Source organism: Somniosus microcephalus, chromosome 3 (assembly GCF_052327205.1).
Source record: "Somniosus microcephalus isolate GS21.2 chromosome 3, FLI_Smic_1.0, whole genome shotgun sequence".
NCBI classification, from domain to species: Eukaryota; Metazoa; Chordata; class Chondrichthyes; order Squaliformes; family Somniosidae; genus Somniosus; species Somniosus microcephalus.
The window spans coordinates 237,587,173-237,659,261 of record NC_140989.1 but is presented as its reverse complement, the minus strand read 5'-3'; the positions used below and the strand labels follow the sequence as shown (position 1 = coordinate 237,659,261).

The 72,089-nt window shown below is 48.6% G+C and overlaps 1 protein-coding gene across 1 annotated transcript; it reads left to right on the top strand.

The window, feature by feature from the left end:
- The first annotated feature begins 31,621 nt into the window (after nt 1-31,621).
- On the top strand, nt 31,622-33,097 carry LOC147121767 (uncharacterized). Its single transcript, XM_085977701.1, has 3 exons — nt 31,622-31,942; nt 32,336-32,498; nt 32,658-33,097. The coding sequence occupies exons 1-3, from the start codon at nt 31,697-31,699 to the stop codon at nt 32,930-32,932; spliced, it is 684 nt and encodes a 227-aa protein (XP_085833827.1). The 5' UTR covers nt 31,622-31,696; the 3' UTR covers nt 32,933-33,097.
- Nucleotides 33,098-72,089: the final 38,992 nt, after the last annotated feature.

Here is a 72,089-nt window from a genome sequence, read left to right as displayed (position 1 = left end):
TCCAGGCGGAGCTCTCCCCCGTCAGGAGCGGCGGCTCTCCTTCGGGAGCCGCTGCTCAGGAATCCGCACCTCCACGAACGCGGGTTCGGGCGGCTGGCGGAGGGCAGGGCTGTGCCTGGCAAGGTGACCAGAGTCGGGGACCTGCTCGATGGCGGAGGAGCGGGTTGGATGGCGCCGGAGGAGCTGGCGCGGCGCCTGTCCTGGACCAACGTCCGGCTCGCGGTCGAAGCCATTGAATCCGTGAAAGCGGCACTGGGCCTTGACTCCACTAGGTGTATCGAGGCGGCTCAAGCACGTGGGGCGATCCCGTCCGAGCTTACCCCCGTTCGGAAGGAATTCCTCATCAGCGCCCGGCCCCGAAACTCCCCTCGGGAACCAGCGCCTCACAACTTGAGCCGTCTCAAGGAAATACCCTCCGTGCCTTTTCATTCCACGCGGAGGGGTTTCCTGTACGGGCTGCTCCTGCACACTCTCCACTTTGCCATCTACGGCTACCGTCCGGACACGCCTTGGCGTGGCATCTTGCCGACTGGCGGTGGCAGAGGTCCCCAATGGAGGGCTCTCTACGCGGGAGTCCTCCCTTGTTCCATCGGGGACTTGGCCTGGAGGGTGTTGCACGGAGCGGTCCCGTGCAATAAGGTTTTAAGTAGGTTCACGGACTCCCAGGCCGCCTGCATTTTTTGCGGCCTGGAGGAGTCCGTGTTTCATGTTTATATGGAGTGTAAGAGGTTGCAGCCCCTCTTTCACTACTTGAAGGGGCTGCTCCTCGATTTTTGGTTGCATTTCAGTCCCACGCTCTTGATCTACGGTCACCCGGTGCGGAGGGGAGCGGACAGGTTGGAGGACCTCCTTGAGGGCCTGCTCCTGGGCCTGGCTAAAAGAGCCATCAATTGGTCCAGGCAGCGGGCGGTCGAGGGGGTCGTCCAGCCAGATTGCCTGCCTCTCTTCCGCGGCCATGTTCGCGCCTGGGTGGCCCTGGAGATGGAGCACGCCGTGTCCGCCGGCGCGCTTGATTATTTCCGCGACCGGTGGGCGCCACGGAGACTGGAGTGCATTATCAACCCGGAAAACCAAATTTTAATTTGATTTGTTAAGTTTTAGTTGAACTTTTGTTTATTTACAGTCCAATTGGGTTTTTTTTGGGTCCAAATAAAAGAGTACCCTCTGTTCAGTAAATACCTGTTATTATTGTTCTCCTGCAGTCCGTGTATTATTTATACTCGGACACTACAGTATCTTTCAATGTTTCCTTTTTTGGTCTGCTCTGGATCTTCTCAACAACCTTTATTATTTCTCTGAAGTGTTGGAGTGCCAGCAGGTTACAGGATCAATTCAAGTTAAATATACTAAGCTATTCAAACAAGCACATCTGTTACCTGAATTTAGTCCTTACTGTTCAACTTTTCATTTTCTCTTCAGGTTAGATTCCTTCCAGCTGCCCCTCTCGATTCACTGAGTGTGCAACAGTGTGTCAGACCTACCCATCTGACACCACATAGGGGCAGGAGTAGGCCATTCAGCCCCGCGAGCCTGCTCCACCATTCAATTCGATCATGGCTGATCTGCATCTTAACCATCTACCGGCCTTAGTTCCATAACCCTTAATACCCTTGCCTAATAGATGACAGATGACTTGGCCATGCTTTCACACCTTCCACCATCTCCAGGGGAGTGCATCTGTCCACTTTGGCTTTGCCCTCTTCTGCGGATGCTATCCGTTTTGTCCATATATCGCACACTTTGCGGCTGGGTTTGGCCTACAGTGTGGTATTCGGACTGGTTTTATCGGCAGCTTAATTAAGCAACACCATTACAGGCATTTTCCTGTCGACCCACCTCAGTTACGTGCAAGGTTCATTGCACCGTAGCCCACCCATCTTTCAGAAAGTACACAGAGTTTTGCGTGCTCTAAACAGTGCATTTTTTAAAAAAGGGAAAAATAACTCTGCTGCATGCAGGGCAGGGTGTGGGGGGAGGAACAAGGTCAAAACTGGAAAGAAGCCAATAAATAAAATCTGTGCGGGCCATAATTTTGAATAGATATTCTGACAGGATGAAGGTTCTTCAGGTGACCTCCTTAAAGATACTAAACTGGAACCTGGTCTCCACTGTTTCTGAAGGTTACATTTGTATCATTGTACTGAACAGACAGACCCATCAGTCATCAATGGGCATCAAGGGGCTGGTATAACCTCTGAACTGCTCCTGCAAGTCATCCATCAACCAACAACTTAAATTGGTTTGGTGTTCTTGTTACAACACTGCTGTAAATGCTGAATTCAGATTTGGTTTTGAGCCACTGTTAGTTCCATCCATAATTGTACTTTTAATAATTACACGAGTAGCACACACATGTTCTGTTGAAGGGTGCCTAGCTGAAACATTACCCTGCCTCTTTTCTTTTCCAAAGGGTGATGGACCTATTGTGTTATTTCCACCATGTTCTATTTTTAATTCCGTTTTCAACCATTTACAGGCTTTCTTTTTCCTTCTTCCACTCTTAGCAGTGCTGCATTGTAACCATAGTAACTGCCGGTTTAACCATTTTATTGCAGTCACCTCTGAGTACAGAGGATTAAGACCTTAAAATTTGTGGATATCGCCATATAATTAAACGGCAGCTTAATAACCGGGGCATGAGCATACAGGGCATAATTTCAACGTTTGCAGATGAATCAAAACTCGGAAATGTAGTAAACAATGAGGAGAATCATAACAGACTTCAGGAAGACAAAGACAGACTGGTGAAATGAGCAGACACACACCAGATGAAATTTAACGCAGAGAAGTGTGAAGTGATACATTTTGGTAGGAAGAATGAGGAGAGGCAATATAAACTAAATGGTACAAATTTAAAAGTCAATTCTAATCAACTATTGGTACAACATATTTAGAAATTAGGTCAATGCACCAGAGCTTAGCGGTCATAGTTATAAATATGTATTTTCACATTTCTTTTTCCACCATGTGAAAGGGTAAATACATTACACAGTTAATTTCTTCTGAGAACGTAGTTGTAGGTTGATGGAGAAATAATTAACATCACAATGATTTTTTAACATTTCAATATGTATTACTTTGGTTTTGTAGCGGTTCATGTAGATCGCCACTAAAAAAGAGAGTTTGACTTCGACGAACTATTAGCAAGTTGTTTATTTACAAGAACAGACTAATTACAGCAGGTGAGATAGCAAGTAAGATGGCTGACTGTAGGAGCACCGTGGTGTAGGTCTTGTCCCAGCGGGGACTCCACGAGGACTGAGTTCGCAGTCCTGTGGAGAGCGTGATGACGTCATCGCGTTTGTGTTTGACGTCATCACGTTGCTCGCGTTTCCCGCGCTTAGGGCATCACATGATGCGTGTCGTTGCGTCGCTGGCCATTGAGGCCGAGGTCGCGAGGCCGGGCTGTGCCGGTGCTTGCCGCGGGAGCGGAAGATTGAGTTGCTCCCATCGGCTGGCCGTTGAGGCTGAAGACACTAGACCGGGCTGTGCCGGCGCACGCACATCACGTTGTACGTGACGTGACGTCAGCGCACTAGGGCACATCTTAAAGGGGCAATGGCCCCAACAGGTAAGTTAAAAGGGCAACGGCCCCAAATGGTAAGTTAAAGGGAATTATGTGTCTCAATGTAAGGGACAACCAGTGGTACCGCCACATAGGCCCCCCCAGAATTCGCTTTAACGAAAGTCCAAGGATGAGATGGTCTGACGAGCTGGTGGTCACGGCGGTCGTGCTGTCTCGACTTGGTAGGCGAGGTATGAAGATGCTGCTCGTGAGCGGATCCTTACACGCGTCGTGGCGAATAAAACGTATCCGTCAGGCGAAGGACCGTGGAGACGTGCGAAACAGCAGGCCTTGTCAGAGTGACGGGCAGGTTGGGCGGATGCGGGCGATGTCTCCGTTGGCTGGTGAGCGAAACCTTCGGGAGGCTGGAACGCACGGAACAGTGCGTGCCATAGTGCTACGACGTGAACACAACGGAGGGTGAAGAGTTGCTGCGTTGATCAGTGATCGGGGAGGCTAGCAACTTTCACGTGGCTGATCGCGGCCGCAGGATGCCCGTTGGACCCGTCCTCGATGTGTGCAGCTTCAGTCGACGTTTGCGTTTGTTAAAGGGAAAACTGGAGAAAGGGCGGCAACGGTCCAGGTTGTTGTTGCTTTCAGGAGGGGTAACTCTGCCTGGAGGCAGGCAACACTTGTAACAGTTGTAGATTTAGGAGAAAACAGCCAGGAGTGCGGCACGCTTTTGTTCACGCCGAATCGTGTAGTAGGTAACACAACCAGCAAGCTGAAGGGCTGGTGCGTCGTCGGCGGGGAAAGAGTCGTCGGTGTTCACGAGGGATGGGTTCTCGTGGGCGAGGAGTGCATCCTCGTGTTTTGCGGGGGTGAGTCCTCATGGTCTCCCCGCGGGGCGCGCTCCGATCTTGTGGGCCCGAACATGCTGTACACCGCGCTTGGAGAGATGTATACTTGCTGTTGCTTTGGATGTAGAGGCGGACGATCTGTGTGGCGGTAGAAGAGTCGAATACGGAGACCGTGAGCACGTGCGTGGTCTGTGCCGCATCGATGTTCTCGGCGAACAGGGCTTCTACCTGCATAAAGCACGAGGGAGACCGTGGCTCCCTGGATTGCGGTAGCGACAGCAGAACGGCTGATGCTTCCATAGCGTGCTTCGTTTGTGAAAGACGTTCACAAACCCACCAATTGTAGCGCTGGTGGATGACGGTTGCCGTTGGTCATGCTCTACCTCGTTCGTGAAAAATGGGCTCACCTCCAAGCTGTGCTTCCATTTAGAATACGTACGCAAAGACGGGGTCGCTTTTGGTGGAATCGGGGTTAGGCGGTTGCTGTTCCGGGGTTGTTCGTCGGTTGTGCGTTGGTCGCCTTGAGTGAAGACGAGGTTCAGGCGCGCGTTGCTACCGTGAAAATCGTTCACAGATACGGGTTCACCAATTGTAGCGTTGGAATTGATGAGCTCCCGTACTCACGTCGTGGGGTCACCAATGTAGCAGTTCGTGTAGATCGCCACTAAGTAAGAGAGTTTGACTTCGACGAACTATTAACAAGTTGTTTATTTACAGGTACAGACTAATTACAGCAGGTAAGATAGCAGGTAAGATGGCTGACTGTAGGAGCACCGTGGTGTAGGTCTTGTCCCAGCAGGGACTCCACGAGGACTGAGTTCGCAGTCCTGTGGAGAGCGTGATGATGTCATCGCGTTTGTGTTGTGACGTCATCACGTTGCTCGCATTTCCCGCGCTTAGGGCGTCACGTGATGCGCGTCGTTGTGTCGCTGGCCGTTGAGGCCGAGGTCGCGAGGCCGGGCTGTGCCGGTGCTTGCCGCGGGAGCGGAAGATTGCGTTGCTCCCGTCGGCTGGCCGTTGAGGCTGAAGACGCTAGGCCGGGCTGTGCCGGCGCACGCATATCAGGTAAGTTAAAAGGGCAACGGCCCCAAAATGTAAGGGACAACCAGTGGTACCGCCACAGTTTCCTGATTTATTTGGAGCGTACTGGGTAATTTGTTGTGGCTCTATCTGTCATGCTGATGTATTTATTTGGATAAGTAACTTTTAATATTACTATTAACGAGACACTTTCAATTGAAGTGCCCTTCAATGAGACAGTTATAGATGTCTCTGGTCAATGTTATTGTATCATCTCTTGGCCCAGGCTGTTGCAATCCCTTCTCCTCCAAAGCCAAGGCCTGGATCAGTTCTTTAATAGAAGCAAGGTGGAGGACCCTTTGGATAGGCAGGGTGTGCAGTATCCATGGCAGCAGAGAGAGCTTATTCCAGGTTACGCTTTAAGATGTAATCACATTTGCGGAACAGAATCATGAGGATGGGAGATTAGACCGCTGCTTCTAAGCTGCGGGTTTTGTAACAATGGGGAAAATTTGGTTTCACACACAATCGCCTAGTGGCTATGGTACTGGGCTAGCAACTCAGAGACCTGGAGTTCATAATCCCACCTGGACAAGTTGTGAAATTGAATTCAATAAATCTTCAAATTTGTGAACTTGTAGCAGTAAAATGACCAGGAAGCGGCTGGACTGTTGTTTAAAACCCAACTACTTCACTAATATCCTTACCCAATCTGACCTATATGAATGCAGTCCCACACTATGTGGTTGACTCTTAATGCCCTCAGGGCAACTAGGGGTGGGCAACAAACACTGCCTCATCCATGTTGCCCACATCACAAGAATAAATAAAAATCATCAGGTTATCCCTGAAATATTTGAAGCCTATTAAAGCATAAATGCTTCTCTCTATCAGAACAATTCTGCATGCTCTCACCAATGCGAAATAAAGAACCGACATCCATTGAAAGAATGCCATGAGCTAGGTTCAAATCCAGCCTCTACTGAGGAGATGAATGTCTCCTTTCTCTGCTGCTGTCAGGATCCTATGTGAAATGATTACATAAGAACATAAGAATTAGAAGTATGAGTGGGCCAAGTGGCCCCTCGAGCCTGCTCCGCCATTCAATAAAATCATGGCTGATCTTCGACCTCAACTCCACTTTCCTGCTCTATTCCCATATCCCTTGATTCCTCTGGAGTCCAAAAATCTATCTATCTCAACCTTGAATAAACTCAACGACTGAGCATCCCCAGAACTTTGGGTCAGAGAATTCTAAAGATTCACAACCCTTAGGACTGCAAAGTTCTATTGTAATGATAATATGTATAAAGCTGAAAAGAAAATCATTGGTGATTGGAGATGTGATTGATATATTTTTTTAAAACGCATGTTCTGAGACAGGAGCGCACATTTCGAATAAAGCTGGAGCCATACTGTAGACAATCTCCTGAGTGTTGTTAACATGACCATAACCCTTTACATGTCATCAATACTGGGATGGAAATGAAAGATTTAAAATCCCAGGTCATTTGAGACTGGAAGGAAATGTTGTGGAAGCAAAGAGAAAATTGAAATAGTGTCTTGATTTGTATGGAACAACAATGACCCATGGAGACAAAACAGAAAATGCAGGCTTGTACTTCACGTATGTGAAACTCGAGGGAGCAACAGAGATATCATAGAATACAGCACAGAGGACGCTATTTGGCCATTGTGCCTGTGCGGCTCTTTGAAAGAGCTGTCCAATTAGTCCCACTCCCCCGCTCTTTCCCCATAGCCCTGCAACTTCCTTTTCAAGTTTTTATCAAATTCACTTTTGAAAGTTACTATTGAATCTGCGCCCACCGCCCTTTCAGGCTGTGCATTCCAGATCATAACTGCGTTAAAAATAATGTATTGTCAAGTTGCCTCTGGTTCTTTTGCCAATCACCTTAAATCTGTGCCCGCTTGTAACTGACCCTGCTGCCACTGGAAACCGTTCATGATTTTGAACAACTCTATTAAATCTCCTCTTAACTTTCTCTGCTCTAAGGAGAACAGCCCCAGCTTCTCCAGTCTCTCCACATAACTGAAGTCCCTCATCCCTGCAACCATTCTAGTCAATTTCTTCAGCACCCTCTCTAAGGCCTTGACAGCTTTCCTAAAGTGCGGTGCCCAGAATTGAACATAATACTCCAGCTGAGACCTTGTGACAGAATAAGCCATATTTCAGGAGACACACCATAATATGAACAGAATTCTGATTTTATTAATACACGATATACTGGGTTTAAAAATCTAAAGCCTCGGAGACACAGGCTGCAAACAGAAAACAGGTTTCTGAGATGGGATAGTTTGATAACACAAGTTGTAAACACAACAAGCTTTGAAATGGGAATAGCCCTATTGAAAAAGCAAAGGCTTGCTTCTGAAAGGTCTGCGGTTTGGAACCAACACAATGGAATGACCCAAGTAAAGTGTTAAAAGCTAACACGTTGAAGAAGAACACAGAAATATTAAAAGAGGCATGTGCCTTTGAAAAAATGACATCAAGTAAAAGAAACACCTGCTGGTCAAATAGTTTTTCTGTTAAACTTGGAAGACAGGAAACATAAGATTAAATACGCAACCAATTGAGATAGCTATAAGTGCATGAAACACCCTGGTTAAAGTGGTTTTAATTTACATATTGTAATGTTACCTACAGAACACTTTGAAGATATGACTTCAATAGATGCACCAAGCAATCACATGGTTTTTGTTTTGAACTTGGAACACCACGGAGTCACAACGTCTATGGTTATAACCAATTAAGCCAATATTAAGAATTAAATGAAAGACCTTCGATAAGAATGACATCAAAGAGATAAATCTGTTGTAGCCATTTTATGATGGTTTTTGGAACACCTAAAGGTAAAGACATAATTATGCATACAGCAGCTAAATTGACAGTAAGAATAGAAAGAAGTCAACACAAAGAATGAATAAAGATAATTAGCTTACATCAGCAGAAAACTTCAAAGAATATACCACTAAAAAAGTGTATAAAAGATGGGATTTTCAAATGGGAAAACAGAAGTCGCTGGGAAACGGGCAAGCGATTCTCGGCTTCAGAACCACACTGAAAGCCTACAACTTTGAGTCTCGGGTAATCAAGGTATTTGATTTTGGTGGATATTCTGGATTAAGAATAAATAGAAGTGTGGAAATGTAATGAAGTTAAGATTTGAGAATAATGATCTCTGATATGAAATGTAAGCTATTTGTATTTTGAATTGTTAATGTTGCGACTGACTCAACAGCTGTTAACTGAATGCCGGCTCTTAAATAAAACTATATATTTTTAGAATGGTCTCACAGAGTATTTCTGTATCAATCTCACAAACCCAATTTCTGTACACTATTTTGTAAGGAGTTGCAGAATTCTGGGGGGTATTCTGGACCCTCATAATATCCAGAAGGTTACAGTCTAGTTAACCTTATTAAAAGTGCTAACCAGAGGACAGTAACATCTTCAGTCATTCCTTTCCTTTTAGGGAGAGATAGCCTGAACCTTTATAGACCCATTTACGCGTCTTATAGAGTTCAGCTATTTCTAACTTTAGTTAAAGGTGAACATCTGGGGAATACACCTGATCTGGGGTGGCCCAAAAAGGGATAGGACTTGTAATTATCCCTTCAGTTGGCGCCCAATGAGTGTGTTACTGAGTTAATACAGGACCTATATTTATATTTATATCTATATCCATCCTGTAGATTGTTAAGTATAGAAGGAGTGTTTTACTGACAGTGGTTCTAAGACCCAGATTTAAGTCTCTAGCGATGACCAGACCCTGATCAGGCCTTGTAGAACTTAAATCAGAACACCCTCAAAACACCATTGAGGTCTAGAAGCTTCTTATAAAGTTCATGCTAAACCCTAACCGAGGTTAGGTTCTGACGAAATATTAAACCCTATCCGAGGTTAGGTCTTGCTGAAATGGCAAACCCTGTCGGAATTGGCCAAGTTTATTTATTAGAAAATGTAAATGATTGCTTTGTATGAGGAAATAATCCTATCCCTGTACCTTCACAAAACCAAGTGATAATTTTTGAAATAGAAGGCTTTGATGCCGAAGGAGCCGTTAGAACTCATGGCACAATTAATGTTTGTCCCTAGAACGAGGGGATACAGAATATCCTGTGGGATAATCAAACAAATACTCCAAATCCACTAAATTCCTTAATGATAAGGTGCACACCTGCACAATTGGGAGGCCTAATGAATGGTGCCCAACAAGGTGGTGGCAAGCATGGCAGAATATCAGGACCCGGAGCAGCCTATGCTCTTGGGGGCCATGGATGCTGGTTAAGGTGGCAAACTCATGACGAAATAAATGACAACAATCTTTGAGCAAACTATAGACAGCTTAGAATCCATTACAATCAATGCCGACAGGCACTAGCTCACTCTTATCTAAATGCTGGAGGCGCAATGATTAATGGTCCAGCAACCATAAATTGTACCCCTAGGCCAAGTAAACCTGAGTTCTATCTACACAATGTGTGGTAGACTAGGAAACACCAGCCAGGAAAAAATGTGCTGTATTCTAACTAACCTTGATAAATTGGAAACCTGTTGCCAATATTGGAATGCTCAACACCTGAGGCAAGTACTGCAAATTATACTAATTTCAGACTTAATTCCCCCATTAAACCACTGCAACAACTGGGTTCAAATATACGCTTATGTTCTCACGGTAACTCAGGGCGGGCATGTAATGGGTACATTCAAGGAAATACTCACTAATACAGCCACAACTAAAGGGCTGGTAGCTGCCTACAGATTAGGCAAAGTACTTGCACAGGATAATTGGGATATTGTTCATGGTTGCCTCGCCAATCAATATCAAAATATAGCCCTCAAACTTGCTGTGAGGGTGCTCTAAATGATTATCGAGATAACCAACAAAGATGGGATAATGTCAATCATATTATCCAATTAAATCATGACCTCTTAGGTCTACCCCAAACTAAACCTATAATGAGATCAGAAATAGGGATAAAAAAAATGGAGAAGGTACCTTTGGTACTCAGAAAGAAGGACTGTATAGAACCAAGTCTGAAGTCCACCCTGCCCAGACACAAACACGTGGCTTGGGACCCCCAAGAGGGTATTCCAAAAGGTTTACACCCCCAACCCACCCACAATATGAGATAGATTTCACCCCAGAAAGATGGGATAGACAAGTGGTTGGACCTCGAAAGGAAAGTGAAGGACAGTGGACTCCCTATGGGGACAGCTTTTACACTGGCCAAAACTATCAAAGAGCCATGGGAGGGTACCGAGAAAACTGAAATTGGGATCAAAAAGATTCCCGGCAGAACCAACATCCACCTCAACAGGAGGATCATCAAGAAAGTAAATGTTCTGACAAAACCCCTCACGGTCCTGGAAAACATGAAATCCCCAAGGGGGAGGAACAAAAATCAGTAAAAAATAATTAAAGATAAAACAGCAAATGAAGATCAGGATCCTGAGGATGATCAAGCCCAGGATTGAAGGCCTGGCACCCAGCCAGGGCCTCTTGAATTCCCCTATGCCTTGGCAACCTTGCCCACAAACACACAACCTTGCCCACAAACGAGCACAGATTGATCAAACTTGTCCAGAAGCGGGATGTAAAGACCTCCTTGAGAAACTAATTAATAAATACTATCCTTATCTACAACGCCATCCAAATCAATGTGGAAAAATAGAGTATCTCCCCATCATGGAGGATGATGATACGGAGGAGAGAATCAGACAAATACCTATGAGACAGCTTACAGAATACCATCAAGTTATTTACTGTGATGGATCATCAATGACGATTAAAAAAGAGACATGCCAACAATCCTCAGCTGGGATGGGGATAGTAGTAGGGACTTTTCGAGATTCCTATTCTTTTTATCCAGAAGAATTACTGTCTATACCCCTTGGCCATAAGACAGCGCAATATGCTGAAGCTGCAGCATTACGGTATGTTTCAAAGAAAGCAGACTTTATTAAACCCACACTGTGGGAAGATATTCTCCATTCGAGAATGGAGAAAAAGAAGTGTCAGGTGATTCATGTAAACGGGTATACCACTGGAACAGTACACTCAAAAGGAAACAGCCTTACAGACGAACAAGCAAAACGTTCGGTCTGCATGACACCCCCTCGAGAGGGGCCTGCCAATGTTAGTGTAATCACAAGGGCAGAACGGGCAGCTAATCAGGGTGAGGAACTGATTCAGCTATTAGACCCAATAACAGAGAATCCACCAGAATGCCCACCAAAGTACTTTTACTCGGAAACCCCTATGGGTATTATACTAGTTAAGTTGCCCAAGGGAAACCGAGAAGTACCCCCGAGCCACAAACGAGAACAGCTTGTAAAAGAAGCTCACAAGGGTATAAGTCAATCACATTGTAGTGCCAGAATAACATTCTGCAAATTGACCCTCTTATATTGGTGGCCAGGCATGCTTAAAGCCTGTAAAACATAGGTGGCAAATTGTGAGCCATGCTATTCGACCAATAATTATCACTAAATTAAGCAACCACCATTGGCTCCTGTGAAAGCTGATGAGCAAATGGGAACATTTTTATTGACTTTATTTGACCACTTCCCCCATTTTTGGGATATAGACATGTTCTCGTTTGTGTAGATGGATGCACTTCCTTCTGCTGGCTGGTCCCCGCAAAAACTGTTTCGGAAAACGCACTCGCCAGGGCTATTTCCGATATAATTACTGTAGCTGGTGCACTCAAAATCTTACACTCCGATTAAGGCAGAGCCTTTGTTGTTAGGTCTTTAAAGACTGCTGCGAACAAAGGGGGATTGGCTTAGAGCACAGCATGCCACGTCATCCGCAATCAGCGGGGCTGGTGGAATGTAAAAAATCAGGAAGTAATATAGCTATTGGTCAAACTGTTGAGAATCAGGGGGAATAAGTGAACCGCCATCATTCCGGAAATACAGTTATCACTCAATAATGTGCCCACATCTGCATCAGGGACAGTGTCCCCTAAAACTCCATATTATCTGATGTATGGGGTTGAGATGCATACACCGCTTACCCATAGTTCTTTTATTGCCTCTACACACTCTGAGTCCTTGACCCAACAGTGACAGTTAGATTTATTTTTAAAGTAACAAAGGAGATTCATCGAATTGATCAGAGGATAAGGGAAGCAAATAGGCAGAAAAATTGACAAATAAAGCATGGCAGCCCATAGTAGGAGAATGGGTACATGAAAAGAAGTTTGAGCAAAAACCTGGTTTAAGACTGAAGTGGAAAAAACCTGTTCAATACATTCTGTTATTAATGAAAGAACAGTTCAAATACATATTAACCAGCCGACTGGCAAGCATATTTTTAAAACTGTCTCCATACCGTGGGATACCGAAAAGGAGGAACAATATAAGGTGCAGTCGTATACTATCTTTCAAGACCCAGCTTGGAGCACAACACAGGAAATGGATGTGATCGAATTACTGATGATGGTCAGTTAGAAGGTGTCACCGGCTCTTCCACTAACACCTCAGGAATTGGATTTGCGAATAGCAACAACCAAAACGAAGAAAGATCAACAAGTTACTTCAAGGAAGGAGGAAGACACCACGGGAAAAGAAGGAATAAACTGAGTGCCTGGTAAGGCCTTAACGTAAACATGCACCTGTACACACGCCGGATAGAAGGAACAGCGTGTTAAGCTTCAACTAGTTTCAACTGACGTTTCCTTGACTCGAATGAATAACTCATCTCTACGGAATGTACATCTGCCAATTGGACATTGTTGTTTCGCTCATTGCATGACTATGTACTTATCATCCTTTTAAATTGTGTACAATTTAAAATAAGACAAAACATTGTCCTAGGATGACTTAAAAGGAATTTTCATGTAGCACATGATTGTGCATCTCGTGAACTTAATATGTTAATGTAGCCTCATGAGGATCATTGAACAAACTCTGCCCTGATGTTATGAGCTCATCTTTTGGTCAAGAACGGGGTGTGATGGAATCAGCCATATTTCAGGAGACACACCATAATATGAACAGAATTCTGATTTTATTAATAATGATATACTGGGTTTAAAAATCTAAAGCCTCGGAGACACAGGCTGCAAACAGAAAACAGGCTTCTGAGATGGGATGGTTTGATAACACAAGTTGTAAACACAACAAGCTTTGAAATGCGAACTGGTTAAATATGCTAAAACAATAACCCTACTAAAAAAGCAAAGGCTTGCTTCTGAAAGGTCTGCGGTTTGGAACCAACACAATGGAATGACACAAGTAAAGTGTTAAAAGCTAACACATTGAACAAGAACACAGAAATATTAAAAGAGGCATGTGCCTTTGAAAAAATGACATCAAGTAAAAGAAACACCTGCTGGTCAAATACTTTTTATGTTAAACGTGGAAGCCAGGAAACATAAGATTAAATATGCAACCAATTGAGATAGCTAAAAATGCACGAAACACCCTGGTTAAAGTGGTTTTAATTTACATTTTATAATGTTACCTACAGAACGCGTTGAAGATATGACTTCAATAGATGCACCAAGCAATCACATGGTTTTTGTTTTGAACTTGGAACACCACGGAGTCACAACGTCTATGGTTATAACCAATTAAGCCAATATTAAGAATTAAATGAAAGACCTTCGATAAGAATGACATCAAAGAGATAAATCTGTTGTAGCCATTTTATGATGGTTTTTGGAACACCTAAAGGTAAAGACATAATTATGCATGCAGCAGCTAAATTGACAGTAAGAATAGATAGAAGTCAACACAAAGAATGAATAAAGATAATTAGCTTACATTAGCAGAAAACTTCAAAGAATATACCACTAAAAAGAATATAAAAGATAAGATTTTCAAATGGAAAACAGAAGTTGCTGGGAAACGGGCAAGCGAATCTTAGCTTCAGAACCACTCTGTAAGCCTAAAACTTTGAGTCTCGGGTAATCAAGGTATTTGATTTTGGTGGATATTCTGGATTAAGAATAAGTTGAAGTGTGGAAATGTAACAAAGTTAAGATTTGAGAATAAGGATCTCTGATAAGAAATGTAAGCTATTTGTATTTTGAATTGTTAATGCAGCGACTGACTCAACAGCTGTTAACTGATTGTCGGCTCTTAAACAAAACTATATGGGGAAAAATTCTGTTGTTTGTGCCTCCCGTTAGTGCCTTAAGAGGGCGCTAATGGGGCGCAAAGCAACTAGCGCCCGGGTGCGGCGATTTTTGCGCCACTCGCGAAATTAACTAGACATTTTGCGGCGGTGCTGAACAATACCACCCGATCTCCTGTGCACGCAGGTCTTGATGTCATTCGAGAGTGCAATGCCCTTGTGACACACCAGAATGGAAATTGAGTGGTGTCCTCCTCCTTTCCGCCTGGCATAACCAAGGACAGGTAGACTGGAATGCTTCCCAGTCACTTTGGGGCTGGAGGGGGCGGGTGCAATTTAAAGGGGGCCTCTTCCTGGCTTTTGTGTGGTAGCCATTTTTGCACCACTCGATCTGAGCGAGAGAGAGAGAGAGATTTTGAGAGAGACAAAGAGAGAAAGAGAGACTTCTGCATTGAGCCAACGCTGTCTGAGGTAGTTTTGGCTTCTGACCATAACTTTGCAGGTACTTTGGTTTTTGACCTTCATAACATTGATTGCCTAGATACTATGGGGGCTGCAATGGATGGGGCATCGTCCTGCTCCATCACATTCGGAGGACACAGAGTCACAGAGAGAGAGTGGCAAGCATGGCCAGACGGAGAAGGGCCAACAGGCCACTGTACAGGAGACCTTACCCTCCCAGGATATTTCACCAACAGTTCTCCTACATTAGTATGTCTGAGGAGCAGTGTTCGCGAAGGCTGCGCTTCAGCAGGGAGGTGGTCACTGAGCTCTGCCACCTGCTTCAGCCAGATCTGCAGCCTCAACTGAGGAGCAGGACATCTCTGTCAGTGGCATTGATGATAAGAGTGGCTCTCAACTTCTATGCCACCAGCTCATTTCAATCAGCTACTGGGGACATCGCCAATATCTCCCAGTTCGCGGTGCATTGCTGCATCCATCAGGTCACAAATGCCCTCTTTAAAAGGAGATGAGAATACATCTCTTTCCCCATGACCCCGGACAAGCAGCAAGAATGCGCAATGGGTTTTGCGATGATAGTGGGCTTCCCCAAGGTGCAGGGCACCATTGACGGCACGCATGTGGCTTTGCATGCGCCGCATAGAAACATAGAAGATAGGAGCAGGAGTAGGCCATTCGGCCCTTCGAGCCTGCTCCACCATTCAATGAGATCATGGCTGATCATCCAAATTCAGTACCCTGTCCCTGCCTTCTCCCCATATCCCTTGATCCCTTTAGCCTCAAGAAATATATCCAACCCTTTCTTGAATATATTTAATGAACTGGCCTCCACCGCCCTCTGTGGCAGAGAATTCCACAGGTTCACCACTCTCTGGGTGAAGAAGTTCCTCCTCATTTCAGTCCTAAATGGCTTACCCCTTATCCTTAGACTATGACCCCTGGTTCTGGACTCCCCGGCCATCCGAAACATCCTTCCTGCATCTAGTCTGTCCAGACCTGACAGAATTTTAAAGGTTTCGATGAGATCCCCTCTCAATCTTCTAAATTCCAGTGAGCATAAGCCCAATCGACACAATCTCTCCTCATACGTCATTCTTGCCATCCCAGGTATCAGCCTGGTGAATCTCCGCTGCACTCCCTCCATGGCAAGAAAGTCCTTCCTCAGGTAAGGTGACCAAAACTGCACACAATACTCAAGGTGCGGTCTCACCAAGGCCCTGTACAACTGTAGCAAGACATCCTTGTTCCTGTGCTCGAACCCTCTTGCTACGAAGGCCAACATACCATTTGCCTTCTTAACTGCCTGCTGCACCTGCATGCTTACCTTCAGCGACTGGTGCACAATAACACCCAGGTCTCTTTGCACTTCCCCTTCTCCCAATCTATTACCATTCAAATAATAATCTGCCTTCCTGTTTTTGCCACCAAAGTGGATAACCTCACATTTACCCACATTATAGTGCATTTGCCATGTTTCTGCCCAATCACCCAACCTGTCCAAATCGTACTGGAGTTTCACGACATTCTCCTCACAGCTTACCCTCCCACCCAGCTTTGTGTCGTCTGCAAATTTGGAGATATTACATCCAATTCCCTCATCCAGATCATTAATATATATTGTGAACAGCTGGGGTCCTAGGACCGATCCTTGCGGTACCCCACTAGTCACTGCCTGCCACTCGGAAAATGACCCGTTTATTCCAACTCTTTGCTTTCTGTCCGCCAACCAGCTCTCTATCCAAGTCAATACCTTGCCCCCAATCCCATGTGCCTTAATTTTGCACGCTAATCTCTTATGTGGGACCTTATCGAAAGCCTTTTGAAAGTCCAAGTACACCACATCCACTGGTTCTCCCTTATCTATTTTACCAGTTACATCCTCAAAAAATTCCAGTAGATTAGTCAAGCATGATTTACCTTTTGTAAACCCATGTTGACTTTGTCCGATCCTGTCACTGCTTTCCAAGTGCTCTGCTATTACATCTTTTATAATAGACTCCAGCATTTTCCCCACTACCGATGTCAGGTCTATAATTCCCCGCTTTTTCTCTACCACCTTTTTTGAATAGTGGGGTAACATTAGCTGCCCTCCAATTCATGGGTACCGTTCCAGAGTCTATCGAGTTCTGGAAGATGACCAGCAATGGCCCTAGAGATACCAGATAGTAGTATCTCTAGGGCCACTGCCTTAAGTACCCTGGGATGTAGACCATCAGGCCCTGGGGATTTATCGGCCTTCAGTCCAATCAATTTTCCTAACACCATTTCCCTACAAATACTGATTTCATGAGCATGCCAATGATTTCCGCAACCGAAAGGGCTTCCATTCCTTAAACGTTCAGTTGTTCTGTGACCAGACAGCTGATACTCACTGTCAATGCCCACTTTCCTGGCAGCAGCAACGATGCCTTCATCCTGCGCCAGACTTCTGTGGCAGACCTTTTCCAGGCACCACATCACCCAGGTGGTTGTCTTCTCGGGGACAAGGGATATCCTCTGTGCACCTGGCTGATGACACCGCTCCGTACACCCAACACCCCTGCTGAGCTGCGATACAACAAGAGCCATCAAGCTACCAGGAACATCGTTGAGCACACAATCGGCGTGCTCAAGCAACAGTCCCACTGTCTTGACCATTCTGGAGGAGCCCTTCATTACTCGCCTGAGCGAGTTTCCCACTTCGTTGTTGTGTGCTGCATGCTGCATAACCTTGCAATCCTCAGGACCCAGCCAATGCCACCAGGCATTGGAGCACCACCAGAGGAGGAGGAGGAAGAGGAGGAGGACGATGAGGAGGATGATCATCAGCAGCACCAAGGCAGGAGGGAGGTACACAATGTACATAGTGGAAGGGCCGTCCGTCAAAAGGCTCATAGCAAGTCGCTTCTAGGCCCTTTCTGAGGAAATGGCTTCTGCCATTGAGAACAACCTGAATGAACCCAACCTGCAACCCCTAAGCCAGTCAAGGCAACAGTGATTGCAAAGACCAAACATGTACATTTTGAATACAAGAACTTATTTATTTTACAAACTCTGTGTGTCTCATTTCCGCATGACAAACTAATAGAAAGAAACACAAAAAAAACCAGTCATTAACATAACTGGCTCTCACAACCTGGAGACAATGTCCAAAAGAGTAAAAGAAAATTGACCATGAACCTCGGCCTTTAATAAAACAATGAACAACATTTTGTCACACCTCCTACTTTTTGCCCTTCGAGGGTGATCTCCTTCCCTTGCACACTTCCCCCCTTCCCACCCTGCAGCTCCTTCGTAATGGGACCCCAGTGGCTGCAGCAAAGCTGGTGGAAGGCTGCTGATTGTCACAACCTGAGACTGCAGATGCCCTTGAAGGATGGCCTCGACCAGCTCTGGTCCTGGAGGGCCCGGCTGCAGACTGCACCAACTCTGCATGGGCAGCAGCAGTCTGTCCTACAGGCAGTGGCAAGTGCAGTGGAGAAGTGACAGTGGAGGCAGCACGAATCACTAAGGAAGTAGTACTTGGTAAAATAATGGGACTCAAGGCGGATAAATCACCTGGACCTGATGGCTTACATCCCAGGGTTTTGAGGGAAGTGGCGGTAGGGATTGTGGATGCATTGGTAATAATCTTCCAAAACTCCCTGGACTCAGCAAAGGTCCCGGCAGACTGGAAAACTGCTAATGTAACACCCTTATTTAAAAAGGGCAGTAGACAGAAGGCTGGAAACTATAGACCGGTTAGCCTAACATCTGTGGTAGGTAAAATTTTGGAGTCCATTATTAAGGAGACAGTAACAGGACATTTGGATAATCATAATTTAATAAGACAAAGTCAGCATGGTTTTATGAAGGGGAAGTCATGTTTGACAAATTTGCTGGAGTTCTTTGAGGAAGTAACATATAGGGTGGATAAAGGTGAACCAGTGGACGTAGTGTATTTAGACTTCCAAAAGGCATTTGACAAGGTGCCACATAAAAGATTATTGCTTAAGATAAAAAATCACGGGATTGGGGGTAATATTCTGGCATGGATAGAGGATTGGCTATCTAACAGAAGGCAGAGAGTTGGGATAAATGGTTCATATTCAGACTGGCAATCAGTAACCAGTGGTGTTCCGCAGGGGTCAGTGCTGGGTCCCCAACTCTTTACAATCTATATTAACGATTTGGAGGAGGGGACCGAGTGTAACACATCAAAGTTTGCAGATGATACTAAGATGGGAGGGAAAGTAGTGAGTGAGGAGGACATAAAAAACCTGCAAGGGGACATAGACAGGCTAAGTAAGTGGGCAGAGATTTGGCAGATGGAATACAATACTGGAAAGTGTGAGGTTATGCACTTTGGCAGGAAAAATCGTAGAGCAAGTTATTATCTTAATGGCAAGAAACTTGAAAGTACTGAAGTACAAAGGGATCTGGGGGTCCTGGTGCACGAAACTCAAAAGGTTAGTATGCAGGTGCAGCAAGTGATTAAGAAGGCCAATGGAATGTTGGCTTTCATTGCTAGGGGGATAGAATATAAAAATAGGGAGGTATTGCTTCAGTTGTACAAGGTATTGGTGAGACCGCACCTGGAATACTGCATACAGTTTTGGTGTCCATACTTAAGAAAGGACATACTTGCTCTCGAGTCAGTACAAAGAAGGTTCACTCGATTAATCCCGGGGATGAGGGGATGGACATATGAGGAGAGGTTGAGTAGATTGGGACTCTACTCATTGGAGTTCAGAAGAATGAGAGGCGATCTTATTGAAACATATAAGATTATGAAGGGGTTGGATCGGGTGGATGCAGGAAGGATGTTCCAGATGATGGGTGAAACTAGAACTAGGGGGCATAGTCTTAGAATAAGGGGCTGCTCTTTCAAAACTGAGATGAGGAGGAACTACTTCACTCAGAGGGTGGTAGGTCCATGGAATATGCTGCCCCAAAAAGCTGTCGAAGCTACATCATTACATAAATTTAAAACAGAAATAGACAGTTTCCTAGTAGAAAAGGGAATTAAGGGTTACGGGGAGCGGGCAGGAATTTGGACATGAGTCTAGGTTCGGATAGGTCATGGCCCTGTGGGTAGCGGAGCGGGCCCAGGGGCCGTGTAGCCTGATTCTGCTCCTGTTTTCGTGTGTCTAATGCTGTTAGATTCAGGAGATAGTCCTGTCATAGTGGATTGGTGGTTAGGATCAGATCAGCCATGATCTTATTGAATGGCGGAGCAGGCTCGAGGGGCCAATTGGCCTACTCCTGCTCCTATTTCTTATGTTCTTATGTTCTTATGAATGCTGTCATCTTGAGAGAGGACAGCAACTCCCTGCTCGACCGACACACTGGAACTCCCACGGGGCAGCACTTCAGCATCCGGAGCAATCTGCTGGAGCACAGATTGCTGGCCTGCTGCGGCGCGGTGAGAGCCCCAGGGAAATGTGTCCGAACCAGTGAGGATGGCAGCAGTCAGTGCTCGTGTGGCCTCAATCTGCGTCTGCATGAGAGCAGTCTGAGATGGGCTCATAGCAGCCAGTGACTGCATTGCAGCACTAAGCATTTGCGTGGCATCTGCCTGTGCTACAGCAAAGTGCTCCACACTCCTTGCCAGTGATTCAATGCATTCGGGCACCCTTCCCACTGCACCCATGAGCTCAGTATGCCTGTGCACCGCCTGGGCGCTCATTTCAGCGACGACCCGCTCCTCCTCTGCGTCCAGTGCAGTAGGACTCGATGGCATACTCTCCCTCCGGGGAGAAGGCCCCCGAGCTTCCCTATCCCCATCGCGTTGCTGCAGCCCGCTGGGTCCTGGAGCTTCATCCTCATCAGACCATTCCCTCCTGCTCCCCTCCAGGGAAGGCATGTTCCCAGTGTGGGCATGGGCTTCCTCAGGAGGGGGTGGCGCTGATGCTCCGGCTTCCTCTTCCTCCTCGCCTTCAGCTTCACTCCCACTGGCAGCTTGAGGGCTCGTCTCCTCAACTGGTGAATCACCATCTGAAAGCAGGGAGGTACAAGAAAGGCTTTAGTGTGAGGACAGGGTGGCAGTAAGGGAGGAATGAGTGCAGCGATTTAGTAAGTTGGATTGAAAGTGTCAAAGGCTGGTGTTGTGAGGAACAAGTGGAAGGAGAGAGGATAGGAAGGTAATGATGACCTTACCATTGCTGTCCCGAATGGAGTCGGCGTCTCCAGTGTCAATGGGACCAATCACCCGGCTTGCCACAATCCTCTGGACGCGCACCTCAAGATCGCTGAGGGGTTGCAGCTGAGGCCGCCCTCCACCCGTCTGTTGCCGCTGTCTCCTATTATGAGATAGCTTGGCCTGCAAGAAAAAGGATGGCGTCTGAGTAAATATACAGCCATGGTCTTGCCTGCTGTGCCTCCCATAGTTGAATAGCCCTTACTGTATGCAGCCATGGTCTTGCCTGATGTGCCCCTCATACTTGAATAGCCCTTACTGCATGCAGCCATGTTCTTGCCTGATGTGCCTCCCATAGTTGAATAGCCCTTACTGTATGCAGCCATGGTCTTGCTTGATGTGCCTCCCATAGTTGAATAGCCCTTACTGTATGCAGCCATGGTCTTGCCTGATGTGCCTCCCATAGTTGAATAGCCCTTACTGTATGCAAAGTGTGGAATGTGCGTGTGTGTATGGTGAAAGGGCCATAGGTGTTGGATGAGTATTGGGCATTGGAGCTTTTAAGACCCTCTGGCCATAGAGTGAGGTTGAGATGGAGGGATAGAGAGGTTTTGAAAAAAAGTCACGCACCCTGACGACCCGAGTGAGGTCGTTGAACTATTTTCTACATTGGATATGGGTCCTGGGCACCATGCTGCTTGAGGAGACTCTCTGAGCCACCTCCCTCCACACTCTTCTGTACTCACATGGCAAAGGCCTCCTGCCACTCTCTGGGTACAGTATAGATCTTCTGCACTCCACCGCGCCAACCAGAGCCTCCAAGGATAGCTCGCTGAAGCGCTGTGCTCGCTCCCTGGCCCTCTCCATAGTTCTTGTCTGGAAGATTTAGGCACAGGTCTGCCCAGGCCGAGATTCAAGGCTCCAATGAGCAAGGTTTGGCTGGAGAGCAAGATCGACCTTCCCCTAAAAGAACTGACCAGCGCCAGTGTGTCTGTGTTCAATCGGTAACTGACAGCACCTGTGCTGCACCCACGCTCTGAGGTAGCGCCTCGCTCCTCGGCCTTAGCGCTTTAAGAGAGGTGTGTAGCACCTGATTTAGCGCTCCAATCACCTCCAGGGGCAATAAAAGCCAAGTTTGCAGTCGGAGGCGATAATTAGCGCCAGGCGCTAAATTTTGCACACGGCCGATAACGGCGCCCCAAACAGGGCGATACTGAATTTCTCCCCTTATATTTTTAGAATTGTCTCACAGAGTATTTCTGTATCAATCTCGCAAACCCAATTTCTGTACACTATTTTGTAAGGAGTTGCAGAATTCTGGGGGGTGTTCCGGACCCTCATAATATCCATAAGGTTACACTCTAGTTAAACTTATTAAAAGTGCTATCCAGAGGACGGTAACATCTTCAGTCATTCCTTTCCTTTAGGGAGAGATAGCCTGAACCTTTAGACAAAGTTAAGTGTCTTATAGAATTCGGCTATCTCTAACTTTAGTTGAAGGTGAACGTCTGGGGAATACGCCTGATCTGGGGTAGCCCGAAAAGGGCTAGAACTTGTAATTATCCCTTCAGCCTAACCGGTGTTTTATAAAGGTTTAGCATTACTTCCTTGCCTTTGTACTCTATGCTTCTATTAATAAAGCCAAGGATCCCATATGCTTTTTTAACAGCCTTCTCAACTTGTCCTGCCACTTTTAAGGATTTGTGCCCATAAACCCCTAGGTGTCTGTTCCTGCACCCCATTAAATTTGTACCATTTAGTTTATATTGCCTTTCTTCATTCTTCCTACCAAAATGTATCACTTCACACTTCTCTGTATTAAATTTCATCTGGTGCATATCTGCTCATTTCACCAGTCTGTCTATGTCCTCCTGAAGCCTATTATTATTCCCCTCATTGTTTACTACATTTCTGAGTTTCGCCTCATCTGCAAACTTTGAAATTATGTCCTGTATATCCAAGTCCCGGTCATTAATATATATCAAAAAGAGCAATGGTCCTAATACCAACCCCTGGGGAATACCACTTTATGCTTCCCTCCAGTCTGAAATATAACCTTTCACCACTACTCTTAGCCAATTTTGTATCCATGCTGCCACTGTACCTTTAATCCCATGGGCTTTAATTTTGCTGACAAATCTATTATGTGGTACTTTGTCAAACGTCTTTTAAAAGTCCATACACACAACATCCACCACCTCTGTTACTTCTTATATACTTACTAGCTGGGGAGCCCCGCGTTGCGAGGGCAATTTTGGGGTGCTTGGTCTCCCTGCCCCTGTGTGCCCCCCCTCTCCCTGTCATGTCCTCTCCCTGTCCTATCCCTCCCTCCCCTCCCCTCCTCTCCCTCCCCTCCCCTCCCCTCCTCTCCCTCTCCTCTCCCTCCCCTCCCTCCCTCCCCCTGTCTCCCTCCCCTCGCCCACCCCCTCCCCCACTCCCCCACTCCTCCCCTCCCCCACTCCCCCACTCCCCTCTGTCCCTCTCTCTGGCCCCTCCCCCTGCCTAGCGCCTGAGGTCCGGAGCTGAGGTCCCCCGCATATCGCGCGGCTGATGGACGGCCGCTGTGGGCGGGCGGGCGGCGCATGCGCAGTCAGTGCAGGCGGCGCATGCGCGGTCAGCACGAGCCCCCCGCGATTTCCCGAGGCTCGCCCCCCCCCCGCGATTTCCCGAGGCTCTCCCCTCCCCGCGATTTCCCGAGGCTCTCCCCCCCCCGTGATTTCCCGAGGCTCTCCCCCCCCCGCGATTTCCCGAGGATCTCCCCCCCCGCGATTTCCCGAGGCTCTCCCCCCCCGCGATTTCCCGAGACTCTCCCCCCCCCGCGATTTCCCGAGGCTCTCCCCCCCCCCGCGATTTCCCGAGGCTCTCCCCCCGCTATTAAATTGTTATTTAATTCCCTAACACATCATTAAAATATTTACCTTAGTTCCCTAACACACAGAAAGTGCGGGGGAAAAAATTGTGAAAAATCAAGATGGCGGCCACTCACCTCGGTTGAGAAGGAGAAGGCCCGCCCACACACGCACCGATTGGTCGACCGGTCAGGTCACCGAAGCGCTGGATTGGTTAATCGTCGAGCCACTCGACACTCAACTGTAGGAAGGAACCCGCCGTCCGATTGGTGGACCTCGACGTCACACGGTCGCTAATGAGATGCTAATGAGCGGAACGCTGAACGTTTTTGGGATACCGCGGGCGGGATTTTTGTCCGGCCGAAACGTAAATACACCTATGACCGGTCCGGAATCGCAAGCTTTCTTTTGAGGCGACGCGCGCGTCGGTACGCTCTGTAACTTTCAAACGTATAGAGAACGGACAGACAAACATCGGGACAGACAGAAGAGCCGCTTTATATATATAGACTAGCTGGGGAGCCCCGCGTTGTGAGGGCAATTTTGGGGCGCTTGGTCTCCCTGCCCCTGTGTGTCCCCCCTCTCCCTGTCATGTCCTCTCCCTGTCCTATCCCTCCCTCCCCTCCCCTCCCCTCCTCTCCCTCCCCTCCCCTCCCCTCCTCTCCCTCCCCTCCCCTCCCCTCCTCTCCCTCCCCTCCCCTCCCCTCCTCTCCCTCCCCTCCCCTCCCCTCCTCTCCCTCCCTCCCCTCCCCTGTCTCCCTCCCTCTCCCACTCCCCCTCTGTCCCTCTCTCCGGCCCCTCCCCCTGCCTAGCGCCTGAGGTCCAGAGCTGAGGTCCCCCGTGTATTGCGCGGCTGATGGACGGCCGCTGTGGGCGGGCGGGCGGTGCATGCGCGGTCAGTGCGGGCGGCGCATGCGCGGTCAGTGCGGGCGGCGCGAGCCCACCGCGATTTCCCGAGGCTCGCCCCCCCCGCGATTTCCCGAGGCTCTCCCCCCACACCCCCCCCGCGATTTCCCGAGGCTCTCCCCCCCGTGATTTCCCGAGGCTCTTCCCCCCCCGCGATTTCCCGAGGCTCTCCCCCCCCGCGATTTCCCGAGGCCCTTCCCCCCCCCTTTTAAATTGTTATTTAATTCCCTAACACATCATTAAAATATTTACCTTAGTTCCCTAACACACAGAAAGTGTGGGGGAAAAAATTGTGAAAAATCAAGATGGCGGCCACTCACCTCAGTTCAGAAGGATAAGGCCCGCCCACACACACACCGATTGGTCGACCGGTCAGGTCACCGAAGCGTAGGATTGGTCAATCGTCGAGTCACTCGACACTCAACTGTAGGATGGCACGCGCCCGTCCGATTGGTCGACCTCGACGTCACACGGTCGCTAATGAGATGCTAATGAGCGGAACGCTGAACGTTTTTCGGATACCGCGGGCGGGATTTTTGTCCGGCCGAAACGTAACTACGCCTATGACCGGTCCGGAATCGCAAGCTTTCTTTTGAGGCGACGTGCGCGTCGGTACGCTCTCTAACTTTCAAAAGTATAGAGAACAGGCGGACAGACAGACATCCGGACAGACAGAAGAGCCGCTTTATATATATAGATATATAGTATAAACATATGGGTAAGGAGAGGCTAAATGGAACTGGAAGATATTAATGGAGAAGGTTGAGGAATATTTTACTCCTCAGAACCTGTATTTATACTGCACCTTTAACAGAAAATACATTGGAAGGTGCTTCACATAAGAATAATCAAAACATTGTACACAGAGCCAAAGGAACAGACATTAGGACGGGTGATCAAGAGTTGGAGTTTAAGAGGAGTCTTCAGTGCTATAAGCAAGTGAGTGGAACAAAGGTGTCACCTCATTCAATGGAAAAGAAAATCACTTCAAGCTGGTCAACAACTTTTCATAAATTGTAAGTACTGCAGTAAATGATATGGGTTAAAAATGTCCAGTGTATGTGGTGTAAAATAAATATTTTGCAACTCCAAAACGGAACTATCCTTGGTAGGCAAGGAATAAAAAATGTTCATAGAGTGGAAAAGCAGCCAGAAAGAGAGAGTGATTTTTTTAATAAATGTGATTCAAACAGGAGATAAAATTGAATGGCATTAAGCAAGTGCGTCAGCAGTATGGTAACAGTGGTCAAGTATAATAAGTGAATGTGCAATGTCCCTAAAGGATTTAAATAAAACCATTGATCCAATGAAGACTACAGAAGAAATAGTGTCATGATTGTCATATAAGAACATAAGAAGTAGGAGCAGGAGTAGGACATACGGCCCCTCGAGTCTGCCCCGCTATTCAATAAGATCATGGCTGAACTTCTACATCAGAACCACTTTCCCGCTCTATCTCCATATCACGTGATTCCCTTCGTGCCCAAGAATGTATCGATCTCTGTTTTGAATATACTCGTCAACTGAGCATCCACAGCCCTCTGGGGTAGAGAATTCCAAAGATTCACAACCCTCTGAGTGAAGAAATTTCTCTTCATCTCAGTCCTAAATGGCTGACCTCTTATCCTGAGTCTATGACCCCTAGTTCTAGGGGAAATAACCTCTCAGCATCCAGCCTGTCAAACCCTCTAAGAATTCTGTACCTTTCAATGAGATCACCTCTCATCACTCTAAACTCCAGAGAGTATCGGCCCATTCTACTCAATCTCTCCTCATAGGACAGCCCTCTCATCCCAGGAATCAAGCTAAATGCCAAAGCCTCTAGCATGCTTGATGCTAAAATATTTGTGACAGATTGTGACAAATGGCAATAAAACTAATGAAGACTCATCAAAGTTATACATATTTAGTCGTGATATTGGTAGGTTTGTGTATAGCAGAATGTCCTTTGGGATCAACTCAGTTCCAGAAATATTACAACTCACAATACCACAAATGATAAATAACATTAAAGGAGTGAAAGTTATTCTAGACAGTGTCCTGATTTGGGGAAGAGAACAAACATGAACATGACAGGTTGGAAAAGGTCTACAATAAGTAAGCAAACACAATGTGAAGCTGCATAGGAATAAATGCAATTTCAAAGTGCAAGAAATTAGTTGCATGGGACTACGCTGACAGCCAAAGGGGTTAGGGTTGATGAAGAAAAGGTGACTGTGATTAAACACATAAGAAAACCAAGGAACAGCCTGCAAAAGGTACGGCGAACAATTTGGACAGGTTCCTGTCTAATTTATCTGGTGACTTGAAAAAGACATAGCACAACATTGAGCCAATGTCCATGATGGGAGAGCCCAGAGCAAGTACTTGATAAGCATTAACATCAATTCAATGCAGTTATTGCTCAGAGGTCAAACTTGCAGCTTTGGTAGTAGGGAGCAAAGCTTTCCACCAATACATGTATGAAAGTAATTCTGTGGTGGAAAATTATCATAAACCTTGAGGCAATTATAAAAATGTCACTTCCTCAACCCTGACCAAGGTGTTTAGATTGTAAAAGTGCAGTGTGATGGCAGAATACAAGAAAAGGCACAGAGCTGTACCAAACCAATGTGTTCCATTAATCTGTGTGTGTCCTCTGCTAAATCTCATCTGGACATGTCTGAGAGCAAAATGAGAACAGTTTATGTTGTTTAAGTAAACACTTACCCTGGGATAAACGTGATTGAACTTGCAATAATTCCAGAAATTCAGACTTTGCAAGAGTGATAACAGAAACTTTAAATGAACTGATAATCCAGCTGTAAGCACATCCCAATCATGTCTGACTGGTGATAACTGGTGAGCAGATGGAGTTACTACAGCATATGTGAATGGCGTTCTGTATGTGTGAAGTCAAAGATTGAGACGATTACCTACGGATGAAAAAAGACGGCAGGGGCTATTTGTGTTATTTGTTAATGTCCACTTGCCTCAGATGGCTGCGCTGTCTCGTGGTAATGCTGTTTTTAGTACAATTACTGTCAGACTGCTTATTCCACATGGGATTAAACACAGCTGTAATGGAATACTGCACCAATTAAGATAATTATTAGGGAGTAGGTTTCATTTCACAAAGACTCTAATTTACCAGATATTTTGGGAGTGCTAAACATAAGTATTCAGTCTAATTTAAATTAGATATTGCTCAAAGGATATCTCAAACGTATACAATATCAGCAACAACAACTTGCATTTATATAGTGCCTTTAACATAGTAAAACATCCCAAGGTGCTTTACAGGAGTGTTATCAGACAAAATTTGACACCTAGCCACATAAGGAGCTATTAGGATAGGTGGAGGTAGGTTTTAAGGAATGTCCTAAAGGAGGAGAGGTAGAGAGGTGGAGAGGTTTAGGGAGGGACTTCATATTGTCCCAATTGTCTGAGGCTCTCTGGTTAGCGAGCAAAGAGAAGATATACTTCCAAATCAGGATGGTGTGTGACTTGGAGGGGAACTTGCAGGGGGTGGTGTTCCCATGCGCCTGCTGCCCTTGTCCTTCTAGGTGGAAGAGGTCGCAGGTTTGGGAGGTGCAGCCGAAGAAGCCTTGGCAAGTTGCTGCAGTGCATCTTGTAGATGGTACAAACTGCAGCCACGGTACGCCAGTGGTGGAGAGAGTGAATGCTTAAGGTGGTGGGTGAGGTGCCAATCAAGTCGGCCGCTTTGTCTTGGATGCTGTCAAACTTCTTGAGTGTTGTTGGAGCTGCACTCAATCAGGCAAGTGGAGAGTATTCCATCACACTCCTGACTCGTGCCTTGCAGATGGTAAAGGCTTTGGGGAGTCAAGAGTTGAGACACTCGCCGCAGAATACCCAGCCTCTGACCTGCTCTTGTTGCCACAGTATTTATGTGGCTAGTCCAGTTAAGTTTCTGGTCATTGGTGACCCCCAGGATGTTGATGGTGGGGGATTCAGCGATGGTAATGCCATTGAATGTCAAGGGGCAGTGGTTAGATGCTCGCTTTTTGGAAATAGTCATTGCCTGGCACATGTGTGGTGCGAATTTTGCCAATTGGTTTTAGTTACAGATGGGTAACACATGGATTTAATCAAATTTTTTTTAAATTTGGGGTTTTGTAGCTGTTTCTCTTTCAATGGTTTACTGTAAATTGATGTTGCCTGCGTTTGGAAGCTGTGCCTTTTTTCAGTGACCTGCTCCTACAGAGTGGCATGACTATTTGCAGTATACTGCTTACTGGAGCAACTGGAGCCTCATAGTGCAATGTAATTTTCTTTGAAGTTATCAAAAAAGATTGGCGAAACATGGGCAAAACTTAGCGGAGACTTCTGGGGGGACATACAAGTGGCAAACAATATAAAAATGGTAAATCCAGGATGACTGTGCAAACTAAATTGTGACACAAAGGCAAAAGGACACAAGTAAATAAATCCAATAAGGAATTCAGGAGAAACAACTTTACCCAGAGAATGGTTAGAATGTAGAACTTGCTACCACAGGGAGTATTTGAGGCGAATAGATGCATTTAAGGGGAAGCTAGATAAGTACAAGAGGGAGAAAGGAATAGAAAGATATGTTGATAGGGTGAGATGAAGTAGGGTGGGAGGAGGCTCCAGTGAAGCATTAAACACTTGCATAGACCAATTGGTCCGAATGGCCTGTTTCTGTACTGTAAATACTATGCAAAGTTCCAACTTGTAAAAGGCACATTTAGGACTGATGTCCTTTAGGGAAGGAAACCTGGCATCCTTACCTGGTCTGGCCTACATGTGACCCCAGACCCACAGCAATGTGGTTGACTCTTAACTGGCCCCTGAAATGGCCTAGCAAGCCACTCAGTTAAGGAAAATTAGGGATGGGCAATAAATGCTGGCCTTTCCAGCGACGCCCACATCCCGTGAATGAATAAAAAAAATTGCCAAGCAGTTCTTATTCACACAAAGTGACCAGTACATGGAATGGATTTGCTTATGCGTATGTACCTTATGATTTGAAGGCTGTGGTTATATAGCACCTTTACTGTAGAAAAATGTCCCAAAGGCATGTCTGACGGGTGAGGAGAAATAAATGCTGAGTGAAAGGAGGAGAGATTACAAGGGTGAGCAAACGTTTGTACACACCCGAGGGACATTGGAAATGCCGATTTCAGGCATGCCAAGTGCATGTGCTGAAAACCGGCATTTCTGATCTGTCAAGAATGCCCTTGACAGATCGGACGCCTGCCCTGGAGAAGGGCCTTTGTGGGCGGAAAGTTCCGCTTTCTGCAGAACCTCCGCCCACAGAAAACCCTTCAAAATCTTATGCCTGGTAAAAGCAGGCATAAGGCCTGCTTTTACCAGCATAAGAGTTGTAAAAAAAGTGAAAAATAATGCCACTCATTTATCATTTAAAAATATTTTTAAAAAGGTAAGTTTAATTTTATCCCCGTAAAAAACTTCAATTTTTTTTTTCAAAAAATTTAATTTTTGTTTAAAGTATTTAATTTATAGTAATTTCAACTCAATTTAAAATTATTTTTTTTTAAATTTATTTAATGTTTAAAGTGTTTTTGGGGTGATCTCCATTCATATATTTGACAGGTCTATCTGTCAAGTGTATGAAGGGAGATTCCCTTCTCCTATTGGCTCCCCATGGTCCACGTGATCCCAGGGACGCTTGCGAACCGCCTGCACCCCTGGGATACGTGGGCCCTGCACATTTTGAGTTGGAGAGGCACAGGAACGGAAATATATGAACCTTGGGAGCCCTCAGGTAAGTCCATAGATTTTTTCCAGATCAGAGGCCTCCACACACAGGAAGCCTCCGATCGGAAAATACGGCCCAATATGTTGTAAAAAGGAGCTTGAAAAGAGAAGAGGGTTGTGGCAAGGCAGAGGCTAAAGTAACTAAAATATTTATGGAAATTTGAACCATAAAAGGTTTTGTCAAATACCAATAGTATAATAAAGGTAACTGCAATGTCTTAACAAGTTAATTATCTTCTTTAATAACTTCTCTTAAAGTCATGAAAATAGATTTTCCGTCTTGCCAAATACATTTTTAACATAACATTACAGCCTCTTTTCTCTCTCCATCACACACTTTTTACATTCCTGAACTGACCACTTTTGGACATTGGCATTAATGGAGGGAGCGAGGGGTGGGGGGAAGGGGGAACAGAGCATAGAGGCGTGGAAGAGTCCACTAACCAGATCTGTACCCTTTGACACTGCAGTCCACTATGGAGCATATGGCCACAGTGGGGATGCTTACAGAGAAGCCGAAATTCCTTGGTCGTTATGCTGGCATGGTGCCCACTAGGACTAACCCTGATGGAGTCTGTTGAGTCAATGGAAGGGCACCTAACATGCATGGGACAGGCGGGTGCAAGCACAATAGGCACATCGCCAGCACCCAACTGCTCCATGGAAAATCTAAGGCCTGCTTGCCATTTTGAGCATTGCCCAGGAGCACCCCTTGACCCCGGCCATGTCCCACTCAGGCCCCTGTTTAAAGGGGCTGGTATTGATCGTGATTTTTTAAAATTATTATTAAAAGATATGTTCAGTATAGCCAGTTTTGGGGCGCTAACGTTAGCGCCTGCCCGAGGTTAGCGCCCGCCCCAAAGTTGCGCCCCCTTGCCGGAAATTCAGTGGCTTTGCCCTAAGAGGTTGGTGGAGCGCTATAAGAGGCGTTCCACTACTATCTTTAGGCACTAAGCCGGCGGTGCAGAGGGATAGCGCCGAGGCGGGGCGCAGCGCGGGTGCGGTCATTTTTTGATTGACAGCAGACCCCGTGGCGCCGACCAGCTCTTAAAGGGGGAAGGGACGATTTGGTCTGCTGCCACACCCTGCACACTGCAGCTTTGCAAATAGGCCTCAACACTGCTGCTCAGCCCCAGGGAGTCATGGCAACGCCAGAGAAGGCCCGTGAGCGTGCCCTGCGCTTCTCAGAGGGTGATCTGGAAATAATGGTGACAGCTCTGGAGAAGAGGCGGAGGATTTTGTTCCCAGAGACTGGGAGGAATCCGAACCACCAAGATTACACCAGAGCCTGGAAGCAGATCGCCAACAGGGTGACGTTCAACGGCGATGCCCCCAGGACCCACAAACAATGTCGTAAAAAATACAACGACCTGACCAGGATTGTCAGGGTGAGTACCCTTTCCAGTCTCCTCCTCATTCTTGCATGTACACCTGACATGATGGGCAAAGGGAGCTGAAAGTCCTAATGGCCAACCCTCAGCCAGCAGCTTTGGGACAGTCATGAGCATCAATTGCCCATTCTGCACTCTACACTCTGGCCAAGCTATTCCACCATGGGAGGCAGTGCACAGAACATCAGGGCTACACTCTGGCCAAGCTATTCCACCATGGGAGGCAGTGCACAGTACATCAGGGCTACACTCTGGCCAAGCTATTCCACCATGGGAGGCAGTGCACACTACATCAGGGCTACACTCTGGCCAAGCTATTCCACCATGGGAGGCAGTGCACACTACATCAGGGCTACACTCCGTACTTACAGCCCGTCCTTTCTCTTGCAGGCTAAAGTTGCCTATAATCGCCAGGCCCGTGCCAGGACCAGGGGAGGCCGCGCCAAGCTGCAGAAGCTCACTCGCCTGGAGGAGCGCGTGTGTGGGCTCATGGGAGCCCGGCTGATCGTGCCCACAGCGTGCGGAGTAGCCGACCCTCCACTGCCCGGCAATGGTAAGGACCTCGCCTTTTGGCCCTCTCGCGTCGCACTTGCGCATCCGAGCTACCTCCTTTGCCACTGTCCCACCAATGCGCTGAATGCCACCAGTCCTAACTCCCTCGCTGATGCCGTCTCCTCGCTCTGAAGCTACTCTTGTGCATTCCTGCTTTCAGCTGGTGACGACCAGGACCCTGAAGCTGCCAGTGACAGCCCCTCCGAGCAGGAGGAGGAGGAGGAGGAGGAGGAGCAAGAGCAAGCCGGACCATCAGGGGAACACTCAGGTCCCGCAGGAGAGGACGAAATGATTGACACGTCCTCACTGGACGAGTGCCTGGACCAACTGTCGCAGCGGATTGCAGCTTCTGGGACCAGTGGTGTCCAGCCACGCAGGAGTCGTGCGCGTGGGCCGCGGCCTTCCCCCCAAAGGATCAGAGGGGAGTGCAGTTGATCGGGACACTCGCCGCCACCAACGTGGCAAGGTTCCCCTAGTTCGGTCCCCTGCTCCCCAGCGGGAGCGTCCCGACTCCAGTCCGGACACCTTCACCTCGGAGGAGGCGCTGAAGCTGGACAAGATGGCCGAGGATTCGGACCGGCGCCACACGGAGCTCATGAGCGTGGTGGGGCACATGCCTGAGGCCATCGAGTCGCTGGCGACCAGTGTGCGCGAGTTCGGGGCATCAACTGCCGCGAGTGGCCGCATGCTCACTGATGCTGTCAAGACCCTGGCGGGTGTGATGCGGGCACACACCAGGACAGCAGGGGCACTCACTGCTGCCACACGCGCTGTTTCAGGCAGGCATCGCCAGGGCAGCCGCCGCGCTGGAGCATCCCAGCGAGCCGCCCCTCGGCTGATTGTTGCGGATCCTGCAGTGCGGGCCCGGCCGAGTGCCAGCGCGCCACAGCACCAGCCAGCGCATCCCAGACGCCAGCTTGCCCACATTGCGCCATCCGTCGCCACCACTCCCCCACTGGGGCGTCAAGGGCAAGCGGCTGGAGCTGATGTTGGCCAGGCTCAGGTGCGCCACTCAGCAGCCGGCCCCTCGATGCCCAAAGGCCGTGTAGGCCGCCCCCCAGCGGCATCTGGCGGAAGGACATCTGAGCCTCAGGCGCCTTCCCCCAGCCTTGCAGCAGCCACTGGGCAGAGCTTGCGAAGGAGCAGCAGGCCGGGCAGGGGAGGCAAAAGGCTGGACAAGGTCTCGCCCTCGCGGGCCACTCAGTAGAGGGTGTGGCCAGCTTTCGTTTTATATGGCGGTGGCCATCTTTCTTTTGCCCATGGTTGTTTGGTTCGTGGGCATATTTTTTGTGTTAAGGCCGAGGTTGAGTCCAGGTTTGTACAAATGTGGAGTTACTCCTCCCCAGTTTGTGGGAGTGAGTCGTTTGTTGGGCTTTTTGTGGGGCCCGTTGATTGTTTTTGGGGATTCATGTGGGAAGGGGTTTTCATTTTTGTGTAATAAATAATTATCTTTATTCATACAGTCTCCATGGTTGTTCTTGTTAGTGTTTGGTGGCTTCGCCGGCTGAGGGCTTGCGGAGCGGCTGCATTCATCTTCCCTCATGGCCACAAGGCATTCCCTGACAGGGGGCTTAGAAGTAACGTGTAATAAGGTGGCGTCGCGCGGCCCTTGGCCCTGGTCGCTCCCTCCTGGGAACGTACTCCTGCTCCTCCTCCTCCTCCTCATGCTCCTCCTGCTCCTCCTCCTGAGGTGCTGCTCCAACGTCAGGTGGCAGTGCCTGAGTCCTGCGGATAGCCAGATTGTGTAGCATGCAGCAAACTACCACAAATTGGGAGACCCGGTCCGGCGAATACTGCAGAGCTCCTCCGGAGTGATCAAGGCAGCGGAACCGCTGCTTGAGGACCCCAATAGTTTGCTTGATGATGTTGCGGGTGGTTTGATGGCTCTCGTTGTAGGCCTCTTCAGCAGCGGTCCTGGGTGCGCGGAGCGGGGTCATGAGCCAGGTACACAAAGGATAGCCTTTGTCCCCGAGTAGCCATCCTCTTGGGGGAGGCTGTGCCTCGAACATGTCATGCACAGTACTCTGCCGCAGGATAAACGCATCGTGGCTGCTGCCTGGGAAGCTGGCATTGACAGCCATGATGCACTGCTTGTGGTCACACACCAGCTGCACATTCAGAGAATGGTAGCCCTTCCTGTTGCGATACTGCTCGCCATGCTCCGGAGGGGCCCGCAAAGCCACATGCGTACAATCAATGGCGCCCTGCACCAAGGGGAAGTCCCCGAGTCTTGCAAATCCCAAGGCACGCTGATGCTGGCTCTGCAGGGCCATGGGGAAGGAGATGAATTGGCTTCTCCTTCTGAACAGTGCTTCGGTCACCTGGCGGATGCAGCGATGCACGCCGTACTGGGAGATGTTTGCTATGTCCCCAGCAGCGGATTGGAAGGAGCCGGTGGCATAGAAGTTCAATGCCACCGTCACCTTCATTTCCACCGACAGAGACGTCCTGCACCTGAGCTTTGGACGCAGATCTCTGCGAAGCAGGTGGCAGATCTCTGCAATCACCTCCTTTCGGAATCGGAGCCTTCTAACACATCGCGTGGCACTCATGTTTAGGTAGGAGCGCTGCTGGCCGTATAGCCTGACTGGGTAAGGCCTACGTGGCCGACGCCTGTAGCCCCCTCTGCCTCTAGCCAGGGCTGCCCCTCTCACAATGCGTCTGCGAGCCCTACGGACATGGCGCTGCAGCTCCGCGTTGGCACCCCATGCAACCCCCATCAAATCCTGGCAAACAGTCAAATTTCCAAAAGGCCACTTGCAGCGTCTGGCCTGAGTCCAAAAATACCTGAGCTGTTGCTGCTTGAAACCAGTTAGCTATCCTCCTTGTTGTGTGTCCAGAAATGCGTTGCACAAGAGTGTTTGCTGAAAAATGGCTGGGCTTTATACTGGAGGGTACGTCCCCTTTAATTTGCGCCCCCCGGGGCCCGCGCTGGTTGTGTTGCGTTCCTTTTTTCAAACGCTCTGGCCGCCAGCCGCACAATGGGGCGGTCCGACTGAAGTTTGGAATCGGGGCGGCCAAAGGGCGTTGCACGAGGATGTGACGTCATTTTCTGCGCGCGCATCCGGGCAGGCGCTAAACTTTGCGCCGGCGCTAACGGCCAACTTAATTTGGGGCGAGGCACAAACTGCGCTGCGCCCGGGCGCTACACGCATAGCGCCCGAAATTCACTTCTCTTAAGGCGCTAACTGCTGGCGCAAGCAACTGAAAATCCAGCCCAAGCTTTCTTCTTGGAGCCTGGACTCCACTTTCATCTATCTGGAGGCTGGTACTTCTCACCTCACTCAGCGTACCAGCCTCCACTGACTGAGCCAGGCGAGTGGGAACAGCCAACGCAGGGAGTTCTTGATCCTGGATCTGCCTCCCTGGTGACATTTACAAGGCATGGTAGAAACTCCTGCAAATGGGTCTCTGCCATTTTTTGCCAGCGTTCTGGTAGGAACCCGGTTGGAATTTTGAGCTCAGTATTTGTTGTAAATGTTCAGACGTGGTTTTTGGAGATCCTGACTTCCAAGCTGCAGAAAGCTATCTTGTCCTGCTTCAACATGCTGAGGGATTGGATTGAGAACAACTTATGTAGGAGTCTCACTGACTTTTATTGCTGCCTAGAGGTCTGCTCCGCTTCAGATCAATGGGCATGCTGAGGCTGGAATCGTCACAGGTGAGACCTTCATCTCCCAAGACCATCCTGCCTGTACACCGCTACCCCTACCACCCCTTCTGTGCAAATGACAGTAGACATGCCAAAAGGTGGACAGGAGCAGTCAGCTACTGTAGTTGTGGACTTGGCAGATGTAATGGCGGAGCCAGCTGACAAACCAGCACACGGAGATGCAGGGCAAACCAAATTCCAATCAGCTCCCACTGACACCCATCAGGCCATCTCCGACCATGTCCTTGCCCTGGTGAGCTATGCAGATTTAAAAGTTAAACATAGTTTACCAGCTTATAGGGGAAACGCTGAGGCAAAAAAAAACACTAACCTCACTTACATACCAAAATAAGGTTAAGAAACATGCACCACTTTGCTTGATCTTTGTCCTGAAAGTTTCCTTCTGATGTTGCAGAAGAAAGGCCAGAATCTTTTGGGGGGGTCAGCGGGGGTGTTTGGAGGCGGGTCGGCTGGGAAAATGTTTTTTTGACAGCGGGTAGGGAACCCGCTGTCAACTCGCCTCCACGCTAGTCTCCCAGATGTCGGGTCTGTCATTGCACAACAGACCCGACACCAAGCGGCGGGGGAGGCAATTGACATCATTAGATACATTGTTAAGAGCCAATTAAGTAGTATTTCATGGCTACCTTTCAATTTCACGCATTCCCAAACAGCTTCCCCACTGCTCGGGGATCATGTCAGGCAAGGAGGTCGGGTGTTGTGGCAACATGTGATGATTTCTTTATTTGACAGCTGCAAATGTTCTATAAAAGCTCCCATTTCATATGTGTTCACTTTCCAAGGTTAGAAGTTGTTACTTATTGCATTTGGAAGACAGATTGAGCTTTTTCAAGCTTGCAAGTGTTTGGAGCAAACTCTCTATCCAGTTTCACCTCATTGGAACAACCTCTCTCACCATTGACAGATCGTATCTGTCAACTCAACCTCACCTGCCATCTATTCCATCAGCATTGGTACCCTTGAAACTATCTCACCTTGGTCCTCAGAATCCCACCATGATCAGCCCCAACACCAGCAGCACCAGGCACACCAGCAGCACCAACAACAACACCAACCTTCTCCGCAATTAACTGATGCTGCACAGGACAAAGGGCATCAGCACCCGATCACATCGCTGCCCGGGATGCCAGGGGTGGCCTCAACATGGCCACATTTACTTCACTTGACGCTGTACATCCTAGCTGCCACATGATGCGACAGGTTGGCACCACCCAACACCAACACTATAAAGCTTCCCTACAATCCCCAAGTCATTCCTTTCACACTTATCACCATTGCGGGGGGCTACCGTTATGTCTCACCATTCACTGCAACTCACTAAGCCACTTCCAAAGGTGCACACAAATCTGTCCAAGAACACAAAGTGTTGAAAGTAAAGGTTTCAATGTTTGACACCACATTAACAGAATATTTACATGAACATTGCATTAAAACACCCAAGTGCCTACCCTTGTGTGCTGTTAACTGGTATGATTGGACTAGGATGAGGGTGAGTGTGAGGGGTGGCTAGTGAGATGGGGAAGTGATAATGTAGATAGAGAGAGATGGGTGGAGGTGCAAGGTAAGTTGGTGTGAGTAAGTATGTGCAGGAGTAGGGTAGGGAAGGCAGAGTGATGGGTATGTGATGAGTGGCATAGCTGGATGAGGTTGAGTGTGGCTTTGCAGTAACATTTTGTGATCGACTGAGATCATTGAAAGGTTTGCACCTCTGCAGCCTGGTCCTCCTGAGGACATTCCTGCTTGTGCCTTACAATGTGCAACCAGGCTGCAATGGTCTCCTGAGGAGGTCTCTTCCGCCCATTGGAAGGGAAGAGGACCACCCTGCGTGCTGTGACTCCCTCCATAAGCATATGGAGGGAGTCATGGGAGAGCCTGGGTGCAACTGTGTAGCTCTGTGCAGTGCTTGTCAGTGTTTGCAGTGCCTCATTGCTGCAGAACACTGACAGCAGAACTTTCGAAAATAAATTTGTGCATGGTCCCTTTAAGGAAACCGGCTGAGGACGCATCATCAAGTGACATCATCAGACCCGCTTCCTTCAATTGGCCAGGAAATGTGCTGGATGGGCTTAACACGCCCAATCATTGTAAGATCACTCTACAGAGCGGGCTGGAGCCAGCAGCGGGGTTGCACCCCGCCACTGACACCAGCCCCACCAGACCTGCCTCGGAAGGCAAAATCACAGCCAAAGAGCTTGCATAGAGCAGCTTTCATATCATTGGGATGTCTCAAATTGCTTCACAGCCAGGAAATTATTTTTGAAGTGCAGACACTGTTGTTATGTAGGCAAACTATGTGCACACAGCAAGATCCCACAAACAACAATGAGATCAATGACCAGATAGCCCGTTTTGGTGGTTGGCCAGGACAACTCCCCTGCTCTTCTTTGAAATGTGTAACGGAATCTTTCAGTTTAACTTCTCATCCAAAAGATGGCACCTGCGACAATGCAGCAGTCCCTGGGCACTATACTGAAATGTCAGCCTAGTTTATGTGCTCAGAGGTGAGTGCTACTATTGAGCCAAGCTGCCACTTAAGCTGGAAGCTCGGCAAAAGATAGGCAGGAATGGGAGTTCAGCTAATAGCAAGGACAATGCGGGGAAGGTGTTTTGTACCAGTTCATTCAGTACATGTACACTGGTGGCCTTATTAAAGGGCAAGCCAGCCACTTAGCTGAATGTGTTTCATATGATCATCTTGCACAAGATTCTTCCTCCCTGTAATGGTGGCTCTGCAGGGACTTCCTCAGTCAGTGTCTGCATCTTGTTCTGCCTATAATTGGCTTTCATGTTGCTCCCCTTCCATGGCCAAGCCTCTTTAGAGAACAAAATTATGCAGTAAGCAACAATAATCTTGTAGACCTTGGCCGTGCTGTTCTGTAATGCACTACCTGATGTGTCAAAGCATTAGAAGTGCTACTTCAGGAACTTCATGTTATGCTCTATGTATGATTCTTGCAGCTGCATGAACCTTGTTTCTTCTGTGCTTAGATTCCATCCACGTCTTGCCATTAGGCCATTAACCTCATCTAAAGCCTTAGCCCAGAGGGTTCAACCTAGTGCTCTGCCTTTGCCTTCAGATAAATGCAGCACAGACGATTGTTTTTGTGACTGCTGCCTGGGAAGCAGGCATTGATCCAGTGTTGATCCTCACCAACCAGCTGTGCATTGGTGGAGTGGAGCCCCTTCATGTAGGCAAAGGGCCTGCATCTAGTGCCCCAATGGCCACATGGTACATCAGTGACCCCCTGCACTTTGGGGGATTCAGCAATGTGATGAAGTTGGGAAGCCCTGTCGTGCTGCTGCACCTGGTCAGTGGGGAAAGTCATGACTGCATTAACCGTGCTGAACAACGCATTAGGTGGCCTGAATGATGCATCTGTGTAATGAAAATTGGCTTATGTTGCAGATGTCCCCTGTAGTAACCTGGAAGGAACCAGAGCTATAAAGTTGAAGGTAGTGCTGACCTTGACTGCCAATAGCTGTGCCATCCCAGTGGGTGAGGTTGTCTGCAAGTACGTTTACAACCAATAGAACAGCTCTGTCCCTGCCTCCCTGCTGAACCTGCAAAGGTTGTTCTCCTCAATCATTGCCATATTACTGTGCCTAGGTCTGTAGAGATTTATGTTGGGTGCACCCCAATGCTATCTGATCGCCCTGACATCTCTTTTTAATCAAAGCTAGTAAGGGAGGACCACTGAATCCAATCCCCATAACTTTGAGCTCAATTGCTATCTAACTGTTCGTAGCAGTCCAGCTTTCAGAAATGCCTCGCATCCCACCCAGAATGTAACTGGCCTTTGCGTGTGCGTAGAGACACTTACACATGCTCAACACGTTGAATTCAGACCGTCCTGCATGCTGGTGACTGGACTATTTAGCCTGCTGGTGTTCTGCTCTTTAACTAGTTTGGTGGTGAGGCCCTTCTTTCTTTTCTGTGGACAACAATGAACGATGAGTGAAAAAAAGAAGAAAGTCAATGGCTAATAAAAAATGGAAGTATGAATCGTGATGATGTGAACATAGTTTTGACAACTGTTGCTGCAGCACAGGAGCTTAATACATTAATACGAGTGGTTAGTGTTAGATCCGTGTATTTTGATGTTGTGTGTCCTTCAATAACTAGACACGAGACTGCAGGGAACAATCAACAGGTATTTACTGGATGAGGGTTACTCTAAAACTAAACATGCAGATCCCTACTCAGGGTTTATATACAGGTGTGGTCACTGCCGGTACTACAGTATACAGGAGCTGTAAAAAGTAGTTCTCCCCTTAAAGGTACATACACTACAATTCCTCCCCTTTTAGATTGACAGTACCATAACATTCATTTAACAATTAACAGTTTTAACATGCACATTAACTGAAAATAGTCCATTTATAAATTCAGTCTTTGGGGCGGTTTCCTGATCCTTTCTGGATAGTGCCTTTCCTGAGTGTCTTGTTCTTGGTGTGGAGGCCCCCTGTCATCAGTTGGTTCATCAGCTTCCGATGCTACTGTTTCTGGGGTAGATGCTACCTGTATGTCGGGTTCATCACCAGGTGCGCGAGACATGGGGTTGACTCGTTCCTGTGACTCTAGGAGCTGGTCGACATGGTGTCTCACAATGTTCTCCCCAACATCCACTGTGTACATTAGTGGCCCCTGCCATGTGCATATCATTCCTGGTTGCCATTTCTCTGTTCGGTAGTCGAGGGCCAAGACAGATTACCCTACATTGAAGCTCCTTGTCGGCTTCTCATTGATGTGCTGGAATTACTTATTCTCAACATCTCTTCGTACATTTGTTCTGAGCAAATCCAGACAAGATCTCAACCTTCAGTTAAAGAACATCATGGCCGGGGTCTGGTTGGTGACTGCATGTGTCGCATTTCTGTAGGCTAACAGGAAATTGTCCATCTTATGCTGCAGTGGAATGTCGTAATCGCACATGGCCCTTACTGCTTTCTTAAAGGTTTGTACAAACCTCTCAGCCAATCCATTTGTGGCTGGATGATACGGGGCGGATGTGTAATGCCTTACCCCATTCCTTCTCATGAATCTTCGAAACTCTTCGGACACAAACTGTGGTCCGTTATCAGAGCAAATCTGCTCTGGCAAGCTGTTCCTGGCAAATATGGTCCGTAGGACTGCAATAGTTTTCTCCGTGGTGGTGGACGACATTTTGATCACCTCAGGCCATTTCGAGTGCGCATCCATGGCTATTAAAAACATTGAGTCCATGAATGGACCAGCAAAGTCAATATGCACCCGTTGCCATGGAGATGAGGGCCACTCCCATGGGTGTAGAGGGGCATGTGGTGGTGCATTTTGGACCTTCTGGCATCCTGAGCAGCTCTTTGTCAGGTCCTCGATTTGCTGATCGATCCCCGGCCACCACACATAAGCCCTAGCAAGGCTTTTCATTTTCACCCCTCCCAGATGGCCTTCGTGAAGCTCATTGAGCACTCTCTCCCTTAACTTGGGTGGAATTACCACTCGGGATCCACACATCAAGGTTCCCTGGCATACTGACAGCTGTTCTCGTCTGGATGAGAATACTGGCAACAGTGAGTCGCCATGTGTTGGCCATCCCTTCACCGTCAAGTCATATACCCGAGACAGTGTCGGGTCATTTCGGGTCTCCTTCTCTATATCAGCGTTAGTTACTGGCAAGCGTTCAATTATAGTTGAATGAAATATTTCGACAGGGTCCACTGCTGGTGCTTCCTCCGCAGTAGTCAGTGGCAGGCGTGATAGCCCATCAGCGTTTCCATGCTGTTTTGTGGCCTTATACTCGATTTCATATTGGTTCACCCCTAGAAAAAGGGACCACCATTGTAGCTGTTGCGCAGTCATCACCGGCACGCCCTTCTTTGGATTAAAGATGGAGACAAGTGGTTGGTGGTCCGTCAGCAAGGTGAACTTCTGCCCGTGCAGATAGTGGTTGAACTTTTTCACTCCCCACACTAGGCTGAGGGCCTCCCTTTCAATCTGGGCGTAGTTACGCTCGGCTGAGGTTAGTGACCGAGACGCAAAGGCTACCGGCCTCTCTGAGCCGTCCGGGAACTTGTGCGACAGCACCGCTCCAATGCCATAGGGTGATGCATCACACGCCAACCGAATTGGTGGTGCTGGGTTGAAATGGGCCAACACCTCTTTTGATGTGATCAATTATTTGCACTTCTGGAAAGCTTGTTTACATTTGTCATTCCACTTCCATTGTACCCCCGTTTGCAGTAGGGTGTTCAGTGGGTGTAGCACTGTAGACAAATTCGGCAAGAACTTATGGTAGTAGTTCACCAGCCCGAGGAACGACCTCAGTTGTGACACATTTTCCGGTGCTGGAGCCTTGACTAGTGCCTCAATCTTTTCAGGGGACTTATGTAACCCCTCTTCATCAATAACGTGGCTACAATACGAGATCTGCTTCTGGAAAAACTCGCATTTGTGGCGATTTGCTCGGAGCCCATATTCCTTCAATCTAGTGAGCACCTGCTCCAGGTTGGCAAGGTGAGCACTGTCATTTTCGCCCGTGACCAGGATGTCATCCAAATAACACTGGGTCCATGGAAGCCCTTGCAGGACTTGATCCATTGCCCTTTCCCAAATAGCCGGAGCTGATGCTACCCCGAACACCAGCCAGTTGTATTGGTAGAGACCTTTATGAGTGTTGATCATGAGATACTGTTTTGGGGCTTCTTCTACCTCCATTTGCAGGTACGCCTGGGCCAGATCAATCTTAGTGAAGTGTTTCCCTCCAGATAGCGAGGCGAAAATATCTTCAATCCGCGGAAGCGGATATTGTACCGTGTGAAGGATTGGGTTCACTGTCACCTTAAAGTCCCCACAGATGCAAACTTTCTTTGGTTCCCCAGGCGTATTACTCAACGACCTCTTCATTACAGGAATGATGGGTGTGGCCCACTCGCTCCAGTCCATTTTTCACAGTACACCTGAACGTTCCAAACCTTCCAGCTCTGCTTTGATGGCCGGGCGGATCGCATAAGGCACCGGTCTAGCCTTAAAAAACTTTGGGCTTGCATTTTCCTCTATTTTGATCGTCGCTGTTATGCCTTTTAGTGTTCCAAGCCCCTCCTGGAACAATTCTTGTGCATCAGTTAGCATTTTTGACAGTCGTCCAGGTGTGGCATCATCGTCCTTTTTAGCATCTACAGTCAGTGCTTGTATGGAATGCCAATCTAGCTGTATCTTCCGGATCCATTCACGTCCTAGTAGTGGTGATCCTCCATCTGGCAATACATATAGGTCCATTTTTGGTGTTTCCTTACCGTTATATACAACGTTCACCCTTATTTTTCCTTTGGGGTAGACTTTTTGCCCCGTGTACGTCTTCAAGACAATCTCTGTGTCTCTCAAGGGTATATGTGAGAATAGCCACTTGTAGTCCCTTCGGTTTATGACTGTTAGGGCTGATATGTGTCCAATTCCATTTTCACTTGGACTCCAGCTATCTTGAGCGTGACCCAGATAGTTTGATGATCCTCCATTTGGATCACCTTATGTAGTTTCAGACAACCCAGCTCCTTGCTTCCGGAGTCTGTATTACTTTTCTGTTCGTCTGAACTACTCTCCATCACCTTATGTACCTTCTTGTATTTCTCCTGTGGAGATTTCTTGCTGCTGGTTTTCTTTCCCGACCTGCAGACTCTTGCTATGTGTCCTACTTTTCCACACTGTCTGCACACTTTGTCCTTAAACCAGCAATCATTATGGTTGTGTGTTGTTCTGCCGCAGCGATAGCACTTCACTGTTCCGTATGACATTTCATTTGTGCCATATTCTTGCGGTCTCCATTGTATCTCTGCAGCACCCCGTGCGGCTGCTTCGTGTGATACTGCTATGCTGAAAGCCTTGTCCAGTGTAAGATCCTTTTCTGATTGAAGCCGTTTCTGGGTTCCTTCACCTTGAAGCCCATACACAAACTTGTCCCTTAAAGTATCTGCTAGTCCCGTTCCAAACTGGCAGTGTTTCGATAGCTTGCACAGTTCCGTTAAATACTCAGCATTACTTTCATCTTTATGCTGGTTCCTTTTGTGAAACGTAAATCTTTCTGCTATCAGCAGCGGTGTGGGGTTTAAGTGGTTCTGTAGGATTGACACTATGTTTCCAAAATCCTTGTCTACTGGCTTCTCTGGGGTTACTAGGTTTCACAGTAAGCCATACGTTTTTGCACCCGTGGAATTCAACAATACCAGCGCTTTCCTCTCATCTGGCACTTCATTCGCCTTGCAGTACACTTCTATGCGTTCGACATATATTGTCCAATCTTCGACTTCATTGTCAAATGCTGTGATACTGCCACTCTTCGGCATCCCTGGGTGTGGTTAGACTGGCTCAAAATGGCGTTTTCCCACGCTTTCCCTTCTTCTTGCGGCTCAAAATGGTGTTTTCCCGCGCTCTCCCTTCTTCTCCGCTGCGGCTGCTCGGCCCTTGAACACTGGCTGCGCTCTGCGCGTTTCCCTTTCTTCCCCGCTGACGCTGCTAGTCCCTTGAACACCGGCTGCGCTCTGCGTGTTTTCCTTCGCGCCTCTCTCTCTTCTCCCCTCGACGCCATTCGGTCCTGAACACCGGCTGCGCCCTGTGTGCTCTACCCTCTCTCTTCTCCCGTCGATGCTGCTCGGCCTTTTCTGTGCCGTCGGTCGGCTCTAGCCGCCGCTGTCCGGGAAGGGTCTGCACCGCACCTGTTGCCAGCCCGTTTTGCTGGACCACCGTGACTGGAGAACCAAGCCCAGCTCTCAACAGCCTCCCCTGCGATGCTCAAATCTCTGGTGGATGACTGGGCGGTTGCTCGTGGTCGACGCCCGTGCTTCTGGCCTCAACTTTCTTCCACTGTTCTCCAGGAGCGAATCCCTGGGAGATAATGCAGAGTTGCAGGTAGGTTCGAATCTGCCTCGTCGCCACTGTTAGATCCGTGTATTTTGATGTTGTGTGTCCTTCAATAACTAGACATGAGACTGCAGGGAACAATCAACAGGTATTTACTGGATGAGGGTTACTCTAAAACTAAACATACAGATCCCTACTCAGGGTTTATATACAGGTGTGGTCACTGCCGGTACTACAGTATACAGGAGCTGTAAAAAGTAGTTCTCCCCTTAAAGGTACATACACTACAGTTAGGATTTGGAATGCACTGCCTGATAGGGTCGTGGAAACAGATTCAATAGTAGCTTTCAAAAGGGAGTTGGATAAATACTTGAAGTAGAATAAATTGCAGGGATATGGGGAAAGTGCAGGAAAGGGGAACTAACTGGATTGCTCTTTGAAATAGACACCGCAGACTCGATGGGCCAAATGGCCTCCTTCTGTGCTGTACTATTCTATGGTTCTATGATTCTATATACAATTGGCAGACAAGACTGATGTGGGAGCTGCTAAATGGTTCCAGAGATAATTAATAGTAAGAACAGAAATCTCCAGAAACACACACAACAGGTCCATCAGTAGCTGAAGGGAGAAAAGACAGGTTAATGTCCTGGTCAGAATGGGGGAAGTTCTAATGAAGGAACTCCAATTTCAAACACTGACCTATGCTTTCTCTGTTCACATACTGATAAACACACTTAATTAATTTCCAGCCCTTCGTTTCTGTTTCAGATATTCAGTATTTGCATTAATTAATATAGATAAAGAAATATAGAGCTTCCTACAAATTCCCTGAACACATTATTCGGCAGCCAGTAAGATATATATTTGTCTTCGTCGCATCTCTTCATTTACAAGTTATGAGAGTTGCACAAAGTCTTATTTGGATACAAGAAAACTTCCTAAATGTAATGGTGTTGCCATTAGCACTTTTACATTCAGCAACCGCTCCTGCTCCGAAAACACAGCGAAGACCTTTCGGCTTCCCCGGGACCTGTTGATTGCTTCTTCAAATTTAAACAGAGCAGGAAAGGAAATGACTTAATGGGAGGTAGAGTTTCCGCTAGTTTTGCGCCCAGATTCCAGTGCCATCGGCTGAACCAGCGCAAAAGATCGGGGCATGTAACGCCCAAGTGAATTACGCCCAAAACCACTGACGCTCGTGTGTTCCGTCATCTTTTATGCCAGTTCAAGATTCAATTTACCCAAATCAGCCCCCTTCCCACCAAACTGGCCCCTCCTCCAGGTCGAAAAGGCGAGATTGTGCTGGTTCTTCAAATTGCACTCATTTACTTAGATGCACATTTTAAAAGTTTATTCATATTTAACTTACTAAGTGTACACCAATTAAACTATTAAATGCTCCAGTATATCTTTACTAAGTAATTTTCAGTGATTTTAAATCAGGTTACTCAAGGGGGAGGGCTGGACACATTTTTTAAAAATGTTTATTTTTAGTGATAAACCCATTTCAGCTGAATTAATAAAACTGCACCAGGTTACCACTCGTAAATACATCAAACAATTACATTCTATTACGCTGCATGATTGCATCAGTTCATGGAAGCTTTGGGGGAAGAAATTCCCCTTCTTTGCGCCTTCCGTGGGGGCCACTAATGGGGCACAAAGGCCTTTTCACCCAGGCGCGGCACTGTCCGCGCCTCCCACCAAATTTTGCGGGAGGTTAGTGGCGACGCTATCGGGTTGCGCCCCGATCTCATGCGCCCGGAGATCGTGATGTCGGCCTAGAAATTCAGTTCGGACGCTATTGCGGCGCTAAAGTCGGGCGCTCGTCAAATTTAGCGGCCGCCGGAAAGTGCAGGCGAGCTCGCCGAAATTCAGTAGATTTGGCCAACTTTTTGGCCGAGCGCTGCAAAAGGCGTTGGAACCCTGTGTTCAGGCGCTAATCCGGCGATGCAGCCTGATAACGCCGATTCCGGGTGCAGCGCAGGTGCGATCATGTGGTGAGTGTCAGCAGACACCCTGACGCCGGCCAGCTCTTAAAGGGGGAAGGGTCAACTTTGACTGCAGCCACGCCCTGCATGCTGTAGCCCTGCAACTAGGCCTCAGGACTGGTTGTGTGCCATATCAACGCCTGGAGGTCATGGAGAGGGCCCGTGAAAGAGCCCAGCGGTTCTCTGAGCATGCGCTGGGTGTGCTCCTTCATGGGGTGCGCAAAAGAAGACGGGTCGTGTGCCCGGCTAGTGGCAGGAAGGCTCCCAGGAGCCAGTTCAGGGAGGCGTGGACCAAAATTGCCCGGAGGGTCTCCTCCAACTCCGATGTTCCCAGGAGTGCGGACCAGTGCCGCAAGAAATACAATGACCTATGTCGGCTGGTCAAGGTGAGTACCCTTTCCAATGTCCCCCTCATCCTTGCATGTGCACCTCCCATTAGGGCCAAAGGGACATCCAAGGTCTAATGCCCAGCCCTGCTGCCGCTGCAATGGCACTTGCATGTTAATCAATAGCTCTTTCTGCACTTACCACACTGTGCAAGCTATTCCACCATGGGAGGCCTCACACACAGCTACAGGGCACCACACTGTGCAAGCTATTCCACCATGGGAGGCCTCACACACAGCAACAGGGCACCACACTGTGCAAGCTATTCCACCATGGGAGGCCTCACACACAGCAACAGGGCACCACACTGTGCAAGCTATTCCACCATGGGAGGCCTCACACACAGCAACGGGGCACCACACTGTGCAAGCTATTCCCCCATGGGAGGCCTCACACACAGCAACAGGGCACCACACTGTGCAAGCTATTCCACCATGGGAGGCCTCACACACAGCTACAGGGCACCACACTGTGCAAGCTATTCCACCATGGGAGGCCTCACACACAGCAACGGGGCACCACACTGTACTTAGACGCCCTCCTTTCTCTTGCAGGCCAAGCTGGCGAGGAACGCCAGGAGCCTGCGTGTCACTGGTGGAGGCCCTCACGATTACCAGGAGCTAACGGCTCTGGAAGAGAGGGTGGCCCGACTGCTGCGTCACCCGGTGATTGGGCCTGTGGCGCTCGGCGACGCCGACCCTATACTGGAACCCACTGGTAAGGACAGGACCGGGTGCACCTCTCTCCTTGCCCTCGCGCATCAGATCTACATCCTTCCCCACTGGCCGAAAAATGCGCATAATGCACCAGTGCGGCCTCCCTCGCTGTCGGCCTGTCCTCACTCTAAAGCTACACTTGTGCCTTCCTGCTTTCAGCTGGTGAGGAGGAGGTGCTCCCTGAAGCCCACACAGCCAGGCCCTCGGAGGAGGAGGACGTCGAGGAGCAGCAGGAAGGCGCCACCTCGGGGGAACCCTCCTCCGCTCCAGGAGATGGCAATGAAGGGGAGACGTCTGGCGTGCCGGAGAGCCAGGGGGAGGCGGGGGAGGGGAGCCCCGAACCTGGTCCCAGTGGCATGGACGCACGCGGCAAGGCTCCGGCGGCACGCCAGCCTTCTGGCCAGAGGGTGGAGGCGCCCTCCAATCCGGACTCGGACGTCGCCCAGGAGGTGCGCCTCCTGGACGAGATGTCGGCGGCGTCGGAGCGCCGGCACGTCGAAATCATGGAGGTGGTGGCACAGATGCCTCACGCCATCGAAAGCCTCGCTCAAAGTGTGGTGGCTTTCGGCCAATCCCAGGCCAGGGGCCTAGAGCTATTCGCAGCAGCGCACGCCAGGGGGGTGGAGCTCCTTGTGGCAGCGCATGAGAGGGGGGTCGAACAACTCGAGGCAGCGCAGCACGCCAGTCGCCAGCTGAGAGGTGCTGTGCAGACAATGGCACTGCAGATGCGGGGACATGCCGGCGCAGTTGGGGCACTGACTTCTGCCACCCTCGCACTGGCGCGGAGGCGTCGCCAGGCCAGCCGCCGCCCTGCTGCCGCACACCGGTCTGGCGACCAACAGTTTGGCGCGCTTGCTCCCCGGCCAGGCCGGCCGAGTGCACGTGTGTCTGGCGACCAGCGCGCGCCTGGCATCACCCACCTTGTCCCCATTGGTGCAGGCGAGCCTGCGACTCCCCCAGCCAGGGTGCAAGGAGCTACTGCAGCCAGTGAAGAGGGCCACCCACAGCTGCAGCAGCCACCAGCCGGCCCCTCCCGGGCCCGCCCTCGTGTAGGCCGACCCCCAAGGGCATCTGGCGAGACGCCTTGTCGCCCTGAGGATCCTTCCCCCAGCCTCGCCACAGCCTCACGGCCCAGCTTGAGGCGCAGCAGCAGGACGGGCCGGGGCAAAAGACGGCTGTCGACAGACTCGCCCTCTCGCCACACCGAATAGAGTGTGTTGAGCGAGGGTTTGGGTGATGCGGGGGCTTCTGTTCTGGGGGGCATTATGTGGTTTGGTTTTATGGGGGTCTTTGTGTTGTGGGGGGGGCTTGTTTTTGTTAGGCCAGTGACGAAGGCCATTTGGATGGTGATGTTATGTTAGTCCTCCCCAGGTTTTGGGAGTGACAGAAGTTTGTTACTGTTTTTTGGGGGTCTTCTCTGTTTTGCTCTTCCATGTGGGAAGGGCCCTGAGTTTTTGAAATAAAGATGTTTATTTATTCACCATGTGCAGGTGTCATGTTTCAAGTGGTTGTTGGGTTAACCGGCTGAGGGCTTGCGAAGCGGCTGCGTTCAGTGGGCCAGGCCATTCCCTGACAGGGGGCCTAGAAGTGTCGAGCAATAAGCCCCCGGCGGACGGCCCTTGGACCTTGTCGCTCCCTCCTGGCCTGGTGCTCCTCCTCCTCAGGGTCCACCTGCTCGTCCTCCTGAGGTGGTGGGGCAATGTCAGGTGGCAGTGCCTGAGTCCTGCGGATAGCCAGGTTGTGGAGCATGCAGCACACCACGACGAACTGGGAGACTCTATCCGGCGAATACTGAAGAGACCCGCCCGAACGATCCAGGCAACGGAACCGTTGCTTGAGGACGCCTATCGTTTGCTCTATTAGGTTCCTTGTGGCTTGATGGCTTTCGTTGTATGCCAGCTCCGCTGGGGTCCTGGGCGCGCGGAGCGGGGTCATGAGCCATCTGCACAAAGGGTAGCCCTTGTCCCCGATAAGCCATCCCCTTGGTGGAGGCTGTGCCTGGAACATGTCAGCCACAGTAGTCTGGCGCAGGATAAAGGCATCGTGGCTGCTTCCTGAGAAGCGGGCATTGACAGCTAGGATGCGCTGCCTGTGGTCACACACCAGCTGCACATTTAGGGAATTGTAGCCCTTCCGGTTGCGGTATTGCTCGGCATTGTGGATAGGTGCCCGCATAGCCACATGCGTGCAGTCAATGGCGCCCTGCACCATGGGGAAGGCCGCGATCCTGGCAAATCCGAATGCACGCTGCTCCTGCTTGTGTTGGGTCATGGGGAAGGAGATGAATTGGTGCCTCCTCGCGAAAAGTGCTTCGGTGACCTGTCGGATGCAGCGATGCGCGGCGAACTGGGAGATGTTCGCGATGTCCCCAGCAGCGGCTTGGAAGGAGCCGCTTGCATAAAAGCTGAGAGCCACCGTGACCTTCACTTCCACTGAGAGAGATGCCCTGGACATGAGCTGTGGCTGCAAATCTGCATGAAGCAGCTGGCAGATTTCTTCAACCACCTCCCTTCTGAAGCGCAGCCTCTTAACACAATGCGCCGCAGTCATGGTGAGATATGAGACCTGCTCCCGGTATTGCCTGACTGGGTAAGGCCTACGTTGGCGACGCCTAATGGCCCCTCTGCGTCTAGGCATGCCTGGCCCTCTCTCAAAGCGTCTGCGAGCCCTTCGCACAAAATGTAGGAACTGAGGGTTGGCCCCCCATGCAGCCCCCATTACAAAGTTCCAAACAGCAAAATCACAAGGATGCAAATGTCAAAGCACTGGCTAGAAGCCAAAAATACCTCTCCTATGGTGTCCGAAATCAGTAATCTCTGTGCCTTGCTCTCTGTGCAGAAATCCAAACCAGTCAAGTCATTGCAGCGAAATGGCTGGCTTTTATGGGTGAGTGGATGTGCCCTTTAATTAGCGCTCCCCGAATCCCACAGGGCCTCTGTTGAGTTCCATTTCACAGTTCTTAGCAGCGCCACGGCCACATCGGCCGGGCGCCACTGAATTTCCGGTTTGGGGCGCACAAACGGCGTTGCACGACGGAATGACGTCATAAGATGCGCGCGCAGCTGAGCGGGCGCTAACACTTTGCGCCGGCGCTAAAGCCCAGCTGAATTTCGGCGTAGGCGCAGATCCGGCGGTGCCCGGGCGCTAAGTGGATAGCGCAGGAAATCTGGCGCTAACGGCTGGCGCAAACAGCTGAATTTCTAGGCCGTCATCTCCGGGTGCTTCGCCCCGGTAGCGCCCCGGCACAAAAATTCACCTTCGCCCCCTGCAGCAGTGCTGGGCGATGGCAGCGGCTGCTGCAGGGGACGTGAGCAGGGCGGCCAGTCGCTAGTGGGGCGGAAGTTAAAGGTGAGGTGGCCGGGCGCCCTGAAAAAATGGCGGATTTTTTAAAAACTTTTTTTTCGCCTCTGGACGCAGGGCCCATGTCGCGATCGGTCAGCCTGGCACTCTAATTGAGTGCCAGGCTGATCGGGCGGCATCCCCCGCTTCCTGGTGGTCCAGGTAAGCTTTTAAAACATCTGCAGAGTTCGCAGCGTGGGGCCCTTCCCTTTAATTCCGGGAAGAGCCCCTGCAACGCAGCAGCGCCACACTTGGCCATTCGTGGCGCTGCTGAGCACTTCGCCCTGGGTGCGCCCCGGGTCGCGAACTTCCTCCTCTTGCACTCCAAGAAGGAAGTGGAGCGCTCGATTTACCCCTCAACTTCCCTCTTGGAGCAAAAAATGGAAATTTCAGGGAAGCTAGACGAGGTTAGCGCCTGGCGCTAACTTTTCCAGCTTTTCTAATTTAGCGCCCCAAACAGGGCTCGAGAGGAATTTCTCCCTCTTTAAGTTTTTGATTATGCAAATGAATTTTAGTGGAAATGTAACCTAACCGGTGCAATTTCGAGCGCATTTTGGGTGCAATTTCCCAATTGGCCTAAAGTGGAAAATCTACCCCCATGTGTATTATAACTATACAACCTTCTGCTGACATCTTCTATATTCAGTCCATTGCAGAACTGCAATGCACTTTTTGCTGTGCTAAAACTACAAATTCAAGTGTTTAATGATGTCGAATAAATATAGGAAAGTGAAAAAACAGCTAGTACTGTATTGCGAATGTAATAAATATTTTGGCCGCGAAATTCGATCTTGTAATGCCGACTGTTAAGGCCGGTTTTCTTGCAAAATTGGCAGCCGCCTCACTTCCGCCCCCTTCTGCTGTGCGATAAGGCAGCTGCCATTTTGTGGAGGTCAGCAGCACTGCCATTGCCTGCGCTCGCCTCTCCAATGTAAATGTGCAGATCGAGACGTCAATCAGCGTGCAACGCCTGAATTCACACACGACTGCACTTTTGGACAACGCCGCTCTCCTTCCCGCCCTCTCTTAACCACGCATGGAAGAATGTGCATGCAGCAGTTGTACAGAGATGCTGTCAGCACTTCTTAAAGGGACACACACGTCTATTCAGGTAAGTTTTGATTTCAGCTTATGGCGTGTTTTTTTATATTTTATTGGAGTAGTGGCTTGGTGAATTACATTTAAAAAGTCATTAAAGTGTGTAGGGAAGTGCTGCTGGTTGCTTGCAAGGCTTTGGATGTTAAAGGAAGGTCTCTGAGAAGACCACTTGCTCATAGTCCTTGCGGCTCTAGTTGCAGTACCCCTTGGGCTGCAACATCACATAGAAATGAAGCAGAGGCAGCAAAGAGGACAAGCTGCTCACAGAGGGAAGAGAAAGAAGCAAAAGGAAGGAGGCAACGCAGACAGCCCATTCTGGCCGGGATATCCAGGATCGAATCATCTGCCTGTGGTACCAGTGACCACAACCCCAATTCCCCTTTCAATGTTTGTCCCATACCTTACCTTCCCTCTGTTACTGGCCATCACAGCAACCTCTTGGCTACAATTCTGAAATAAAAGCCACCAGAAAGCAAACTTTCCAATCCAAATTTATCCATATATGCATCCAATATGACATCAAAAAATCAACAGTTCACCCTTGTGCGGTCCCTCAGTGACTGTCTTGCATGTGCCTTTGCCTATCCTCGTGATGTCATGCAGTGCCACCCCAGTGGCTGCAGCATGGCTGGTGGAAGGCTGCTGACTTTCAGTGGGGGACACTGCAGGTGACCTTGCAGCACGACTTCGAGGAGCTGGTGACTGGGAGTGTCAAATCAAGTGACGATGTTTCTTCTTCTTCTTCACTCTCCTTTCCCTCTTCTTGGTCACCCACTTGCTGGGCAGGCTAGACTTCTTGGGTGTCTGAAATGAGGAAGGCATAAGGGTAGGGTTATGGTGAGAGGAGGGTGGGAAAGCAAGAGGTGCCGCTTAAACCATGTACATCAGAAGATATTGTGGGATGAGGGGGACATGGGATATGAGAAGGAGGATAATGTATGAGGATACCAGTATCTTGTATTCTTTCAGCCCCACCACTGGCCAAAGGCTCAGCCATGCCCCTGCCAAGAATGGCCAGTACCAAGGGGGTGAGGTGAAGCTAGGAATCTGAAGTGTGCCTCGTGTTTGATAGAGATTGTTGGTAGGTGAGTGGTGATGGGGGTGTCATGCATTGAGCAGTGTGTGAGCCATGTGGTGCAGTTGGTAGGAGATGGCTTTTGAAGATGTATTCACTAACCTTGACCACTCGTCTGAGATCATGAAACTTCTTTGGGCACTGGTGCCAGGTTCAGAGAGCAACACTGCCTGATAATCTACAATATAACAACAGAAAATGCTGGAAAAACTCAGCAGGTCAGGCAACATCCGTGGAGAGAAATTTGAGTTGACGTTTCGGGTCAAAACCCTGATAATCTATATCCTAGGGTACTTATGGAAGTGGCCCTAGAAATAGTAGATGCATTGCTGGTCATCTTCCAAAATTCGATAGACTCTGGAACAGTACCCATGGATTGGCGGGTAGCTAATGTTACCCCACTGTTCAAAAAGGGTGGTAGAGAGAAAACGGGGAATTACAGACCGGTAAGCCTGACATCGGTAGTGGGGAATGTGGTGTATGTAACTTGTTCCACCTTAAGAGAATTTAAACCTGTTCCACCTTAAGAGATGTACTACTTTCTCTGGCTGCTGTATACGGTAATACCGGTGGTGACCACACCGGTATATAAGTGCTGTGTAGTAATTTGCTGGGTAGTTCAGCCCTGACCTTCGACTAGTAAAGACCTGTTAAAGTTATTCTTGTGGTCTGTGTGCAGTGATTCATATTAACCATAACTGGAACACACAGACTTAACAGTGGCGACGAGTACGATCTTATCCTGTGGCAGAGATACATCCAAGGCAGTTTAACGGGCGTCGAGAAGAGGCATCCGCCCTCATCATCCTGCTGAGAAAAGACTCGGGCCTGAAGAGCAAAGGAAGAATCCTGACACGAAGCCTTCCATCAGCGACAGGCAGTGATCATCCCTTCTACCACGGTGGTGGGTAAGCCAAGCAGCGACGAGCAGCAAGTCGGCCACGTTGGCTGTGGAGTAGGGGAGGGAAAACGGAGGATATAAGGGCGGAGAACTCGACCACGGCCGGGAAAAAGAGCCGGACAGAAGTCGGGGCCAGAGGCGCTGAGACTGGGGCAGCGTAAGGCACGGGAGCCGTGGTGAATGCAAACGCAGCCGGTGGAAAAGACCGGCTGCAAGCGGGCTGGGAGACGCAACAGCGTCGAGAGAGAGCTCGACCGCGACCGGTGAAAAAGGCCGGGCAGCTACCGAGGCCGCGAGGCACAGCGACCGGGACAGCGTAAGGCGCGGGAGAAAATTTTAAAAAAACGCGGAGAACTCAGCCGCAGCCGGTGGAAAGGACTGGACTGCAAGAGGGGCTGGGAGGCACGAATTGAGAACCGCTGGGGAGGCACGAATTGAGAACCGCTGGGGAGGCGCAAATGGCAGCAATACGGCAATCGCCATTACAGCCAGCGGGGGAGAAAGGCAAATGCGGGAAGCCGCCATTTTCATAGGCGGGGGAAGAAGACAAGCGCGGGAAACCGCCATTTTAAAATAAAAGAAATTTTTTTTTTTTTAAATAAAAGAAAATTTTTTTTTTGTTTCTCAAGAAGATTGCAAGGATGCCTAAGCGTGGTAACATCAACGATTTCGATGCTGATGTTGAAGATTGGGCCATGTATGTAGAACGCATAGAAGTTTATTGTAAAGCAAATAAGATATCAGATGAGGATAAAGCACTAACCTTACTAAACTCAATGGGTGCGAAGACATACAGGCTATTGAAGCATCTTCTATCACCAGCTAAACCGGCAGATCAGACTTTCGCGAATATTGTTGCTCTCCTAAAGAATCATTTGAACCCCACACTGCTGATGTTAGCGGAACGATTTAAATTTTATGCTAGAACGCAACTGAAAGAGGAAAGCAACGCGGAGTATTTAATTGAACTGCGTGAGCTAGCGAAGTACTGTCAGTTTGGGGAAAGACTAACAGAGGCGCTGAGAGACAAATTCGTGTATGGATTGTCGAAAGAAGGAACACAAAAGCGGCTGCTTGAAGAGAATGATCTTACACTTGATAAGGCTGTCACTATTGCAGCATCACATGAAGCCGCAGCGAGAGGCACTGCGGAAATGCAGCTGAAGTCATCGGTACTCAGCGCAGACCAAATGGCTTTGGGTACAGTGAAATGTTATCGTTGTGGAAAGACAACACACAATCAGAACCAATGCTGGTTTAAAAATCAGGAATGCAGAAAATGTGGCAAGCTTGGTCACATAGCTAAAGTATGCAGGTCAGGAAAGAAGACCAGCAACAAAAAGTCACCGCAGGAAAAGTGCAGAAAGGTACATAAGGTGGCTGAGAAGAGTTCGGATGAACAGAATTCGGATTCAGACTCCAACAGCAAGGAACTGGGTAGTCTAAGAATTCACAATGTGAGTAATGAAGCTGACTTACAAATTATCTGTGTCACACTTCAGATAGCAGGAGTCCAAGTGAAGATGGAATTGGACACTGGATCGGCATTGACGGTCATGAATAAGAAAGATTACAAAAGGTTATTCCAACATATTCCCCTACAGGACACGGAGATTGTATTGAAAACATACACGGGGCAAAGAGTATACCCCATCGGAAAGATAGAGGTAAAGGTGGTCCACAAGGGCAAAGAAAGCCGAGGAATGGACTTATATGTGCTACCTGAAGGAGGTCCACCACTACTGGGACGGGAGTGGATTAGAAAAGTGAATATGGACTGGCATTCCTTAAAAGCACTAACGGTAGATGCCAGGGAAACAGATGTCAAACCTAAACGATTGTCCAGAATATTGGACGATGCTAAAGAGGTGTTCCAGCAGGGACTGGGAACACTGAGAGGAATTATGGCAAACATCAAGATTGAAGAACATGCACAACCAAAATTTTTCAAAGCCAGACCGGTACGCTATGTGATACAACCTGCTGTAGAAGCGGAGCTGGAAGCGCTAGAACATTCAGGAGTACTGTCTAAGGTAGACTGGAGTGAGTGGGCTACGCCCATTGTTCCCATGATGAAACGTCCTTCGAGCAACAAGCCGGGAGAACCAGGGAAGGTTCGCATCTGTGGAGATTTCAAGATCACTGTTAATCCGGTGCTTCACATGGTGCAGTATCCGCTTCCGCGGATTGAGGATATCTTCGCTTCATTGTCGGGCGGGAAACACTTCACCAAGATAGACCTGGCGCAGGCGTACTTACAGATGGAAGTTGAGGAAGTGTCACGCCAGTACCTCACGATCAACACGCATAGAGGCTTGTACCGGTATAATAGACTGGTTTTTGGAGTGGCATCGGCTCCAGCAATTTGGCAGAGGGCCATGGAGCAGGTATTACAGGGAATTCCAGGCACACAATGTTACCTGGACGATATTCTGATTACAGGAGATGGTGACGAGGAACACCTCGCAAATTTGGAACTGGTGCTCATCAGATTGAAAGAATATGGACTTCGAGTTAATCGGCAGAAATGTGAGTTCTTTCAGAAGCGGATCTCGTACTGTGGCCATGTCATTGACCAGGAGGGACTTCATAAGTCTCCTGACAAGATCGAAGCGGTTGTGAAGGCTCCCGCTCCGGGTAATGTATCTCAGTTGAGGTCGTTCCTAGGATTGATTAACTATTACCATAAGTTTCTGCCAAATTTATCCACGGTACTGCACCCGCTGAACGCTCTTTTGCAGAAGGGAGTATCATGGGAGTGGAGCGAGGACTGTAAGAAGGCCTTTCGCAAAAGCAAGGAATTGATAACCTCAGAGGAAGTGTTGGCTCACTTCAACCCAACACTGCCTATTCGTTTGGCTTGTGATGCTTCTCCATATGGTATTGGGGCAGTACTCTCACACAAGTTGCCAAATGGCACGGAGAGGCCAGTCGCGTTCGCATCCAGGTCATTGACCTCCGCTGAGCGCAACTATGCTCAGATAGATAGGGAGGCTCTCAGCCTTGTGTGGGGAGTAAAGAAGTTTAATCATTACCTGCAGGGCCAAAAGTTTACGCTTCTGACAGACCATCAGCCGTTGGTATCCATTTTTAACCCTAAGAAGGGTGTGTCGGTGATGACAGCACAGACACTCCAGAGATGGTCCCTTTTCCTAGGGGCACATCAATATCAGATAGAATTCAAAGGTACAAAGCAGCATGGTAATGCTGATGGGCTGTCGCGCCTGCCACTACCTGAAGAAGAGGAGACAACGAAGGTTGACCCTGTTGAGTTATTTCACTCGACCATCATCGAGTGTTTACCAGTCACCAATGCAAGTATTGAAAGAGAAACCAGGAACGACCCGACACTGTCCCGAGTCTACGAAGTGACAGTGAAGGGATGGCCAGCACATGGTGATTCTCTGTTACTGGCATTCTCGGCAAGACGAGACCAGCTGTCCGTCTGTCAAGGAACATTGATGTATGGAACGAGAGTGATTATTCCTCCTAAGTTAAGGGAAAGAGTTCTAAAGGAACTGCATGAAGGTCATCTGGGGGGAGTCAAGATGAAAAGCCTTGCTAGGGCTTATGTGTGGTGGCCGGGTATCGACCAACAGATAGAGGAGCTGACGAAAAGCTGCTCAGGGTGCCAAAAAGTGCAAAATGCACCTCCGATTGCACCGCTGCATCCATGGGAATGGCCTTCAGCCCCATGGCAACGCGTACATATTGATTTTGCTGGTCCATTCATGGACTCCATGTTTCTAATTGCGGTGGACGCACATTCTAAATGGCCAGAAGTGATCAAGATGACTACCACTACTTCAGAAAAGACAATTGCGGTGTTAAGAACGATATTCGCAAGGAACGGATTGCCAGAACAAATATGTTCCGACAACGGACCACAGTTCGTGTCAGAAGAATTCCAAAAATTCTTAAAGAAGAATGGGGTGAAACATTATACCTCTGCCCCATATCATCCGGCTACAAATGGGTTGGCCGAGAGATTTGTACAAACATTCAAAAAGGCAATAAAGGCCATGAGCGAAGATCAGATTCCACTACAACATAAGGTGGACAAGTTTCTACTGGCATATCGAAACGCCGCTCATGCAGTGACAAACCAAAGTCCTGCCATGATGTTTTATAACAGGAGGTTGCGGTCCAGGTTGGACTTGTTAAAACCAAATGTGCGGAGGGAAGTTGAAAACAAACAGTTCCAGCATATAAATAACAAGACCACTCGGAGTTTCGATGTAGGACAACCAGTGTTGGCCAGGGACGATGGAAACGAGAAATGGCAATCCGGAACAATTCGGGCCAGACAAGGACCCCTGATGTATACGGTAGATGTTGGTAAAAATGTAATACGGCGTCATGCTGACCAACTGGTAGAATCGAGAACAAGGGTCGAACCCATGGTTACGACAGAGACAACCGTGGAAGAAGTTAGTGAACCTGAAGCATCTACCTCGGCAGTAAATGTACCTGATAATGATGTCCAAGACATAAGAGACCAACTAGAGGAGTCACCTCAGCAACAAGAATCAGAGACCCCTGAAAGGCGTTATCCAACTCGAATCAGGAGGCCTCCTGAGAGACTGAACCTTTGAACTGTTTCTACATGAAGTTGTATATTATGTATATATGTTATTGTTATGTTAAATGGGGATATAACTGTTAAGCTAAAAAGGGAGGATTGTGGTGTATGTAACTTCTTCCACCTTAAGAGAACTTAAACCTGTTCCACCTTAAGAGATGTAGGCCTAGAAATTCGGTTGTGGGTTCGCCAGGGCTTTAGCGCCGGAAATTTAGCGCCGGCGCTAAGTCCCCCTGCGCGCGCCAAAAATTCAGTAGCGCCGCGCCCAAACGGCTGCCGGCGCTACTAGAGGGTGTCAGCGCCTCGAAGTGGGCGCTGAGTGCCGCATTGCGGCGCAATTCCGGCGCTGCGGCACCCGATGCGGTGCGGCAGGCTGGGGAAGTGCAGGCCTCCTCCTTCAGTTAAGGAGGAGCTGCCTGCACCCGCCCGCTGGCCGTTCAAATGTTCAGAAAAATGAGCCCGGCACCTCGGACAAGTGCCGGGCTTGCAGGCCAGATGCATCTGTTCCGCGGGGGGGGGGGTGAAGGAGTCCGGGGAGGGAGGTGCGGGCAGGCGGCCGGCGGGAAAGCGGCCGGCCGCCGCGCGACCTTAATGCGCCGGCGCTAACTCCTGCAAGACTCGGTTGCCAAAGTCTTAGTTGCGGCTGCCACGGGCGAGGCGGCCGCAACTCAATTTCGGCGCAGGGGCCCGTCACCACGGCAACCGGGACGCTGCGCACACCGATGACGTCATCGGTGCCGGCGCAGCGCAACCGGTGTAACGCCGACGGAAGGGCCCCACTGAATTTGCCAACTGGCCATAACTCCGGCGCTAGGCCCTCCAGCGCCCCAAATGGGGCGCTAAGCCTACTGAATTTCTAGGCCGTACTACTTTCTCTGGCTGCTGTATACGGTAATACCGGTGGTGACCACACCGGTATATAAGTGCTGTGTAGTAATTTGCTGGGTAGTTCAGCCCTGACCTTCGACTAGTAAAGACCTGTTAAAGTTATTCTTGTGGTCTGTGTACAGTGATTCATATTAACCATAACTGGAACACACAGACTTAACAGGGAAAATTCTAGAGTCCATTATAAAGGATGTAATAGCAGAGCACTTGGAAAAAAGTGACCACATCGGACAAAGTCAACATGGATTTACAAAAGGTAAATTGTGCTTGACTAATCCACTGGAATTTTTTGATGATGTAACTTGTGAAATAGATAAGGGAGAACCAGTGGATGTGGTGTATTTGGATTTTCAAAAGGCTTTCGATAAGGTCCCGCAAACGAGATTAGCGTGTAAAATTAAGGCACATGTATTGGGGCAAGGTATTGACTTGGATAGAGAACTGGTTGGCAGACAGAAAGCAAAGAGTTGGAATAAACGGCTCTTTTACCGAGTGGCAGGCAGTGACTAGTGGGGTACCGTGGGGATTGGTCCTTGGACCCCAGCTATTCACAATATATATTAATGATCTGGACGAGGGAACTAGATGTAATATCTCCAAGTTTGCAGACGACACAAAGCTGGGTGGGCGTGTGTGCTGTGAGGAGGATGCCGAGAAACTCCAGTATGATTTGGACAGGTTGAGTGATTGGGCAGAAGCGTGGCAGATGCAATATAACATGGATAAATGCGAGGTTATCCACTTTGGTGGCAAAAACAGGAAGGCAGATTATTATCTGAATGGCAGAAGATTGGAAAAAGGGGAAGTGCAACGTGGCCTGGTTGCCCTTGTGCACTAGTCGCTGAAGGTAAGCATGAAGGTGCAGCAGGCGGTTAAGAAGGCAAATGGTATGCTGGCCTTCATAGCGAGAGAATTCGAGTACAGGAGCAAGGATGTCTTGCTGCAGTTGTACAGGGCCTTAGTGAGACCACACCTTGAGTATTGTGTGCAGTTTTGGTCGCCTTATCTGAGGAAGGATGTTCTTGCCATGGAGGGAGTGCAGCGAAGATTCACCAGACTGATACCTGGGAATGGCAGGAATGACATATGAAGAGAGATTGGGACGATTAGGCTTATATTCGTTAGAGTTTAGAAGAATGAGAGGGGATCTCATTGAAACTTATAAAATTCTAACAGGACTAGACAGACTAGATGCTGGAAGGATGTTCCCGATGGCCGGGGCGTCCAGAACCAGGGGTCACAGTCTAAGGATAAGGGATAAACCATTTAGGACAGAAATGAGGAGGTATTTCTTCACCCAGAGAATGGTGAACCTATGGAATTCTCTACCAAAGAAGGCAGTAGAGGCCAATTCATTAAATATATTCAAGAAGGAGTTAGATATATTTCTTAATTCTAAAGGGATCAAGGGATATGGGGAGAAGGCAGGAACAGGGTACTGAATTTGGATGATCAGCCATGATCTCATTGAATGGCGGAGCAGGCTCGAGGAGCCGAATGGCCTTCTGCTGCTCCTATCTTCTATGTTTCTATGTTTCTATGTGATGGCCTCGGTGATGTATTCCCACATCCTTTTTTCTGGGGGGCTTCCTGGCCCGCTGTGGGTTGACGACCTCTCTTGCAGTGTTGACCCATGCACAAAGCTGGAGTGCTGCGTGCGAGACCCTGGGTGCCCTTTCAATGGCCTGTTGAGCTGCTTGTGTTAGTTTTCTTGCCTTCTCAAATTTCCTCAAGAAAGGTGCATGCTTCCCCCACCCCCCTCTCAAAAAAAAAAATCAGATTCGCCGTTTAAGTTAGATGCAAATGTTTTATTTTGAAAGGTAATCAATTGGGTCAGCACTGCAGGGCTGACAGCAGATATGTCTGAAGACTGTGTGTGAGCAGTTTTTGAGAATGTATTTAAATGTCTCATCAAGCTGTCAGGCACAGCTATCTCCATAGAGTTTTTTTTTGACTAATGGAATTTCATTGTCAAGGGAAAGCTGGGTGTTGTACTCAGCTACTCCAATACTGTATAACAGGCTCAAGACAAGCTCCATCATCCCGAACTTATCGTTCTAACAGTCACAGGAAGTGCTGAATACTTTGGTGAAGGTGAGAGCTTGGGAGCGATAGCGGCAGGAGTGTTAAGTTCTATCTAAAAACTAAGCTGCCTTCAGAGACCAGGACAATGTTTGTTCTCACGTGCCACCGGAGCTTTTTCTTAAGCAGCTTAACAGCTTCTACACAGTAAATAGCATTTGTTTTCAGAAAATCGCCCTGTGCCAGCAATTTATTTGACGCAGCAGATTGGGTGACCGCTTTGCAGAAAACCTCCGTTCAGTCCGTAAGCGTGTAGCACCAGCTTTCTGGCCATTTTTATGAATCATATTTTATATCCAAAACCCCAAGAAAGAACTGTACCATTGGGCAAGCTTGTGGGAGTGGCTTACAGAATAGGATTGCAAGCCAGGCTAACCTGACTAAGGTGCATTCATATGCAAACAGCCATCTCATACTGACAGGCTGGGTGGAAGGGAACCCAGGCTGATTTACAACATCACCATCTAACATGATTACTGGGAACAATACCCCGAGAGGTAACTCAGAGGCACTATGCCCTCACATCAGTAAAGCACAGTCCCAACCGAAACTGGTGGAAGGCAGGAGATGGCCAGGCCATTGTCTTCCAGGAGGGGTGACTAGGTGTGTGGATGAGGGTAGTGCAGTTGATGTATTCTACATGGACTTCAGTAAGGCTTTTGACAAAGTCCCACATGGGAGCCTGGTCAAGAAGGTAAGAGCCGATGGGATCCAGGGCAATTTGGCACCTTGGATCCAAAGTTGGCTTAGTGGCAGGAGGCAGAGGGTGATGGTCGATGGTTGTTTTTGTGACTGGAAGCCTGTGTCCAGTGGTGTACCGCAGGGATCGGTGCTGGGTCCCTTGCTGTTTGTAGTGTACATTAATGATTTAGATATGAATGTAGGAGGTATGATCAGTAATTTTGCAGATGACACAAAAATTGGTGGAGTGGTAAATAGCGAGGAGGGAAGCCTGAGGCTACAGGACGATATAGACGGGTTGGTCAGATGGGCAGAACAGTGGCAAATGGAATTTAACCCTGAAAAGTGTGAGGTGATGCATTTTGGGAGGACTAACAAGGCAAGGGAATACACAATGAATGGTAGGACCCTAGGAAGGACAGAGGATCAGAGGGACCTTGGTGTGCATGTACATAGATCCCTGAAGGCAGCTGGACAGGTAGATAAGGTGGTTAAGAAGGCATATGGGATACTTGCCTTCATTAGCTGAGGCATAGAATATAAGAGCAGGGAGGTTATGATGGAGCTGTACAAAATGCTAGTTCGGCCACAGCTGGAATACTGTGTGCAGTTCTGTTCGCCACACTATAGGAGGGATGTGATTGCATTGGAGAGGGTGCAGAGGGGATTCACCAGGATGTTACCTGGGCTGCAGCGTTTCAGCTATGAAGAGAGACTGGACAGGCTGGGGTTGTTTTCCTTAAAGCAGAGAAGGCTGAGGGGGGACCTGATTGAGGTGTACAAAAATATGAGGGTAGATAGAAAGGAACTTTTCCCCTTAGTAGAGGGGTCAATAACCAGGGGGCATAGTTTCAAGGTAAGGGGCAGGAGGTTTGGAGGGGATTTGAGGAAAAAAAATTCACCCAGAGGGTGGTTGGAATCTGGAACTCATTGCCTGAAAGGGTGGTGGAGGCAGGAACCCTCACAACATTCAAGAAGCATTTGGATGAGCACTTGAAACACCATAGCATACAAGGCTAACGACCAAGTGCTGGAAAATGGGATTAGAAAAGATAGGGCTTGATGGCCGGTGCAGAAACAATGGGGCAGAAATTCGGGTCGGGGGCTTGCCACGCGTGCAAGCCCCCGATCTGCACTTACCCGACGCGCCTGCCGTTCACCTCCAGGGACGCCTGGAATTCCTTTTTGAAACAGAAGAATCCCGGGCAGCGTCTGACATCACGCCGCCCAGGAGTGCAGCCAGCGCGAAGCCTGTAGCGCGCTGTGCAACTGAGACACGCCCCTTGAGGTCTCACTTTAATAGGACACGCCCCCAATGTTTCTCACAAGCTGAAAAGCATTTTTACATGGAGAGCAGCATTTCAAATAGGTTTTTGGTATTTTTATAAAGCTTTTGGTAACTTTTATAAACTTTTAAAAACGTTTACATTATTTTGAAGAATCTGAAGTAGTTTTAAACAGAATTAAAGCAATTTAAAGACTTTTAAAAGCCCTGAAAGAATTGTTTTCATTCCATTTATTTATTTAGCAACGTCGTCGTCATACGTGTCTTCACACTGTTCCCTTTGGGGAACTGTATGAAGTGGTGGAAGGATTTATGGCCATGATTAACGCTCATTCCGTGACCGTAACCATCTTTGAACCAGCCATTAGGGTGGTTAGTCCTATGGCGGGAGGGTTTTACGTGCTCCCACAAGCTATACAAGGAGGGGGGGGCCACCCACACCCACGGATGCAAATATCCCACTGGATGTCAACTCAGAATTTAGAGCCGGAGCTCCGACTCCACTTGCCGGGACTGTCTGGAGCGGGTTTCGAAATCCTACCCCGTCTGGCCCAGCGGCGGGGATCCTACCGCTACGCCAAAGGCCCAATCCGATTAGCAACGTGAAATGGCTGGAATGAGCACAATTCACGGCATTAAAAGAACTCACAATTGAACTGATGATGACCTCAGCAATCTCCTCAATGAGGTGGAGGCGCAGCGCCTGCTCATCATTGGTAATGAGAAGTCAAAGGCGCCGCAAAAAGGGCAGATGATAGCTTGGTCTTTCAAGTGGCAGCATAGGGCTCCAGTCACGGGGAGGGAAAAGGCACAGGAAACGTATGGGTGTCACCTTTTGCGCGGAGTGGGCCTTTTGCGTAGCGGTAAGCATCCCCGCCGCTGGGCCAGAAGGAGTAGGGTTTCGAACCCCGCTCCAGACAGTCCCGGCAAGTGGAGTCGGAGCTCCAACTATAAATTCTGGGTGGACATCCAGCGGGATACTTGCGTCCGTGGGTGTGGGTGGCCCTCCCCCCCCCCTCAGATGGGTTGTGGGAGCCCGTAAAACCCTCACGCCATAGGACTAACCACCCTAATGGCTGGTATGAAGATGGTTATGGTCACGGAAGGAGCATTAACGTGGCCAGAAATCCTTCCACCACTTCATACAGTTCCCGAAAGGGAACAGTGTGAGGATACGTACGACGATGACCTCTTGCGCAATGCACCTCCTTGGACCCTCAGTCGCAGATGCGAGGGGGCAAATCGTGCAATTGTTAAATTTTTCATTTTATTGACATGTAAAATGTTGGCCCAGTAATTCCGTTCCAAACGCGAGAGTACGGTCGGGGTACTCACGCGTCTGGCCGGAGGAAATGCCGGTTTTCAGCATGCACAGCGCATGCAGGGAAAACGGGCATTTCCTGTCCTCTGAATGAAGGGGTTCAGAGGCAGATAGCGTGCGACTGCACAGGCAGCGCGTGCGCAGTAAAATTCGCCGGTTTCATTCATGCTTTCAGTGAGGTTAAGTCCTTACAACTTACACATGAAAAAAGCATGAGTACAGTTGCTCCAGAGGCTGCGGAGGAAGATATATTTTATCGTGGAGCTTCTGAAAGGCAATATTTTTGTTTGGGAAAGGGAGGAAAGTTATTTTAAGAAATGCTGTGGTAAGTTTTAAAGTTTATTTATGTTTTTTAAAACAGGTTTTCAGTACTGTAGGTAGAAGGAGAATTGTGGCTATGTGAATTGAATTTGCTGTGTTTATTAAATGTGAAAATGACTCCAACATTTTTAAGAAAGAAACTTTTCATCAGTAATATATTCTTTTAAGTAATTATTTATGTATGTCTGTATATATTCCTTTGCGTATATGTATGTATATATTCCTTTACTTATGTGTATGAATGTATGTATTTAATTATGACTTTCAGAGAAAGTAACTTATTGGAAAATCATAATTAAATACATACATTCATACACATAAGTAAAGGAATATATACATATACGTAAAGGAATATATACGGACATACATACATAATTACTTAAAAGAATATATTACTGATGAAAAGTTTCTTTCTTAAAAATGTTGGAAATGTTACATTACTCATTTTAGAACAGTCATTTTCACATTTAATAAACACAGCAAATTCAATTCACACAGCCACAATTGCTCCTTCTACCTACAGTACTGAAAACCCGTTTAAAAAAAAAATTAAACTTTAAAATTTACCTCATCATTTCTTAAAATAACTTTCCTCCCTTTCCCAAACAAAAATATTGCCTTTCAGAAGCTCCACGATAAAATATATCTTCCTCCGCAGCCTCTGGAGCAACTTTACACATGCTTTTTTCATGTGTAAGTTGTAAGGACTTAACCTCACTGAATCCATGAATGAAATCGACGAAGTTCACTGCACACGCGCTGCCTGTGCAGTCGCACGCGCTGTGCCTCTGAACCCCTTCGTTCAGAGGACAGGAAATGCCGGTTTTCCCCGCATGCGTTGTGCATGCTGACCGGCATTTCCTCCGGCCAGACGCGTGAGCACCCCGACCGTACTCACGCGTCTGGAACGGAATTACTGGGCCAATGGGCCGAAGGGCCTCTTTCTGTGCTGTATAACTCTATGACTCTATGGGCTGGAATTTCATTGAGGAGGCGGGTAGGAGGCGAGACTACAACTTTCGGGGTTGTAGTCCGGCCGCCATCGAATTCTGGCCAACCCACGCAATTTTGACTTGATTGACCTTGTTGAGCCCGCCCAGCGGGTCCCAGCACGGGTCGGGTACCCGCCTCCTTTGAAACTGGAATGGAGGCGGGTTGGGGGCGAGATGAGTTTGTGCCCCCCGATTTTGGGATTTTAACCCCCCACATGCCTCCAATCCCGCCTCCACGGCCCAATGAAAATCCTGCCCTATGACTCTATAAGCCAGTTAAGCAAGTTCAGTTTGAGATATAAACCCATTACCTGCTAATGGGGGCCATCAACTCAGGAAACTATCATAATCAGCACTCATTGTCTCTCCAGGTGCCAGGCCTGGGAGCGGGGAAACGGAATATAGTTTTTCACAAAGATTTCAAAGGTCATGAGTCACTCCAGGCCACAGGGGTGTCCAGACAGGTCACCTGAGTCAATACATCAATCAGTATTAGCGGGAGAAAAAGGTGATGGATTTTGGGTATATCAGGAGCTGTTCGGGGGCTGCTCTCGCTCCCTCTTCTCCTCAGCATCAATCTACAGCGAGTCTCCCGAGTGGGGCTCGGCTCGACGGAACACCGCCAGAAGCTGAGCGCTGCTCTTCATCCCTCATCAACGGACCTCGACTCAAACTGGATACCACGTTGGCGGTACGGAACCAGGAGCGAGACGTACAGGAAGAAGCTGCAAGCAAGACAACGAGCAATCGGGGTGAGCATATTGCCTGCGCCTACACATCCACAATGTAGTGTATGTACCTTTAAGAGGAGAACTACTTTTACAGCTCCTGTATACTGTAGTACCGGCAGTGACCACACCTGTATATAAACCCTGAGTAGGGATCTGTACTGTTAGTTTTTAGAATACCCTCATCCAGTAAACACCTGTTGATTGTTCATCTGCAGTCTCCGTCTATTTATTGAAGAACACCATACCTAAAGATTCACGGTTTTAACAGTGGCGACGAGGCAGATTCGAACCTACCTGCAACTCTGCATTTCCTCCCAGGGATTCGCTCCTGGAGGACAGTGGAAGAAAGTCAAGGCCAGAAGCACGGGCGTCGACCACGAGCAACCGCCCAGTCATACAGCAGAGATTGAGCATCGCAGGGGAGGCTGTTGAGAGCTGGGCTTAGTTCTCCAGTCACGACAATCCAGCGCAACAGGCTGGCAACAGATACGGTGCAGACCCTTCCCGGACAGCGGCGGCTGGAGCCGACCGACGGCACAGAAAAGGCCGAGCAGCGTCGACAGGGTAAGAGAGAGGGTAAAGTGCACAGGGCGCAGCCGGGGGTTGAAGACTGAGCGGCATCGACGGAAAACAAAAAGAGAGAGAGGGTAAAGCACAGCTGGGGTTCAGGGCCAAGCGGCATCAACGACAGAGGCGTGCAGGAAAATGCGCAGAGTGCAGCCAGTGCTCAAGGGCTGAGCAGCGTCCGCAGGGGAAGAAAGGAAGCGTGGGAGATGCCATTTTTGAAGCCGCAGCGGAGAAGAAGGGCGAGCGCGGGAAGAAAGGGAAGCGCGGGAAACGCCAATTTGAGCCAGCGGAGAAGAAGGGAGAGTGCAGGAGACGCCATTTTAGCCAGTCTAACCACACCCAGTGATGCCGAAGAGTGGCAGTGTCACAGCGTTCGACAATGAAGTCGAAGATTGGGCGACATATGTAGAACGCATTGAAGTGTACTGCAAGGTGAATGAAGTGCCAGATGCCAGGAAAGAACTGGTATTGTTGAATTCCATGGGTGCAAAAACATATGGCTTACTGCGAAACCTAGTAACCCCAGAGAAGCCAGTGGATAAGGATTTTGAAAGCATAGTGGCAATCCTACAGGACCACTTAAACCCCACACTGCTGCTAATAGCAGAAATATTTAAGTTTCACAAAAGGAACCAGCATAAAGACGAAAGTAATGCTGAGTATTTAACGGAACTGCGCCAGCTATCGAAACACTGCCAGTTTGGAATGGGACTAGCAGATACGTTAAGGGACAAGTTTGTGTGTGGGCTTCAAAGTGAAGGAACCCAGAAACGGCTTCTATCAGAAAAGGATCTTACGCTGGACAAGGCTTTCAGCATGGTAGTATCACATGAAGCAGCCGCACGGGGCGCTGCAGAGATACAATGGAGACCGCAAGAATATGGCACCAATGAAATGTCATATGGAGCAGTGAAGTGTTATCGCTGCGGCAGAACAACACACGACCAGAAGGGTTGTTGGTTCAAGGACCAAGTGTGCAGACAGTGTGGAAAAGTAGGACACATAGCAAGAGTCTGCAGGTGGGGAAAGAAAACCAGCAGCAAGAAATCTCCACAGGAGAAGTACAAAAAGGTACATAAGGTGACGGAGAGTAGTTCAGACGAACAGAAAAGTGATACAGATAACGGAAGCAAGGAGCTGGGTTGTCTGAAACTACATAATGTAATCAAAATGGAGGATCACCAAACTATCTGGGTCACGCTCAAGATAGACGGAGTCCAAGTGAAAATGGAATTGGACACAGGATCAGCCCTAACAGTCATAAACCGAAGGGACTATAAGCGGCTATTCTCACATATACCCTTGAGAGATACAGAGATTGTCTTGAAGACGTACACGGGGCAAAAAGTCTAACCCAAAGGAAAAATAAGGGTGAACGTGATATACAACGACACGGAAACACCAAAAATGGACCTATATGTATTGCCAGATGGAGGACCACCACTACTAGGACGTGAATGGATCCGGAAGATACAGTTAGATTGGCATTCCATACAAGCACTGACGGTAGATGCCAAAAAGGATGACGACGTCACACCTGGACGACTGTCTAAAATGCTAACTGATGCACAAGAAGTGTTCCAGGAGGGACTCGGAACACTAAAAAGCATAACAGCGACGATCAAAATAGAGGAAAATGCAAGCCCAAAGTTTTTTAAGGCCGGACCGGTGCCTTATGTGATCCGCCCAGCCGTCGAAGCAGAGCTGGAAGGTTTGGAACGTTCAGGAGTGCTGTCCAAAGTGGACTGGAGCAAGTGGGCTACACCCATCGTTCCTGTAATGAAGAGGTCATTGAGCAATACGCCTGGGGAACCAAAGAAGGTTCGCATCTGTGGGGACTTTAAGGTGACAGTGAACCCAGTCCTTCACACGGTACAATATCCACTTCCGCGGATTGAAGATATTTTCGCCTCGCTATCTGGAGGAAAATGCTTCACTAAGATTCATCTGGCCCAGGCGTACCTGCAAATGGAGGTAGAAGAAGCATCGAAACAATACCTCACAATCAACACTCACAAAGGTCTCTACCAATACAACCGGCTGGTGTTCGGGGTGGCATCAGCTCCGGCTATTTGACAAAGGGCAATGGATCAAGTCCTGCAAGGGATTCCAGGGACCCAGTGTTATTTGGACGACATCCTGGTCACGGGCAAAAATGACAGTGATCACCTCGCCAACCTGGAGCAGGTGCTCACTAGATTGAAGGAATATGGGCTCCGAGCTAATCGCCACAAATGCGAGTTTTTCCAGAAGCAGATCTCGTATTGTGGCCACGTTATTGATGAAGAGGGGTTACATAAGTCCCCTGAAAAGATTGAGGCAGTAGTCAAGGCTCCAGCACTGGAAAATGTGTCACAACTGAGGTCGTTCCTCGGGCTGGTGAGCTACTACCATAAGTTCTTGCCAAATTTGTCTACAGTTTTACACCCACTGAACACCCTACTGCAAACGGGGGTACCATGGAAGTGGAATGACGAATGTAAACGAGCTTTCCAGAAGTGCAAAGAATTGATCACATCAAAAGAGGTGTTGGCTCATTTCAACCCAGCACTACCAATTCGGTTGGCGTGTGATGCATCACCCTATGGTATTGGAGCGCTGCTGTCGCACAAATTCGCTGCTGTCGCACAAATTCCCGGACGGTTTGGTGAGGCCAGTCGCCTTTGCATCTCGGTCACTAACCTCAGCTGAGCGCAACTACGCCCAGATTGACAGGGAGGCCCTCAGCCTAGTGTGGGGAGTGAAAAAGTTCAACCACTATCTGCATGAGCAGAGTTCACCTTGCTGACTGACCACCAACCACTTGTCTCCATCTTTAATCCAAAGAAGGGCGTTCCGGTGATGACTGCGCAACGGCTACATAGATGGTCCCTTTTTCTAGGGGCGAACCAATATGAAATAGAGTATAAGGGCACAAAACAGCATGGAAACGCTGATGGGCTATCACGCTTGCCACTGCCTACTGCGGAGGAAGTACCAGCAGTGGACCCTGTCGAAATATTTTATTCAACTATAATTGAACGCTTGCCAGTAACTAACGCGGATATAGAGAAGGAGACCCGAAATGATCCGACACTGTCTCGGGTATATGATTTGACGGTGAAGGGATGGCCAACACATGGCAACTCACTGTTGCCAGCATTCTCATCCAGAAGAGAACAGCTGTCAGTATGCCAGGGGACATTGATGTGTGGATCCCGAGTGGTAATTCCACCCAAGTTAAGGGAGAGAGTGCTCAACGAGCTTCACGAAGGCCATCTGGGAGGGGTGAAAATGAAAAGCCTTGCTAGGGCTTATGTGTGGTGGCCGGGGATCGATCAACAAATCGAGGACCTAACAAAGAGCTGCTCAGGATGCCAGAAGGTCCAAAATGCACCACCACATGCCCCTCTACACCCATGGGAGTGGCCCTCCTCTCCATGGCAATGGGTGCATATTGATTTTGCTGGTCCATTCATGGACTCAATGTTCTTAATAGCAGTGGATGTGCACTCGAAATGGCCTGAGATGATCAAAATGTCCTCCACCACTACGGAGAAAACGATTGCAGTCCTACGGACCATATTTGCCAGGACCGACTTGCCAGAGCAGATTTGCTCTGATAACGGACCACAGTTTGTGTCCGAAGAGTTTCGGAAATTTAGGAGAAGGAATGGGGTAAGGCATTACACATCCGCCCCGTATCATCCAGCCACAAATGGATTGGCTGAGAGGTTCGTACAATCCTTTAAAAAGGCAGTAAGGGCCATGTGCGATGACGACATTCCACTGCAGCATAAGGTGGACAATTTCCTGTTAGCCTACAGAAATGCTGCTACGTCTGTGTGTTATAGTGAGAATTACTACACAGACCACAAGAGTAAATTTTAACAGGTCTTTACTAGTCGAAGGTCAGGGCGGAACTGCCCAATAAATCATTACACAGCACTTATATACCGGTGCGGTCACCACCGGTATTACAGTATACAGCAGCCAAGATAAAATAGTGCAACTCTTAAAATAGTTCTCTTAAAGGTGGAACGGTTACATACACCACAATCCTCCCTTTTTAGCTTAACAGTATATATTCCCCATTAACATAACATAATAACATATATACACAACTTCATGTAAAAACAGTTCACAGATT

Excerpts from the sequence above, each read along its gene's own strand:
- LOC147121767 (XM_085977701.1), top strand. The coding sequence starts at position 31,697 with ATGGCAACGCCAGAGAAGGCCCGTGAGCGTGCCCTGCGCTTCTCAGAG. Across the intron at positions 31,943-32,335 it reads ACCTGACCAGGATTGTCAGG|GCTAAAGTTGCCTATAATCG; the intron begins GTGAGTACCCTT and ends TTTCTCTTGCAG. Across the intron at positions 32,499-32,657 it reads CCCTCCACTGCCCGGCAATG|CTGGTGACGACCAGGACCCT; the intron begins GTAAGGACCTCG and ends TCCTGCTTTCAG.